This window comes from Anguilla rostrata, chromosome 17 (genome assembly GCF_018555375.3).
Source record: "Anguilla rostrata isolate EN2019 chromosome 17, ASM1855537v3, whole genome shotgun sequence".
Lineage (NCBI taxonomy): Eukaryota > Metazoa > Chordata > Actinopteri > Anguilliformes > Anguillidae > Anguilla > Anguilla rostrata.
In genome coordinates this window covers 11,696,635-11,757,582 of record NC_057949.1, presented here as the reverse complement: position 1 = coordinate 11,757,582, position 60,948 = coordinate 11,696,635, and the positions used below count along the sequence as shown (strand labels likewise).

The following is a 60,948-nucleotide window of genomic DNA, read 5'->3' as shown; positions in this document are numbered from 1 at the left end:
GACTGTTGATGTGGGTATCAAACGAGAAGCATTTCAACCAATCATTTTCACATCAGATTTAGCTGAAAGAGAAACTCTCCAAAGTGCCATTCAGAAAGCACCTCGAAAATGAAGATATGCCCAGGTTAATACAGGTAAATACTGCAAGAGGAGTGCTGCTTGGTTACATGGATGTGCTGTGAGCTGTAATGCTGAGATCAAAAGACAGACAGACAGATAGAAAGAGGCACAGTGCACATCTTCACCTGGCTGTCTTCACAGGGAATTATGACTTTCCTTCAACTGTTATGAATGGGACTTAGTGGCCATCAACATAGCCTGCATTTCACACATTGTTGGTACATTCAGGGTGTGTTACTGCCGGAAACTGTGCCCCACCTGGGATATGAGTCTTCTGCAGGGCTAGGAAGGGCAAGCTTAAATCAGGCCTGTGTAGGCTGAATTCCAGCAGTCCTTCCTGCAAACCCACGAGCAACCAAGGCCTGAGACCAGGAAAGGGAAAAAACCTTCCAAATGCCTTGTCTTTGTAATCATGCAGAATCATAACCACCCTGGGAGTGAACTACACAGAAGGCCATTACTAAATAATGTCCTCCCATTATTATATAACTGTGACAGCCCTACAGCCCTGTTGGGGGTGCCGGAAAATGAGGCTCCATGAATGTGAAATAAAACTCAGCAGAGCATTTTCAGTGCACACAGGAGACTGCACTGTACTTTATGCGCATCTGTACTGTAATACACTTGGTGCAGTAATTCAAAAAACTGATTTGTAATCAGTTTTACATGTTCAGTTCTGATTCTGCTTAACCTTAGCTCTGTGTTTGGCACTGATGACCACCGTAGTCTCCCATCTTCTCTACAGTGGGGATCTTTGGCGTGGCCTTGGCCTGGTTTACATCCTACCGCATGGGGCATTCCTTCCAGGTCACTTGGGGTGGCACAATATCAACGCGTCATAGCCTTTTTACAGACGTACCCCAGGGCTCTGTCCTTGCCTCCCCTTCTCTTTCTACACCAAATGCCTTGGCCCTGTTGTAACTGCTCACAGACTGCCATGTTTTTTCTCTGGCAATGACACGTCACTGTGTCTTTCCTCTGCACTATCTGCCCAACAGGGACCCATAGGCATATTAAAAATGTCTGAATGAAATCTTAAACTGGACTGAAAATCACCACCTAAAGCTCAGCTGGCAAAGACTGAGATGCTCTACATCTCTTCTCTCACCCTGGGCCACACCACTGTGTTGGCTTCTTCTAGCATCAAGAGTAGTGCTGGACCACAAACTTAACATGGCCACGAATATTGTGATGGTGAGCCGGCCATGCCAATTCTTTCTCTACAACATGGCTGCCCGTTTCTCACCATTATTATTATCATTATCATTATCATTACTATTAGCAGCAGCGTGATGTGGACTCATGATTTGTGACTGGTGGGTGGTGGTAATAGTCTTGGGAGCTCTGCTGGGAGGTGTCCGTTAATTCATTGCTGCTTCTTCCAAACCCCAGGGACACAAACCCTTCTCTGTGAATATCGGCCGGCCATATCATCTGTCACAAAAGAGAGAGAGAGAGGGAGAGCGAGCGAGAGAGAGATGCAGAATAAGTCTTATTTTACCTTATTCAGGCTCCATGACGGCCCAGCTATAAAGTAATGGAAGGGTGATCAAGCGCATCAGTGTTAGGCTTAACGTTCATTGGTGTGGGGCCTTGAGCTCACAGCTGTAATGTGTGAGAGACCCTAGCTGGGGCTGAGGCTTCTCTTATCTGTTCTCTTATGAGGTGATAGTGTTTACCTGCTGTGTGGAACCTGGATGTGCTGCACGAGCATATCCTCCATCACGCTCTCCCCTGCGCGTAACTTGCACATAACCCTGCTGTAATGATGCTTAATAACAGTGAACTTTGACATATACGCTACATTCATTAGCGTCTTGCATATTCACGCACCTTATCGGTGTTGTTATTATTATAACTGTTCAGCGTTTTCTGCCCTGACAGATGGCATTGTGTGCTGACATTCAGACGGAACGGTTCGAGGGTTCGGGGGTTCGGGTGCGGCAGCTGTGAACGCGAGCGAACGCCTCCCAGTGGCGCTCCCAAGGCTCCGTCGCTACTGTCCAAAAGCAATAAAATTTAATTAAAAAGTGAATACTCGGGCGGCCGGATGGCTTATTGGGTTAAGGCACCCCACCGGGGCGCATGGGCAGGCCTCACAGCCAGTGGGGTTCACTCATGTATGCAGCTGCGGTTGCAGAAGATTGGCCGTTCCGAAATATTTCATTTAATTTTATTTACTTAATTTGCTTATTAAATACATTCAGGTGTTTACCCACTAGCAATATTTTACTTGTAAGGCGCTCACTGCGAGGGGAAGGTATGTAGGCTAACTTACCACATATAAAACAACACATAAAAAATGACATTGTCTCAATTTTCAAATGTGCAAAACTGAAAATAAATAGCCAAGATATTGTTGAAAAACAAATAAGAAATGAATATGCTCTAGGATGGGTTATTAGAGATTTCTCATTAATTGTTGCAGTCTATGTTTGTTTGAGCCCCATGCTTTTTCAGTTGTGAAAATTAACTTTCATACGAGATTTAACTAGTTTGTGATTCAAATTCTCAGGTTGCCAAACAGTTCTAGGATTCCAACTGTTTCAGCACTTCAGCTAGCTGGCTGTTTTGAAAGTGCATTTTTTCCCTTGTAGCAAGTACCATTATTCAAGCGATACTCTGTGTGGATTTCATGTATTTCAGTGTACCTATGGGGGAGAAGTAACCTATTGCCATTATGCCTGGTGATTGTAGTTCTAAACCCAGTTCAGATCAAATATGCAAAACGTGGAGACAAGACAGTAATGTTTCATCAGAAAACTACTTTAGAGTTGTTTTATTTTTATTTCAGAAGGTCTTCTGTTGGCATCTTTGCATCATTGGAATTTTAAGTCCCAGGATTTTTCCTCGTTCGCTGTTTAAAGGTGAACAGCCATAGCCGTGATGCATTATTAATTTCACCTTAATCTGGGAGCAGCGGCTTTACCTCATGCACCTGCAGTAGCCCCTTTCTCCTGGAGGAGTCCAGGTAAAGCACCTCTTATGACTGCCGGGCTGCTCACGCTGTGCATTATTCAGCATGCTATGTATGATTAATGTGCTACCTCAGGTGCCTCATTATACAGCACTGTACCTCATTTAAGGGTACAGTCCGCCTCTACTCAAACTGGGAATCGTGTATACAGCATGCAAACCCACTGTACCCGCACAAACTACCACAGACTTGGTGTGCCAGTGTAAACTCACTTTACCAGCACAGTTGTCTTGCTCCTTATCCACCGGCTTTGTCTAATTGGGACAGGAAGTGAACAGCGTTTAGTCAACCATCACTGAGATTTGGGAAAAGAGAGAAATTGGGACCTTCAGTCCAGCCATCTTAAAGATTTTTAAAATTTTACTTTGATGACCACTTTTGTCCCTTTGGTTTCATTGGCATACCCGCGCTGAATGAAAACATGGAATTAAACCGCTGATGATTCTCTGGGAAACCCCCAGTCTTCCCTTTAGATGCTGTGTGTCTGAGTTGAGCAACAGTAGAAGTAGCAGAATTAGTCAACACATAGATAACCAGCCATATGACAGCAACGGGAAACAAGCATGGGGTCAAGTATCAAAGGTCACCAAAGGGCCATTTCACACTGTGACTATAATTCTATTCTAAATGGAAAATCTCCCTTCCAAAGGCTCCTTAAAGCCTTAAATTTGAGGTTCCAGGCAGACTTTGGCTTAAACCCCTTATCTCTTTCTCTTGCTTTATTTGAGAAATTTTCTACAAAAAACGGCTCATGTCCTTTCTCATCAGGTGAGAAAACCCAGATCTTTTCCATCACACATGCCGCTTCCGTATCTACTTGTGTATTTCACAAGGCAGCAGGCGGCTTGTGTGGGTTGGGATTTTTGGCATTGGAATAGAGAGACTGAAGTGAACGGTCAGATGGGAAAATCATGGGAAGTTGAGGGATTAGTGCCTAAAGTAGCTGCGTGGAGGTGACCCCTGCAGAACTACAAAGGTCAGACCTCAGTGGGGGAAAGGGAGAACCAGGGAATGGGGGAGTGGGGGGTAGAGGGACAGAGAGAGAGAGAGAGGTCATCTCCAAGTCATTTATTTTTCCCCAGGCCTGCATCTCATTAAGGATAGCTGGTGCGCAGAATTATGGGATTGCCCCTGAACACAAGTCACCGTGGGTTACTGTGCTGGGATTACCTTCTAATACCAGCCCCAGTTCTGTCAGTGCCATTACTCCTGTCTTAACCAATCAGGCTGGGGGGAATTCCCTACTTGGGGGTAGACCACATTAACCCCGAAGAGGCATTTCAGGAGAGGAAGGCAGTTTTGTTTTTAGCATTAAGGAAACTGAATTTGACCCCCGTGTGTGTTGGGCTGCGCGTGTCCACTGGCTATCATTCATGCTTAGTGTATGCTAGGTTACATGTTACAGAATCTTGGAGTATGCTGAGTTCCACGTGTTCACTGGCTGTCAAACCTTAGCATGTACTGGGTGGCTGGTATTATTGAACTTTAGCATGTGTCAGGTTGTATGTATCCACTGGTTATCAAACCTTAACGTGTGTTGGGAAGAATGTTATTGAGTCATAATGTGAGCTGGGTTGCATATATCCGCCAGCTGTCAAGCCTTATTGTGTTCTTGGTAGCATGCACTTGGAAGTATATGCTATTGAACCTTAGCGTCCACTGAGTTGCATGTGTCAACTAGCTCTTATACCTTAGGATATGCTGGGTAGGATGTGCTGGCTAGCATGTTCTGGGTGACATATGCCCTGTTAAACACTTTCCATTAGGTTCTTTTTCAAACGTGTTGTTTACTGGCTATTGTGGTCTGAGCATTACAGGGCATTTTAAACGAACACTTCTTTAAAAATGGGATAATCAGTAAACATGCAGACACATGACATTTGGCTTTGTACAAGAGTGCAGGTTTTCTTTCAATGACCCAAGGAATCCATACTGCATTTTGGTTAACTTCACCAACTTCATCTTGCATCCTTTATTTGTGCACACGCGTGAGTCCTGCAGCAGTTATTGAACTCCAGAGATGACGTTCTTGCAGGGATGACTTTAGTTGTGATCATATATGGTCATTAGACCCATTAAGCTGCATGGAGATGAGCTGTCAATTGCAGCAATAGAGGATATCTGCGCACAATGCTTTCTGAAATTATTTACATTTATTTACATTTACTTACTTTTTGTAATCCTTTTGCCATTTTTTAACCTCAAGCATAGGCTATAGTTATCGCATTTAAATGTATTTTATTTTCCAGATGATTTAGTCTTCAAATAAGATGTGAAAAGAGTATATGCGGTCTTTTTACACCTGCAGAATATGCACTCTGCTCTGCTTCACAATATAAGAGCTTAAGATGATGATCAACCAAACAATAAGAATGGGTGTGATCTCAGCGACTTTGACCGTGGTATGATCGTTGGTGCCAGATGTGGTGGTTCCAGCATCTCAGAAACAACTGCCCTCCTGGGATTTTCATGCACTACAATATATAGAGTTTTCAGAGAATGGTGTGATAAACAAAAAGCATCCAGTGAGAGGCATTTCTGCGGGTGAAGGGGGGAGGGGGTTCATCGCATGAATGAGTGGCGAAAAATCTGAAGGAACTGTGTTATGCTATGAAGTCAGCATGGAAAAAAATCCCTGAAGATTGTTTTCAGCACCTTGTTAAATTCATGGCGTGAAGAATCCAGGCTGTTCTGGAGGGGGTTCCCACCAGGTAATAGATAGATAAATAAATTGGCCTGTGTGTGTGTGTAGATGTATATACATAAATATAGACACTATATAAATATATGTGTGTAGATGTAAATATCTTTGGAATGTCTTGGGCAGTTGAAGTGTTTAGGATAGAAATAGAGAGGCATTCTTCCCTCAGAGCACTCCGCCTTGGCGAGCCCCCAATTTGGACCTGGAGGATGTTCGAAAATACGCCTGTCTGTTTGCTCACAGCAGTATCGGCTTGCCGCACAAACTGCTGCAAAGTCGAACGTGATGCGCCGCGAAATGTTCCCGGTGCAAGGCTTTGTGTGGGTTCCTAAGAATCCTACGCGGAGTGGAGGCTGCACGAAGGCTTGTCAAACGAACTACATGTTTTCTGTGCCGCAGATGCAAAAGGATCTAAGTCAGGAGAGTCAACACTTCTGAGAGACATCCTCTGTGGAGGAGCGAGTGGTGCATGCCAGAAAAATGACTTTTGATGAATTAAGTCCTTGTCTTTAATGCCCCCACGTGGGTCCATAAGTTAGTTAGTTACTTAACAAAATCAACGTGCCTTTTTCTTATTTAACACATATTACAGTCAGTGTTTTGAGACCTACATATTATTTTTCTGCCGCATAAGGACTTTGTAATATGTTTTACAATGTAGCCCACTCGTTAGTCTAATTTAGACTTATAAGACTAATGGGTCTGGGACGAAGTGTCCCTACTGTCCCCCCATCTGCGGCCCTAATACGCATATATCCAGTGCAGACAGTAAACAATGACAGTAAACCAGGCAGCGTTAATATTTTATGAGGAAGGCGTTCTCAGTTTCAGCGCCTGTGTTTTATAGCATGAACAATTTAAACGGATAAAAATGTTCCCCCAGTTCCCCTGGTTTCAATGGAATTCAATATTTGGCAAGACCAAGATATGATTACAGCGACCATCTGTAGCCTAAATGTATAGGCTACGCTTAGAAGTGCCTATACACTTTTAAAGTACGAACACACTAGAGAAAAGAGAAAACAATGATTTGTTCTTCGTGTCTTTTTTAAGGAAAATAAAGTATGAACAGATTTTAGTTTTGGACTTGAAAATGTTTATGCCTGCTGGGACTTATGTCATTATTGTACATTATGTTTTTATTGCCATACTGGTGTCAGACTGACTCGCACTGAAGCAGTCGGACTAGTGGAGAGTAGCAGCAGCGGAAACCGGGTGCACGCTTAAACATTGCAATGGAAAGGAAACGTAACGAGGAAAGAAAACACGGTCATTTATGACCCAAGCCTCACTTTCAAGGTCGGCATGCGGCCGAGGAGGGGCTCGGTGTGGGTTTACAGACACAGCGCAGACTAGGGACTCGTGAGACAGAAACCTCTTCTTGAAAAGGATGCAGTTAAGGATATGGAGCACATTGTAACATTGTTAGCGAGAGAACCTTATTTGTCAGAGCATTTTATTTTGGGTGGTGGCTGTTTTATGCCACTAAATCCTGATGACTCCACTTGTTATATGCCACCAATATGGCTGAAAGAAGGCACGGCATCTGGCTCTCGTGATTTTTATATCCCAACACTGATTGGAACAATACTTTCTCAGTGCGCCTGAAAACGCGAAATTGGATGCATCACCTCTGGTCTATTGCGTCTATCCTAGAACTTTGATATCGCAGTTCAAGGCTGTCATTCGCAGTCTATCACCAGAAGGGGGCGCTGTTCCCTACTCTAGCCTCTCGATGCGCTCTCGCTTGTGCCTGCTCTCTGCAGCCACCCCTTCCCAACGACACGCTCTTAATGCAAGCAGAGCCGCTGAAACCGCTCGGCAGTGACACAGTAGCTGTAGCGTGAAAGATGGTCGGCGGTCCTTGCGGCCGCAAGCTGGCCCGCCGCTCACGGTCCACCTTGATAGCAGCACTCACGGTCTTACTTGTGCAGACGCTCATCGTGTGGAACTTCAGCAGCTTGGACACGGGGGAGGAGAGAGGGAGCGTCGGCTCAAACGCCAGAGAAAAGAGAGACAGGGTCGGGTTCCACAAAGCAGACACCGGGTACCCGAAAAGTGGGCAGCGGAGGCAGCATCACCAGCCTCCGCTTGGAAAGGGGGCGTTTAAACAGAAACAGCAGTCGGTAAGATTTGTAGGCTATAGCTGTCATCTATGCTCTTCGGTTTACGGGCTTCTTTATCACACCAATACAGGGGCTACAGGTAAAGACGTACATTAGTTGTTGTTTCCACTGAGTTATTTTCATGCTCGTGTTTAGATAATTTATACCATATTGGATCCAAGCTATAGGCTTCGGTGATTCGACTGATCGATGGGAGCGCGCCCCCCTGTCTTATCTCACCAACAAAACTCCGTGTGCGTTCGGTTCGGCATACATGTAACAGTTTCTCACTTAACTGCGCGTCTGAGGATTAACGATGCCGTAGTTGTATATGATACCGTCCTGCAGTAAGTTCAAGCATCACGGACTCGTTTTCCCGATGACATCGCGGGAAGCACGTTTCTGTATTACTATACATCATTCTGTGCGTTTGATTTGTCTTGGATGGTATGCGCTAGTGAACTTTGTATACTATAAGCATATGATACGAACACGAATGGCTGCGCTTTTATTTCAGCCTGGGGCTTTGAAAACATCTGCCAGGACTGAAGAAATGGTCCACGAAAGTCAAGAATGCAGAAATGACATGTCATGTATGTTTGGCTTAAGTAGCCAAGCCTGCATGGTTTTATGACAGTAGGCTTGCGTGCGGTCTTAGCTACTTTTAAATTGAAGGCACAGTACAAATTAAACGTGTAGGTGACGATTTTTGGTGAAAACGGCTCAATTTCCATTTAGAGAAGAATATTCTTCTTACAGGTGTATGTTTATGAAATGTTTACACTTTAGAAACTGCTCTGCGCTCTGAAATATCACCGGTTATCAGTCCTGCAATTTAAACCGTTGCGGCTTTAATAAGAGACTAAGGGAGAACACGCTAAATAATTTTTGGTACAACAAAAAATGTTAGACTACAATAACAAATATTTAATTCTAAAAGTTTTCTATGCGTCCACGTGGTATCAAATGTAGGCTACTCTATCAAAGTTGATTTAACGCCGTCATGTCACTTCACGTTAGGCTACTTTGAGGTAAACTCAAAACAATAGCAACGTAAAAACATGAAAAAAATTACTTTCCTCAGTATTAATAAATATTAATGTTTTGACGTGGTGAACGGTGCTGTGGTTGGCTGAAGTCAGACCAGCCAACATTAACACCCAATATTTTGGCACTTACTGAAACAAACAAAATGTGGATGGTTCCAACAACCAATGAGGGGGCACATGCGATTGCGCACCGGGGGTGGGGGCTACCCGGCCCTACTAAGTTTCAGCGAGCAGGACGCCACTGGCTATGAGCAGTGCGTGGTAGATCTACCGATTTGGAAATCCTCACGCGCCTCGGCTTTGGGCATTGGCTCTGCTTTAAGTTCAGGTAGAATTAGGCTTGATATAGCCGACATGACGTTACATATGACACATTCACGTTGTCGAATTATTACATCTGTTAATGGTGTACTGTACAGTGAACTGCGTTAGCTGAAGGTGATTGTCTGTGTTGTACGCGCTATGGTTAGAGCATTCTCATGCTCGTGCTGGATGTCCTCGCGCAAGCTGCTCTGCTTCCTCATCTGCCTCCACAAATTTGCTGTCTTTGTGGGTCGTTGCCATGGTGAACAGGGGTGACAACGTATCAAAACGACCCTGCAGCTATGTGGTTATCCCCCCTCTCTCCCCATCTTTTGCTCTCTTGCTCCCCTCTCTGCCTCTTTCTCTCTCCTTTCTTTCCTTTCCCCCTCTTTCCCTCTATCTGCTGCTATGACTGATGTGTGTGGGTGTGAACAGGGGCCCTTGAGTGCACACACTCACACAGCACTACACACTGCTATTATATCTCTCCTTCTCTTCCCTCTGTCACTCTCTCTCTCCCTCTATAGCTCTCCACATTTATCTCTACTCCCATCTCACTTCTTCCATTTCTCACCTTCCTATCACTCCATTTCTTTCTCTCTACAGTACTGAGAATCCCAGGAGTCCAAGACCTAATGTAGAAAGTAGCAGTGGTGCATTATGGTGTTGTATGGTGTGGCATGGTGTGGGACACTGGTTAAAGATTTGTTTGTAATTGAAGGTTGCAGGTTTGATAATCTGGGTGGGGCTTGAGTTCTGGCAAAAACCGAACTGCGTAATGGGGAATCTTGACCATGTCAGCCTGTGTAATGATGGCATCTGCAAAACAGCACAAATACATGAACACATTACTAAGTTCCTCTGGGTGTGGCTACCTGCTTCCTGAAGTTTCTCTGATTGGTTATGCTCAGAACAGCTTCATGCTCATCTGCATTCCATATGGTCCAATGGTTGATGCAATTAGGTAATTAAAGGAAATGCCAGAAATGAACTCTGGAGCCCCCCCTGCTGCCTGGGCTGAGACTGACCGCTCTGAAGTGGCTGGTTTCTTTAGAAGAGAGAATGAGTCAGGTTATGAGTGTGGAAAAGAACATATGGAGGGTGCTGAAAGGTGGAGGTGTTTACTGATAAGACAAATGCGCACAGTGAGGGAACTGAAGCCGGGCTGTATAAACTGTAGCTTAACTGCCACATGACCCAAAAGTTTAAAGGAGAAATGTCTTTGAAGTTTAACCTCAGCATGTCAGCACAAGTTGCTTTTTCTGATGTTGGAAAATTGGGCCCAGATTCAAACCTGTGTGACATAACTTGGCTCTGAACTTCAAACAGTATGTGCTTATGTACACTTTTAGCCTTCCATGGGACCTGGTAGAGGTGTTCATGTGAAAACCGTGATCATGAAAGATGTATACCGGTATTTAATTCAAAATAAATCAGGTTTGATGAATCCATCTTTAAAAGTGCTGTACTTCTCAGTGGTTGTGTTAGTGCAGAATTCTGTGTTTTTATACAGCAAAAAGGGCCAACATGCAGGCGAAAAATACACCGTGTTCTATAAATGCCAATATTCTGAAGTCTTTTTTAAAGATTGTAATAGGCGATGACCCAGATCTGAACCACAACAAAATTATTACTCCTGATTATTTGAGCTAATCGTCTTTCAGTCTCTGACATTTGTGTTGTCACGCTCTAGCTGGCTTGTTCAACATGAGTAAATTAGAACAGAAATCGCTCTTAGGGTTTTGAAATATTATTAGCCTGTGTGGCAAAACTTTGCTTCGATCAGAACGCCAAAAAAGAATTTTCCGCTTATTTTATCCTGCTAATCCCACTTTTTCTTCCAGCTTAAGGTGTCATAATAAAATGATGAATGACCTACATTTATTGTGCTATTACTGTAAGTTGGCATGTTATGGCAAAATAGTTTCGATGAATAGTATCAGAGCACAAGTGAATTAGTGTAAAACACCGATTTTGAAATGTCCTGCGTTCCAAAGACGCAGCATTCCGTGGGCTAGCGCGACCACTGGTCCTGGTGTCGATAGTTTGTGGTTTCAGGTTCTTCAGTTCGTAGCATGCTGTCAGGCTAGCGTCTAATGGAGCACTACACGCCATCTGAACGTCTGACGCATGTGCCTGTGTGAAGTGCAGGGTGGGGTCTCGTGGGCTCTAGAACCTGCTGATGGGAGAGCAAGGCCTCATGACACCTGAACGGGCTGAGTTAATGTATGATATTGGTGATTCACTGATCTGAGCCAGTTGTTGCAAGTCTGTGGTGAGCGAATCCCTTCCGTTGGTTCAAAAGAGTATGTGATTGACTGGTCATTGCATCCCCGCCCACTGTGTGGTTCTCACAACATAGGTCGCCCATCTGTACTGGAACCTCGTAGGACCGTCCCCCCCGTCCCCCCCGTCCCCCTTCCCCCCTGTCGTGCATCCTGTCATCGCTGCAGGCAGAGGGCTGGGAATGCAGTACGTATCTGGAGCGTAACCTCCCCCCCCCCCCCATTTCAGCCCCTCGTCCCCCCCTCTGAGCCAGTAGCGTGTGTCTGTGTGAGGAAGACCCATCCGCATGTCAGGATGAGGTCCATACACATGGCTGCCACCTTCATGTTTGCAGTTTTACACATACATTTGTAGAGTATGTTTTGTACCCGAGGTCATTTCACACGTGCTGGGCGGTGCCCCCTGCTGATGTGTAGATGTATAGTCTCTCCCTCTCTATGCTCTCGCTCTGCTGCCGTGACTGATACATGTATGTGAACATACTGCCAGCATTCCTCTTTTCATGCCCTCTGCCCCTTCCATCCATCTCTCTCTCCCTCTCTCTCCATCTCTTTCTCTCTCCCCCTCTCTCCCTCTCTCTCTTTCTCTCGCTCTCTCACTCTCTTTCTCTCTCCCTCCCTCTCTCTTTCTCTCTCTCTCTCTCTTTCTCTCCCTCCCTCTCTCTTTCTCTCTCTCTCTCCCCCTCACTCTCCCTTTCTCCTCCTCTCTCCTCCTCTCTGTATCTCTCTTTGTCTCTCTGACTGATGCGCTACCCTGCTGAGTCACTGCAGGCTGTGTGCAGTCTGTTGATTTTGTGTCAGATGTGAGGTGTGTTTGCTTATTTTGTGAGGGGCATGGTCTTGGTGAGGGATATTGGGAGGAGCATGGTTGTGTGTGTGTGTGTGTGTTTGTGTGTGTGGAAGTGTATGAGAGTGTGTGTGTGTGCATGTGAGTGAATGTATGGGTGAGTATGAGCAAGCGTGTGTGTATGAGTGATTGTATGAGTGTGTTTTGTGTGTGTGTATGAGTGTGTGCATGAGCGTGTTTGTGAGCATGTGTTTGTATGAGTGAGCATGTTTTTGTGTGTATGAGTGAGTGCATGGGTGTGTGTGTAAGCATGTGTATATGCATGAGCGTGTGTATGTATGAGTGAGTACATAGGTGTGTATGAGTGATCGCTTGTGTGTTTCAGTGTTTATATGGGTGTGTGAGCATGTGTGTTTGAGTGAGTGGATGGGTGCGTACAGTGCTGTGAAAAAGTATTTGTCCCCTTCCCGATTTCCTCTATTATTGCATGTTTGTCTCACTGAATGGTTTCAGATATTTAGAGAAAATGTAATATTAGACAAAGGCAACCTGAGTAAACACAAAACAGAACTGTGACATCCATATAAGTTGCACTTTTGACTCATCTGTTCATAGTATATTATCCCAAAAGGCTTGGAGATCATCCAGGTGCTTTTTTTGCAAATGTGAGATGTTTCTCACATTTGTGTTTCTCTTGGTTAGCAGTGGTTGACACCTTGCTACTCTCCCAATGAATCCCATTTTTGCCCAGTCTCTTTCTTATTGTGGAGTTATGAACAGCTGACCTTAGCTGAGGCTAGAGAGGTTTGTAGTTCGATGGTTGTTATTCTTGGATCTTTTTGTATCTTCGTTGTGTCCTTGGAGAAATTTTGGCAGGCCGACCACTCCTGGGAAGATTTACCGCTGTTCCAAGTGTTCTCCATTTGGAGATAATGGCTCTCAATATGGTTTGTTGGAGTCCCAGGGCCTTAGAAATGGCTTTGTAACCCATTTGAGACTAATATATTTCAACAATATTTTTTCTAATCTCTTCTGAAATTTCCTTTGCTCGTGGCATAGGGCACTTGTAGAAACTTTGTGGCACTGGTGACTACTTCACTCTGATGGTATGGTTCAATATGAGTGAGGTTTAAATTCAACAGGACTGGCTCCAGTCAAGCCTGACTGTGTTCAATCAGCTGAATATAATTATCAATTAAATTTGTTTAATTGGTTGAGTTACTAGGTTACTTTTTCATGTTGGTGATATGGGTGTTTGATTTCTTTTTTCATGAAATAAATGAAGTAATAATTAAAAAATGTGTTTGTGTTCACTCAGTTTCCCGTTGTCTAATATTACATTTTGTCTAAAGATCTGAAACCGTTCAGTGTGACAAATATGCAATAATAGAGGAAATCAGGAAGGGGGCAAATTATTTTTTCACGGCGCTGTAAGAGAGAGCGTATGGGTGTGTGGATGTTTGTGCTGGTCTGGGTCTGAGCCTGAGCCCGGGGGTTGTTGTATAACGGAAAGGCTCCTATTGATCTTTTTCTCTGTGGTGTGGGAGGAAGGATCACTCCCAGCATGCAGTGCACAGTCTGCTTTGGGATCCTTTCCATGATGCCAGACCAAAGCTCAGGGTGTTTATATAACTCTGAGGGGAGCAGGGCTAGTATTTGACCTTTGACCCTGTGTCGAGCTTGTGCATGTGTGCTGGAGTGTGTGAGATGGGCAGAGAGAGTGTGTGGGTAGTGTTTGAGCGTCGAGTGTGTAGGTGTGAAAGAGATTGGGTACGAGAGATGGTGTGTGTGCATTTCCTGTTTACACATGCTTTACACACACTGTGTGCATCAGTTTATTGCCTTCGCCCTGCTGGGGAGTCACACACGCGTGCCTATGCCCTACCTTACTGTGTGTGCTGGCGTAAAGCTCATGTGTAAACACTGGAGTGTATTCGTATTTCTGAATGTAACTGAATGTAAGTGTAAACACACTGGGACGTGTGCGGTGGGCTTGGTCTTTCAATCACACTGTGCAAGCATCTGTGGGGCTCCTCTTAAAGCTCGTAGAGTTCTGTGTGTGTGTGTGTGTGTATGTGTATGTGTGTGTGTGTGTGTGTGTGTGTGTGTGTGTGTGTGTGTGTGTGTGTGTGTGTGTGTGTGTGTGTTGGGGCGGTGAGAGAGAGCATGCCTGTAGCAAATGTAGCACAGGGAGAGCGGACCCCATTTCCTGTCCTCGGGCCAGTCAGAAATGTCAAACACAAATAACCTCACTCCAGGCAGCCAATCACAGAGCTGAAACTGCAGCGGGCATGGGAGACTGGGGTCAGAGCTGGGTTTCCAGTCACAGACTGGGGTCAAAGCTGGGTCACCAATCACAGGCTGGGGTAATAGCTGTGTGTCCAATCACAGGCCTGCGATATTATCTGGACCCCGTTAAAGGTCTGAAATACAGGTTTTGAACCTCCTCCCTGCCTTCAACACATGTTACTGTAACCACACACAGTAAGGAATCATTACACTGTTGTTCTGCGCAAAGCACATTTTAAAATGCTAAACCTCTGTTGACTGTGGCTGGCAGTTCCATATGGTGTTGCACAGTTGGTGATTGCATCGCCCAGGCTATGGGAGGGTTCAGTCGTTTTGGGGTGTGTGTTTCGTTGCTCTCCACTGACCCCCACTGGTTGACCGGGCTCCCTTGCACTGCATGTCAAAGCCGTGTATGAAAGGTCTTCCTCTGGCTCTACTGTGTGAGCTTGGCTGTGGCCCACGGTGTGAAAAGGAGCAGCTGGCGAAACACGCGTGCTTCGGAGGAGAACCGCAGGTGTCTTCAGTCTTCCGAATCGGCACTGGGGTTCACACATGAACCGGGCTGAGGTTGCTGATAATTGGATTTTCCAAATTAGGTTGGGAATTGGACCTGCCCCACGTTGGACATCAAATTAAAAAAATTAAAAAATAAATACGAAAATAAATAAATAAAACCCAGACCCCTGGAACTGTAGTGGTGAGAGAACAGTCTGAGGAAAGGGTCTGTGCTGCAGCAGGAAGAATGGTCAGTGTTTCAGCAATGGACTGCTGTTTACTCTGTTCCTCTTTATCTCTCTCCAAAGCCCCCTCTTTCTTTCTCCTGGTGTATATTTGGGGTGTGAGAGAACGGGTGTGCGGGTGAAAGCCAGGGCAATGCTATCACGCAGGTTGGGAAGGGGAGTGTATCTGTGCTCTTGAGTTTAATTGGCCAGTCAGCGCAGTGGATTGGGGCATATAATCTTATACCCATATTCAGAGTCATATGAGACTGCATTCAGTTAAAGGTCACGCTCACTGTGTGCGTGTGTGCGTATGTGCGTGTGAGCGTGCGTGCGTGTGTGTGCATGTGTGTGTGTGTGTGTCTAGCATTACGTGCCCACTAGCAGTGCCCTCCCAAGGGCTGGCAGAGTCCAGGTTGCTGTAACCATGGCACCCAAGTTAAAGGGCTCTCGCTGCTATCACGCAGCGCATGTGGAAACCTGCATCTCACAGACCCATCACAACTCCCTGCAAACCAGCGCTCATCTACACATCCTCCACCAACACACCAAACAACGCAGAGTCACGGTGTCCCCAGGGGGCTGCTCCTTCTTGCCGACAAGCAATTTTATGGAAGAGAGACACATACACATGCACATGCGCTCCCCACCACACACACACACATATACTTTCATACACGCACTCACATACACACACACACACACACGCATACTTTCTCACACACACACACTCACCTACACACACACACACACACACACTCCCACACTCACATACACACACACACATACTTTCATACACACACACACACACACACTCACCTACACACACACACACACACACACACACACTCCCACCTTCACATACACACACATACTCACAGACACAGTCATTAGCCGTTATGTTGCTCTGTAAGGTGTTCAAGTCTGAATATCTGTAAAGCTGCTTTGAGCCGTTTGTAAAAAGCACTATGCAAATGAAATTGAACTGAACTGAAGTGTGAGGCCAAGCAGACTCTCTGACAGGGGCTTGTTTCCTCTCTCTCTGAAGGACAGCTTCCAGTCCCAGCGCTCGAGGGAGAAACCGCGCACCGACAGCAACAACAACGAGAACTCCGTGCCCAAAGACTTCGACGCCATCGACAACAGCAACTTTGGGGCGCGCTCTCAGCCCCCCAGGGCCACGCCCAGGGGCGGGGTCCCGGAGAACCCGCCAATCCTGAGCAAGAGCTCCAACGAGGTCATCCAGTACGGCCGCGCCAAGGCGCACACGACGAGGCTAAACCGCACCCACCGCGGGGCGGAGCTGACCCCGCTGCGCCCCCAGCAGCCCCGGAGGCCCCGCCCCCAGCCCACCGCCGCCCCCGCGCCGCCGTACGAGCAGCCGCCGCGGTGCGAGATCAGCGGTAAGGAGGCGATCTCCGCGCTCTCCCGCGCCAGGACCAGCGAGTGCCGGCAGCACATCGCCCACACGTACTGCCAGCACAAGGACCGCACGCTGATGCCCGAGAGAGTCGCCCGCTACTGCCCCCTGGAGGGTGAGACTGCCGCTGCGTTTGGGGGAAGCTTCCTCTTTCACGCGCACAGTTTATAACCTCTCTGTAACACTTCGCTCTTACACTTCAGCTCTGGTGAAACCACATTAAGATGCTGCTGAGCTGTGGAATGCATACAGTGGCAATGCTAAAATCAGGTATTGCATTCTGGGAAAATGAGGCAGTGAGGAAGATAAATAATGGATTACTCTTTGTCTGCTGTAAAATTGAATGGATCCATTGTTGCCGTTGCAATGCACGGGTGGATCATTCACTCATGGCGCAAGACCCCGTCTTGCAACCAACGACGCATATTTTTAAAATAGAATGCAAATTGCAGCTCTTCATGTATTTTAATATATCTTCCCCGACTCACTTTCCCAGATCATATCATTACTGAAAAACACACGGTTTCAAAATCAGAACAGGAGCTAGGCTGCCTGGAAACTGTGCCTGAGGGGAGATGGTCAGAACATAAAAGTGTAACTCTTGGGGCGAAGTTGGCCTTTTAAAATGAAATTACCCTCCTTGCCAGTGACACGGTTTGATTTGCACCTCATTGGAAACCTTTTCATGGCCGTGCAGGCGCTCGGGTGGCCATTTAGATAAGTGCGTAAATACGTGCTCGCGCGTGTATTTATACACACACATATTTAGCGAGCCACAAACGGTTCCACTGGAGCCCTCGCTTCCTCCAACTGTGGCCTGCTTGGTTTGTGATCGCTGTTGGCCTGGGGAACGTGGGCCCTGGGGTGTTTTCAGGGGTTGGAAGCTGAGGCCGTCCCCCACAGAGGACAGGGTGGAGCTATTACGGAAAAGTCCTGTCAGCATTTTTTGAGTTTTATTTTCACATTTCATCACACATATAAAACCTAATGTAGAAAAGTAATAAATAGCATGAGCATTTTATATTTAATCCCTGCCCCAGTGTGATGTTTCCCTGTCTGTTCCCAGGGAAGGCCAATGCGAATATCCAGTGGGGGGAGGATTCTGCAGAGAGCCCCCCGGCCACACCCGTCCGCATCGCCTTTGTGCTGGTGGTCCATGGGCGAGCCGCTCGGCAGGTCCAGCGCCTCTTCAAAGCCATTTACCACTCCTCCCACTTCTACTATATACACGTGGACAAGGTAATCTACCTCTGACTCCTCCCACTTCTACTATATACACGTGGACAAGGTAATCTACCTCTGACTCCTCCCACTTCTACTATATACACGTGGACAAGGTAATCTACCTCTGACTCCTCCCACTTCTACTATATACATGTGGACAAGGTAATCTACCTCTGACTCCTCCCACTTCTACTATATACATGTGGACAAGGTAATCTACCTCTGTCTCCTCCCACTTCTACTATATACATGTGGACAAGGTAATCTACCTCTGACTCCTCCCACTTCTACTATATACATGTGGACAAGGTAATCTACCTCTGACTCCTCCCACTTCTACTATATACATGTGGACAAGGTAATCTACCTTTGACGCCGCCCACTTCTACTATATACATGTAGACAGATCTACCCCTGGCTCTACCCACTTCTACATACACATAGACAAGGTGCACTCTTCCTCCTTAACGCATCGGTCCAAACTCAGAGTGAGGTCAGCCAACCAATCTGCTAGGAAAGTGAGGTCAGACAGCCAGTCACATAAGAGAGTCTTCTCTTGCTGCCTGGAGAATCTTTAAATGGTAGTATGAATGGATTTTGTCTTGAATAGATGTGTGCACTCACACCCCCCCCCCCCCACACACACACCCACACACACTCCTTTAATTACACTCCCACAGGCATGTGGCGTCTGTGGAAGATGACAGAGCTGTTTGTTCAGTAAATGGCACCTTTTACACCCGACTACAGGGAGCATGCAGCTTTTACCACCTTTGAACTTGAACTTTCATTCTCTGGGGATCTGGATCATGACGCCGCCCTCTCATCCCTCCCTCCCCCTGTCCCTCGCTCCCCTGTAGCGCTCTGACTACCTGCACAGACAGATGGTGGCGCTGGCGAGTCTGTACCCTAACGTGCGTGTGACACCCTGGCGCATGGCCACCATCTGGGGCGGGGCCAGCCTGCTCACCATGTACCTGCGCAGCATGGGCGACCTGTTGGCCATGACCGACTGGAGCTGGGACTTCTTCATAAACCTCAGCGCTGCCGACTACCCAATCAGGTGAGACCTGATACAGACTAACCAATCAGGTGAGACCTGATACAGACTAACCAATAAGGTGAGACCCTGATACAGACTAACCAATCAGGTGAGACCTTGATGCAGACTAACCAATCAGATGACACCCTGATACAGACTAACCAGTCTGCTCAATCAGATGAGACCTCAGAGCATTAAACTACCCAGTCAGGTGAGGCCCTGACACGGACTAACCAAACAGATAAGAACCTGGACAAGCAGAGGAGGTGATTGAAGGAACAGTTTTAGTGCTGATACTGTGGGAATACCTTTTTTTTACACTATCACAGCAAAATTTCACATCTCATCCTCCGGTGGGGGAGGGGACAAAACTTCCCTTCTGGGGAAGAGATAAAAGACGTGAGATCAGGAGTCACACAGCAGGTGAAGCAGGGATGACCTGAGCGCATGTGAGACGCTGCAAAGGGAAATCAGTTGCCTCTGCCATTTCCTTTCAGCTAGATTTAAGTGGCTTTTCTCCAACAAACCGTTTTTTGGAGCTTGTGTGGCTGAGTGGGCGTCCCTGCAGGAACTGATCCCTGTGGTACCAGGGGCAGGTTGGCTCACCTTCTCCACAGTGTCACCCTCCAAATTTAGGTTCATAGTTCACATACTTATTTCCACATGCACTACTTTAGGTGAGCAAAGCCAGGCAAATATGCATTGGTAGGGTCCTTTGACATAGTACATAGATATCCTAGGCTAGGTTTGTTGTGCTCCATAGCCGCCGGTGTGTAATTGGTGGCAGTCTGTCTCAGGTGTGTGTTGCGTTTGTAACAATAATTTAGTGTAATTTAATCTCTGATGAAAGTAGCCTAGTGTCTTTTAGAAAAGCAGCAACGCAGGCCCAGGGACAAAATATGGAATAAAATACGGTCCATTTTTATTTTACCCATCACCAAAAATTTCAGCGTTTTGGTGAGTTTGGCTTTCTGTGGTGATGCAGGTTTGTGTCTGTGTATGTAAATGTGTGAGCGTGCGTGTGCGAGTGTGTGCATGTGGTGCAGACACACATTTGTGTGTGGAGGGTGTGGAGTACGTGTATGTGTGTGTGCTTCTCTGTACAGCAGGAAGTTCACTACTGGTTTGTGGCTCTTATCAATGTCATTTGTGTCTGAGACGTGTTGGGGGGAGGAATGAGAGAAGGGTGAATAGAGGAGGAGAGAAAGGGAGAAGTCCTAAAGAGATGGGGTGGCTCTAGTGAACAGAGAGCGATGGGGGGATAGTGGAGGAGAGGAAGGGAGACAGAGTGAGAGAGGCAGAGGGAAGAGTGCAGTGTGGATGCTCTCTCCAGCGTGCGCAGGACTGCGGGCCTGAGCATTGTGAAAACAGTTTTACACTCAGACAGGAAGCGTGACAGGAAGTGGGCTTCCACGACAACCGATGTTCACGCACTCTTTGGATAGTCAGCATTTCACCGCCGTCGCCAAGGTGCCTGCAGTTTAACATGTGGGTTTGTCGCCACGGTGACTGCGGGTGACAGCGTGCAGCTTCCTGTGTGGCAGCGGTACCAGACAACGTGATGATATTTTGCACCATCACCAGTGTTATTATCACCAGCATGCGGCCTGTAGGTTCCTGCGTGACTGCAGTGCCGGTGCCGAGCCGTGTGGTGCAGTGGAAAGGGCCCAGTAAATATGCAGCTATGAGGTGAGGAACGGAAGCTGTATGGGAACATCTTGGATTAAGGGAGAATGTGAGGATTGTGTGGGCTTGGGGGGGGGGGCGGGAGTAGGGGGGGGCAAGCTGAACTCATATAGCATATAGCTAACCACCGTAAAGGCACACAAAGGGGATTATTAAAAACGGGCTGAGGGCGATGGATGTTCCTCTCTTTCAGCCTCGCTCTTATCTCCTAATGAGTTTATGTAATGGAGATGAAGACCTATTTTATTCCTGCACGGCGTGTGTGTGTGTGTGTGTGTGTCTGCTATGCTTATGTGCACTTGTGTGTGTATATGCGTGTGTGTGTGTCTGTGTGTATTCTGTGCTTCCTCAGACTGACGCTCTGGTCTCTGTCTCTCTCTCTCTCAGGACCAATGAGCAGCTGGTGTCCTTCCTGTCTCGGCACCAGGGCATGAACTTCATTAAGTCTCACGGCCGGGACAATGCCCGGTGAGCACCCGCCCCTGCACCCCGTTCCAGCCCTCCCCACCCCACCTCACCACACCACACCTACACACCCCCCCTGCCCACACAACCCCATCCCACCCCCCACTGCCCACACAACCTCATCCTACCCCACCATGCCCCACCTCACTCCAACCCATCCTACCCTGCCTACACACCCTACCCAACCCCACCTCATTCTACCACACCCTACCCCACCCAACCCCACCCCATGCTACCCCATCCCACCACACCCCATCACACCCCAACCCACCGCCATCCCACCGCACCCCACCACACCCCAATCCACACCCCAATCCACCCCAATCCACCCCACCCCATCACACCCCACCCAATCCCTTTCCATCGTAGCCCATCCCACTCCCTGTATGAGGCCTATTGGATACAGCGTAACATTCAGCTCACCTCATATGCTGAGACTGAAAGTCCTCCATTTGTGTGTTGCTGTGTTGTGTGTTGTGTTGTGTGTGTGCGTGTGTGTGTGTGACGTGCAGTGTTTAGTCTCGTAGCAGTGTGCGTGGTCGTGCTTGTCCTGGAGTGTGACACCCACATGTGGCGTCTGGGTGACCGGCGGTTCGGTGTGTGCGTGTGGCGTGAGCGGGGCGTGTGTGTGCGTTTGCTGTTGGCCGCATGTCGTGTTGTGTGTGCGATGTGGTGTGGTGTGATCCGCACGTGACGATGGTTACCAACAGTGGAACGTTTCTACGCTGACACCTGCTGTCGGCCGGGTGACCCGACCGGAGGCGTCAGCCAAGACGGGCTCTATGGTCCCAGACCAGACTGACTATGGGGTCCCACCAGGACGAACTGCTCACCCATGAACGTACACCGAAACTCTGCTGATGCCCGAGGTCAGACCAAACTGGACCGGTTCAGAACCAGAACTGAAACTGCCTCGTGTCCCAGAACCAGAACCGAAACTGCCTCATGTCCCAGAACCAGAACCGAAACTGCCTGATGTCCCAGAATCAGGTCACGGCGCAGAACCAGGTCACTGGTTCAAAAGTAGAAGCAGTAGGGAGAGGAACAGCAGACAGGGGGCGCTGTGCTCTCTGCTAAAGCTGTTTAAAATTTCGGTGCAGAATACAGCGTGGAGTATAATCGGGCAGCAGTGTAGCATAATGGGTAAGGAACTGGTCTTGTAACCTGAAGGTCACAGGTTCTCTCCCTCTCCTCCTCTGTCCATCCCTCCCTCCCTGCCTCTCCCTCTCCTCCTCCCTCCCTCCCTCTCCCTCTCCTCCCCCGCCTCCCTCTCTCAGTCGTTCTTCCACACGGTGCTGGGGAACAGTCCTCTCTGTGAGAAGGCTGTGGACAACAACCTGCGCATCACCAACTGGAACCGCAAGCTGGGCTGCAAGTGCCAGTACAAGCACATCGTGGACTGGTGCGGCTGCTCGCCCAACGACTTCAAACCGCCCGACTTCCCCCGATTCCAGGTGAGCTGCCGGGGCCCCCGCGCGTCGCCTGCCCCCCCCCCCGCCAGGGCGCGGTTCGGTCTGGAGCTTTGGTCAGCTTCGCAGAAAGGCCATGTTTGCTAATGCAGATTGAAATGAATAGGGCACAATAAAAGACCGATGTCTGGTAGTCGATTGCGGTTCCACCGCCTGGGCTGACAGAGGTTGAAAGAACTAACCCCTAACTGCTCTGGCGAATGAGAGGCATCGATTGTAAAGCGCTTTGGATAAAAGCGCTATATAAATGCAGTCCATTTACCATTTACCAAATGTAGAGCCAATAAAATGTTAATCCAACAGATCGGGATCTACTATTCGTGATTCCAGTCGCGGGCAGACAGAGGTGAAATGAGGTTGAACCGTGTTCGCGTTTGCATTAGCTTTGCGTCTGTTTTGTGATGCGTTTGCGTTGCGTTGCGTTTGCGTTGCTTTTGTGTTCGCAGCGCGTCATTACGGATGGTCTCTTGCCTGCCTCCAGTCATAAGTGGTCAAACACGCCCACGTGACTCATCGCTATAACGAACGCACCCGATCCCAAAACCGGATGCCCTAAAACGGGATCCCGACGATTTGGGGATGGGGGAGGGGGGGGTGGTGGTTGGCGTCATTCCCAATTATTTCGCTGGCCTGGCTCGTCGCATACCCAGTGGTTCATTCCAGCTGTCAATGCAGCAGTCATCCCCAGAATAGGCTTCTGCGCACGGCATTGAAGCGCTCGGCCAGCATTAGAAGCATAGAAAAATGACATCAAGAAATATAAAAAGCAGGCTTAGCGTTCCCTCGTAGACCTCGCGGGTGAATATGCCATATGCACAGGGCTGTCATTATATGTCCGGTGCAAATAAATATATGTCTACACAGGGTTCATGTTTCATCCCTTACTGTAAGTCCTGCTTTCCTCAAAAACTGCTTTCATGTTCGGAAATCACCCACGAGATCTGTGAGGTTCTGTCCTGACGTTAGCGTCGCATCAGACCTTTTTGGATTTCGTTAGTAACCTGAACTCATAAACGCAGCCTACGTTCTAAAAATGTCTTTTTGGGGAATTTGACGGATCGGGCGTCGCCGACGGCGACCGGCGGCTCTTTGGCGCCGCGGGGGTCCGCTCGGCCTGTAGCGCCCAGCCGGGGGCTTTCCCTGGCGCTCGGTCGTTACAGAGGGAACCTCAGCGCGCGCGAGGGCGTGCGTTTGGCACAAGGGATCACTGTGGGCCGTTTCCCCCGCCCTGAAAGAGCGCGTCTGTGAGCGAAAGCGCACGAGGACGCTGTGCTTCTGCTGGGCGGCGGCTGCACAGGTCTGTGTTGTCCTTCACGTCAGGGACCCGTGGAACGCTGTTCCCGTAAAATAACCCCGCTAAATTATGCTAAATGCCCGTCCCGCCCCGGCCGCATAAGAGGGGTGCTGTTTGTGTACCGGCTGACGGAGGCTAACAGACGCTCTGTTCAGCTGCTGCTTGCTGACTTGCGGCTGTACTGAAAAACACGCAGGACAGAAACTGCCTTATCCTTACCTACCCCCCACTTTCCGCACACACTCACACACACATAAAAACACACACACTCACACACACACACACACACACACACACACACACACAAACAAATAGGGGATGAGGTGAGAAAGCTCAGCTTTTGATTCTCTCTCTGCGTCTGCCCTGTACTTTTCCGCAGGCTTTTTGAAGAGCCTAATCACAGGAACTGACATTAATCCTCTGTTGTTTTGAGCATTTTTGATCTCCGGCTGGTTCACCGCCAGCTATTTATGTTTATGGAGCTCATTTTGAGAAGGAAGCTTGTCTAGCCCTGGATGAATCGGCTCGGCGACCACAGATAACACCCTCTCTTATTTCAGCCTGCTTACTGATGCCAGGTACCCAGAGAGAGAGAGGCGTAGAGGAGGGGGAAACAGAGCGTAGGCGGGTGAGAGAGACAATGTAATGAGAAGGACAAGTAGAGACAGAGGAGGAGGAGAGAGAGAGGGACAAGGTTGTGTGTGAGAGAGAGACAGTGAGAGAGAGCCATGACTGAGCCTAAATGCTTGCCCTGCTATGTATCCGGGTTGGCACAACTGTAGGGTGGGACTCAAAGCAGTGTTGCATATAAAGGGAGTAAAGATCTCTTTATCACATCTACAGACTGACCTCCCTCCTCTCCCTAAACACACCACCATTTCACCCCACCCCCGCATCGCTTTCTTTCAGTTGCCCTCTGTGTCTTTCAAAGGATCCGGGTTATTTCATATTTCTGGAGGATTTTTCGGCCATAAAACAGATGTTTATTACTGCCAAGTATCTCCCTCCTCTTCCTTTTAGAAAAATAGGAAAAATTAAAATTTTGAAAAAGAAAAATGAATAGAATTTTTAAATTCTCTCCCCAAACCCCCTCCCCCCCCCCCTTCAGCAAGCTGCCCGGCCCACGTTTTTTGGCAGGAAGTTCGAGGCGGCGATCAGTCAGGAGGTGATAAACCAGCTGGACGGTTTCCTGTTTGGGGGCCTGCCGGCGGACACGCCGGGCTTGTCGGCGTACTGGGAGAACGTGTACGACGAGCCGGACGGCGTGCTCAGCCTGACGGACACCCGGCTCACCCACTACCACGCCTTCGCCCGGCTGGGCCTGTCCCACGCAGCCAGCATGCCCGCCCCCGACCCCAACGCCAGCAGCTGCAGGTCAGTGACCCTGTGTGTCACCGTGTTCCTTCCACCGAAGGCATCCTGTGGCGCTGTTTACATTCGGCTTGAGTGCGTTCACTCAGGTCTTCAGCACCCAACCCGGCTTCACCTAATCTATGCCAGAGGCGCACAATCCGTTTCGGGATTTTGTGCCGACTTCTGCTCTTAATTATTTAACTAGCTCGATCATATCTTGACCTGAGATATATTGTATAAGCACTAGGTTCAGCTCCAGACTGCAAGTGTATCCTACAGATTTTACTGTGGAATGATCACAGGACCCCAGGAGTGAACTACCAAACCACAGAGTTTACAGAGCTGTCAGACAACCAAAACTTAGGTAACTGCTTGGAACAAAAACCAGCAAAATCCACGAAGCCGATAAGCCCTCCAGGAGCGGAGTTGTGTGCCCCTGGTCTGCCTACATACTGATGTAGCGCTCCCACTCAGGTTATATACCTGCAGTCAGGCACAGGTACCTGAGTGACCAGGGATTGCTGGGCAGAAGGCACAGGAAAGTCTAGATTGAGTCATATTGGCCAAACCAGCACACCCAAACCACAGCAACCCTGTTACTTCAGCTTCTACTATTGAGCACTGAAGAGAGAGGCTGTGTAATTATTTGTGGAGGGGCAGGTATAGGGGTGGGGATGTTTTCTGTGTGTTTTGAGAGCGTAGGGGGAACAGGCACGTATGTGTGTTTCGTAGACCGTTACTTTTAGGAGGGGGTTGGGGGTGAATGGTGACTCTGTATGCTTCCCCAGAGTAATGCTGGGCGTGGGAGGGTAAATATTTGCTGTTAGGTGATGGCCTGAATGGTCTAATGGTGCCTGACCTCAGCGTCTGTCTGTACATCTGTCTGTCCTCCATGCAAACTTGCTGGGGCCTGCAGCCAGCCAACACACTGTGGGCCGGTCCATACAGGGCGGGAAATGTGTGTCTGCTTGTGTGTGTGTGTGTGTGTGTGTGTGTATGAGAGTGTGTGTATGAGAGTGTGCGTGTGTGCATGTGTACGCGTGTCTGTGTGCGTGTGCGTGTGTCTGTGCATACGTGTTGGTTTGTCTGAGCTTGCGTGTGTATTGGCAGCTGGCTCTGTTAGCATGTGAGCCTCCTCTGAATAATGAAGCAGAAATGAATGTAATGGTGGGTGAAACGGGCTGACTCACGGAGATGCGGTAACATTCCTATGTACAGTCTGCTCACAGATGGCCAGCAAGCAGATTCATCTAAATGGCACCAAATTTGGATCAGTGAGAACATAAAATCTGGGGACATTGTTTGATTGGACAAAAGATTTATTGAAAATGAGTGCTATTGGAAGGATTTGTTATCAGGTAGAAATGACTGACGCTACTAGGCGATGGCATCCCACCATTGCTTCTGTAGGGCATACTGGTTTATACGTGTTTAACTGGTTTTTAGACTGGATGGGAGTGTTTCATCAAGTCTCATTTACGTCTCTGCTGGTCAGTTGGGTGATAAACAGTGTGCATTGGGATGGCAGTGCTCACGGTTCCTGTACTAGCAGAGTGATTAGGGCACTTTAAATTAGCATTGCAGTGGTCACTGTTCCTGTGATAGGTTACTGTTGAAGAGCCTCATGGATATGAGAGGCTTTACACAACTCTGGTGTTTGCCCTGCCTCACTGTTCCTGTATGCACATCATTTCCACTCTTTTCTAAATCGCCATCACTTCAAGCCAGTCTGAACTCTAATATCTCACAGTGCCCTGCATATAAACTAATGGTTTCTCTCCGTTTGCCTCCTGCAGGTACATTCCCATTGGCCAGCCCGTGGCGGTGCATCTGTACTTCCTGTCAGACGTATTCCAGGGTTACCTGGTGAAACACCATGCCACCAATCTGGCAACCGGCCAGCAGGAGACGCTGGAGACGTGGGCCGCACCCAAAACCGCCTTCAGGCTGGCTGACCCGCCCAACAGATTCAGCCGGCTGGAATTTTCTGAGGTGATTCAGCACCTGCCACTACTGCCCTGCATAAGTAACGTCTCAGATGTTTATGAATGTCCTCCCACAAAATATTTATCTGAATCCCCATTGGTGTGGGCTTCCCCTCTCCCCGCTCTGCCTCAGATTGGGACGGACTGGGACGGTAAGGAGCGGATCTTCCGGAACTTCGGGAGCCTGCTGGGCCCGATGGACGAGCCGGTGGCCATGCAGAGGTGGGGCAAAGGGTCCAACGTCACCATGACGGTGGTGTGGGTCGACCCCACCAACGTGATCGCGGCCACCTACGACATCCTGATCGAGGGCAACGCCGAGTTCACGCATTACCGGCCGCCGCTGAAGCTGCCGCTGCGGCCGGGCGTCTGGACCGTGCGCACGCTCTACCACTGGAGCCAGGTGGCCGAGACGCGCTTCCTCGTCACGCCGCTCGCCTACAGCCAGCGCGAGCCGCTGCGACAGGGTGAGCCGCGCGCGGCAGTCTGCACACAATGTACACTGTGCACCAATCTACACAAACTACACATTCTGTGCACCAAAGTATATGCAATATGCACTTTACACAGTAATCTACACAAACTACACACTACATACCAAAGCACTCACAATACACACTTTACACAGCAGTCCACACTAACTACATACTACAGTACACACAATACATAAACTACACATTCTGTGTACCAAAGTACACACAATAAAAACTTTACACGCCAATGTACGCAAACTACACACTACATACCAAAGCACTCACAATACACACTTTACACAGCAGTCCACACTAGCTACACATTCTGTGTACCAAAGTACACTCCACCTACAAAAGCATGCACACTACAGATTCTACATGTCAATATACGTATTCTCCATGTTAAAGCACATTACACACCACAACCCAAACTAAACACACTATATGCTACACGCCAAACTACACATGCTGCACAATAAACTATACATGGTGCCCGCCTACAGCCAGTGCCGGCCTCCCTGCAGGCGAAGCCATTCACACATTTGTGCGTACTCCTTTAGCAATGTAAGGCCTGTAGGGTCTAAAATAGCTCATGGGTCAGCAGAACGCTTGCATTTAGTTGCAGCGCCCCCTGCAGGTAACAGAGCGGTAACGCAACAGCAATGTTGGAGATTCCTCAGATAGTGGGGTGGGGTGGGGGGAGGCGGTAAGCTCTTGATCCGCCGGCAGCTGTGGGTTGTTTCACAAGCCAGCTCGACTGCAGTAAAAAACAAAAAAAGTATCAAATTAAACACGAAGCTAACGATCCTGAAGTTACTAAACCGCTTTGACAAGGCCATCGCTTTCGCGCCGCGGGCGGCTTCCTCTGCATTAGCAAACGCACGCGCAAGCTTCTGTTCCTGTAGGCTGGGTCCCCCCCTCCCCCCCAACGAGGCTCGGGTACAATTACAGGGATCAGTGTCAAATGTCTGTGGCCACCACAAAACGGCCCCCTCAATAAATCTCCCCGCCTGCAACCGCCACGTCACAGACAGCTACTGTTCCGACCGCAGACGGCGCTTCCGGAACATTCTGCGCCCTCGGCCTGCTGTTTAATTACATCGGCGGTGAAATGTTTTCACGCTCATGAATTTCATGAGGATGGTAATGCGACATTTCTCGGCGTGTGGTGCGTTATCCAGGCGCTCGTTGGTATTTTAAGTTCGCTTTGATAGCAGCCGTCGTTGGTGAAATTAACAGTAGGCAGGGGGTCTGGGTGACTCATCCAGCGAAAGGATGTTTGATTCGTTGTTTTCGTTACGGCTGAGCTCCTCAGCTGGTGTCGCGGCTCTCCGTCGCTCCTGCGCTCACAGGCTGAGCGGGCGGGGCAGAGAGCATGCTGGGAGCATGCTCAGGGCACGAGGGTAAAGGTGTGGATTCCTCTGCAGGCCCCACTCTCACTCTCACCTTCCCTCCATCTCCTCTCCCTCGTTTCTCTGTCCCCCTTCGGACACTAGATCCGTAAGCACTGTGCGTGAACTGTTTTAAACTGCGCTTAAAAACTTTTTATATAGACATCATTATGTCGTTTTTTAAAATTTGTTTGTGTGTCCTAATGTGTTTATGGTAATTGTTTTTAAGGATCCGTGAAGCACTTTGTAACATTTGGCCTGGAGCGGTGCTATGTAAATAAATAAAATTATTATTAATTATTAATTATTAAATCTCGCCACACACATGGCTCCGCCCCTGACACTCGGTTCTGGCCACTGCGTGTCAGGGACAGGTCAGATCAGCCGGTCCCTCTTCTCTGAAATCATGTGATCTTACGTGATGAATATTCGTACTTACTGCATAATGCTGTGTTATATTAATACATCACTAGTCAAGCAGAAAATCATTTTTGCATGTAGAAAATGGCCTACGTGCTGACTCCAGCACTGGCCGTGGGGCCTGTCCGCATGCTCGCATGACCTCTGCCTGTGGAACACTCTCCGCTCGCATGCGAGAGCTCTCCACACGCTCATTTCAGCCTCTGCCGGTGCTGGGGGGCACTGGTTGGTCTCTCTCTGAGTTTCTCTGCATACTCCCACATTTTAGCTGCAACATTATTGCCAAAACTGTAGCCAATTATAATGTAATGTGCTATCTTGTATGTATTATGTAATGTAAATTTTTTTTCGTGAAGTGTTGTGTTCATGTTGTTTAATTGTTCTTTGTGTTTGTTATGCTGTGCTAATATTGTGTAAGGATTGTTTATGAGATGTTAACACATGAACGTTGTGTGAATGTGTGATCTTTTGTTTATGTAGTATATGTGGCTGTCTAATGTTTGATGTTGTGTAGTGAGTGTTTGTGCCATGTGTTGGTGTTATGTAGTGATTGTTTGTGTAATGTTATGTTGTTTATGTTGCGTGTTTTGCATAGTGTATGATTTGTCGTGATGTTTTGTATTATTCTGTGAATAAATTGTGTATTTATGTTCTGTGAATGACGGTTTGTGTATTTATGTTCTGTGAATGACGGTTTGTGTATTTATGTTCTGTGAATGACGGTTTGTGTAAAGCTTGTTTTGGGTGTTGCAGAGGATTCGGTGAGACTGCACAGCGGCCCGGCTAAGAACAGCTACATGGAACAGAGCTTCCACGGCCTCAACCCCCTCCTGAAGATCCCGGTGCACCTGGCCCAGGTGGAGGAGGCCGAGCGCAACGCCCGGCTGACGGGGGCCGAGCTGGAGGCCTGGGTGGACGGCCTGGTGGGAGAGATGTGGGCGGGGTCAGGGGTGTGTGCCGCGGGGACCAGCGCCTGCCCCGCGCTGCCGCACTGCAAAGAAACCCCCTGGAGCTCCCTCAGCCCCGACCCCAAGTCCCAGCTGGGCCCGCCCACGGCACAGGGCCGAATCAGGTAGCATCTCCGCTGGCCTGGACCGCCCGCTGCGACCCCGTTGCTGTTATAGTACAGTAATTTATACAATAATTTATTCAACCTTCCGTCACCACCTCAAAGGAAAATGAAGAAAGGCTCCAAATATTTTCCCTTTCTTCTTTAACGTAAGCAAACCTGTTTCAAAGAACTACAGTAAGACCCAGGTAGCCCTGTGTCTGCTGGACTTCCTGTCTCTGCTGGACTTCCTGTCTGCGCTGGACTTCCTGTCTCTGCTGGACTTCCTGTCTGCGCTGGACTTCCTGTCTGTACTGGAATACCTGCTGGCTTGTCTGGTTTGCTCCAGGCATGCTCAGTCAATCCTTGATCAGCAGCCTGATAGAGAGCCAGCATTTCTGGGCATCATTCCACTAAACTGTGTGAGCAGCAGGACCGGAGCGTTTTGTGGCAGGTGTAGGACAGGGGGACTGGGGTACAGGGGTACGGGGTCCGTACCCTACGGCTTCTTTAATCTCACCCCAAATCTCTAACATGCTGTTACCAGCCCCACCTTTCAACAGGTGCTCTATGCATTGGGAACACAGTTTCACTGCAGAAATACCCATTCTTTTATAAAACGTGTTTCAGTGATAAAGAAGAATTATTTAAGGAAGACTTGCAAAATTGTTATTTGGTTAGAGAAGGAGAAGTGGCGCAAAGGATTCTGGGTTTTCTGTGAGATGAAATGATGAAAGTGTTTCTAATCCTCCCATTGTTTGTTCCTGAAACAAATGGAGACCTTCAGCGGTATAGATAAAGTAAAGGTTGGGGATGACAAGTTACAGTTTTGATTTTTAGCTACGCTGAGCGCAATCTGCTCCAAATATGAAGTGAGCTGAAACGAACAAATCCTTGAGTCTTTCTTATGAACAGTATACAGAGAGTCATAGGTTGGAAGTTAAAGCTATTTGGTGGAAGTTATTTATTTATTATAAGATTATAAATCTGTAGATATTTTAGTCAATGACTAAAGGATGCATGCTGCTTTTGCAGCTGGTGAATCTTTTATATGTGTGAACGAGCTGCCTTTATTTACAAAGGCCATCACCCCAGACCTGTACCTTTCATTACAGCACCAACCAACCAGCTCTGATGTCCTTCAGCAACAATAACACTCTAAATCCTTAAATACTTTAAATAATAAATATATTTTTATTATTGGCTTTGGCTAAAAAGGAAATGAGTAGGGAACCCACAGGTGGGTGGCAGTTGTCACTCCAGCTGGAAGGCGTGGCCAGTGTCCACAGCTGTGTCCAGCATGGTCCACAACTGGGGAGTAATGAGTCCATTTAACCTAGATCTGGACTTCACCTCCCATCACCCCCTGTGGCAGACATCCTGAACTGTTTCTCACCTGTGTTCTGTGGAGACTAATTTGTCTAGACCACGGATCTCATAGTCAGTTCCTCGAGAGCTGCTGTGTCTGCTGGTTTTCGATGTGTTTCCTGCACTTAAGTGCTTAATTTGAGTCTTTGATTGGCTAAAGAGTCTGCACACCTTGTTCTCAAAGCCTAAATTGACCGCTGATCGAAAGGAAATGACGAAAACCAGCAGAGTTTAAGAGCAGTGCTGTTAAACCCATGCCATTTATAAAGGCATCAGAGTGGGCTAGCTCCCTTTCAGGAGCACTCAGGCCTGCCACACAGAGCTGGAACCTCTGGCTGGGTGTAGAATCATGCAATCACTTTGCTATAGAATCACATAGAATCACTTTGCCGTAGACAAAGAAGCATTTTCAGTATGGAGTAATACCCTTGTGTCATTTTTGTGTCGGCAGAATACATGTGTATATGTTTCCATAGCAACCAATCTGTAGACTGTCACATTGGCCCTTTGGGAGAGGGGAAGAGTATGGGAACACTTGTCACATGCCGAGGAAGCTTTCATCTAAACTGACTTTACATGCAGCACAGAGGAGACCTGCATATTTATGAGCCTGCACACATTTTTTAGGCCTTTGGTAGATGCACTTATCCAGAGTGATTTATACCTTCCATAGTATCCAATCATGCGGCTGGGTACACTGAAGGAATACCTGAGAATTGAACTTGCGACCTCAAGAGTTACAGTATAGGCCCAATTCCTTAACCATCATACCACACTGCTACGCACCTGATTATATAGCAGAATTCATTATAGAGATCAGATGTGTGACAATCTGAGCACAGCTATTTGCTGTTTCCCCAGAGGTGCTGGTGATGGCAGGAAAGCAGATCTGATAATCCGATGTAGAGTTGTCCACCGCACGCAAGAAGAAGCAGAAATGAGTTATTCTTTTTTTGATCTTTATTATAATGTACAAAAAAAGAGCAAACAAAGCATCTTGCTGAAGCTCCATTAGTTTGGCTGATGCATATAAAGTGAACCTGATGCCATTTTGGCTAAACATGTTGTTCTCTCTTTCTTTTGTACATCATAATGAAGGTGAACCGACAGAAGAGTAATTCATTTATGCTTCTTGCGTGCGGTGGACAACTCTACATTTGAATATAATGAATAATATTTATATTTAGCCCAGTCCATTGATCTGTCTGTGTTCTCTCTGTAGGTGTAACACACCTTTTGTTCATGTATTATGTTTATTTAAACGAAACAGTGTAAAATGCTTCACTGTGTTTTTCAGAAGTCATATATAGAAGCAGATTCCAAAATGTAATATATATTGAATATATACACAGATATGATATATAATGCAAACCATATCAGCTGTTGCCATTTTCGTGTCAGCTAGTGCAAATTCTGTAAAATGTATGGTATGTGTAAATTAAAAAAAACATGAAATAGGGTCTAATTGATATGTTTTGTAATACTGGCTGCATATTTTGACATGTTTTGTAAGTGAAATAACTATTTTGTTACAAATAACATGTACATGAGTATTTTGTAATGAATGTTTTTTTTAAACATTGTAAATATTAAATTATAAGTAAAGTGGAATGGAGGTAGGACTGGAAACACTGGGTTGCTAATTGCTGGAACAATGAACGGCAGGTGTGTTGTTGACAGGTGCGTTAGGAACAGGTGCGTGAGGAAGCTGCACCTGCGTGAATAATCATGAGCTGCTCTTAGCCTCCACCCCCCCCCCCCCACCCCCCCACTGTCAGCTGCTATTTGATTTATAACGAGTCAGATAATTATTTCCTGAATCACCATTAATGTCAGATTACAGCAGTGAAAGCAAATTACGAAGGGCCAGTGAAACCTGAGTCTGTAACAATGGCGAAACAGCGACAGGCAGGGGCTGAGGTGCGGTCCCCGGTTTGAATGATCGTCTGCAGATCTTTTCAGGGGTTTGTGGTGATGGAGCGCTGCTCTCTGCTGGAATGCGTTGCCGGGCGACCGTCGCCAGGCTCTCCGAATCCCGCCTTTCAAAGGGCAGGTCTGTGCCTTAATGTGTTCCCTCACGAGCACAACTTAGTTCTGTCTGTCTGTGAACAAAGCAGTGTACGCTTTTTGAGATCTATTCTTTTTTGTGTGTGACTGTTGTATTTTTAAATTAAAAAATGTACATTTAGAACTGTGTCCTGCTTTTACTGAAAAACCTTAAAGTTGTATTACATGAAGCACAGCACTCAATATTGCTTTTATCACAGGAATACCTCGTGCCTGAATGACATTTAAAAAATATATCAACATGGGATTATTTGTACAGCAGAAAGCCAGTAAACTGTCATCATGTCTGTTATCTTACCAACACTGAGATCTGAGTAGCATTGTCTTTAGTATACACTTCAAAGGTTTTAAAGGCCTAAAATGCACAGGTTCTAAGTACAGATATTGTTTTTCATTTGTTTGAGCCTCTTGTCTGTGGTGTCCTTGAATCGTAGCCTAATCTGGTGGGTGCCTCTGCAATGACAGTCTGGTGTAAATGTTTCTGCACATTTTTTTCCTGAACCTTCCACTGATTACAGACATCCTGCTTCGTGGTCAAATGTTCATTCAAATAAAAGTGCATAAGTGCACCAGCCACTAAAGAGCTGCCCACTAATTCCCCCTTTTAGTTCCATGGTTTGGCCTGGAATAGAATGTGGCCCCTTTAATTGACTAACCAATGAGAAACTTGCGATTAAGCTCATCAGATAACGGTGAGCCAACCCTAACCAATGGGTGGCTAGCAGGTTCCACCCATTCTGTTTGGAACCTGAACATCCATGACGCTGGACAGGGTTCAATAGCAAACCAGCTTGTCTCATGTGAGTAAATCGAGTTATTCTAGATGACTAACTCAAAGATGAACTTGATGTAACTTTTATAATAAAAACACAAAATAGCACCAGTCCTCTCTCTGTGGCCCAAGGAGAGTAGACTACTAATGTTGACTACTAATCCCTGACAGGGGCCCTCAAAATCTTTGCTGTAATTGTGCACAATTGTGTACCAAGGATGGGTACACTTAGCACCTACTACTACTACTGTAATTACTGTGTAATATACGCTGGGTAGTATGAACTAAGTGGTATGGGCCATGTAGTACATACTAAGTAGCAGGTACTAAGTAGTATACCCTATGTAGTGTGTACACACACTTTGTTTAGACATATCACACAGACTTTCACACACACTCTCTTTCTCTCTCTCTCTCACACACACACACACACATGAACACACATACAGTTCACTTGGCTGATGTCCCCTCAGCCTGTTTCCCTTTGGAGTGTTTGTAACCCAAACTGTCGCTAGGGGAACGTTTCTTGGGGAAAGTATGAATCTTTACATGTCTGTGAGACAAAGGACCTGTAGCCGTGTTTTTCCCTCAGGATCGCACACAAACGAGGGGCCTGGAGGAAAAACACGATGCTGAAATTTCAGCCTGTAAAACACGGTAACAGAGCAGAACATTAGTCACCTCACAGAGCCTTTTCACAACTCCATATCAACAAATACGACTGACCCCTGATCTCTGATCTACGCAGCCATGCAACTACACGAATGGCTGGAAAAGTCTGAATATGTCAGGGTAGTTGGCTAATGACTGCTGAGTCGAGTTTAGCGTTTCTCACATGGCTAATGACTCTTAAATACGCCTGTTATCCTTCTTTATTCAGCAGCTGCACTTTGAGTCCTGTGTTAAAGTGCTTACGCGCTTCATCTTGTAAATCACACGGGATAAGTGCGTTCGCTTAATGGCTGTAAAGTAATGCGACGTGCGATTTTAGACTTTTAGCGCAGCTGCGCGGCTAATGCAAACGGCCTGCTGTAACTCATCGTCAGTGGGCGGGGCTTGCAGCGGGATGCCGTCGGTGGAATGCGCAGGTACGGAATACGCGCACTCTGTTCCACAAACTTCCAGAAAACTCACGAGAGTGAAACGGAAGGGAAATGACTCAGCGGCGAGCTAGCAGCACGTAGCAGGAGGCACATTCACTAACCTGAGGAGGGAGGTGGGGAGAGAATATCCTCATATCACACTGGTTTGACTAACTCTGAAGGCTGGGGCCTCACATAATTTTGAGACAAGAATGACAGACATGTGTCAAGGACTGTCTCTATGGGAATAGCTCAGTGGGGGCTGGGGGGGGGGGGGGGGGGGTGAGTAGGAAATAAAGAAGAGGTATTTGTTCTGTGTATTAACCCCTGGAAGGCAGACAAAATAGAGTGAGTGCCAAAACCCTGCATGAAGTCTCACACACACACACACACACACACACACGCACACACTTAGACCCTTGCACACATGGGCACACGCTTACACATGCTTATGTGCACTCTTTCACGTGTGCACACTTTCACACATAGTGTAAAGGCAGGTGCACACACTCAAACACATGCATGCACACTCATGCTGCAAGAACTGAAATTCACACCCTTGAAGTATAATAATATTAAGTGACATGAAAAAAGTACATTCTCTTTCAATTCTATGGTTTCATGTATTAGGGAATAACTAATCCATATCTATTCCTTACCAAGTCATAACAGTAGATAAATCTTACATAAGAAGACAAATAGCACTTGACCGAATTAAAAATAATAATGATAATTTCGTAAAATATATAATGCCCCTTTCTTCTGTTCATGAATTTTCTCAGTGTATGGTTATTATAGCGATTCCATAAGCTCAATATCTTATTATCAGAAGACTCACCTCATTAATGTTATAGCTTTTAGTTTTATGTTCATATGGTCATTTTCAATTCATTATCTTTATTTCCGAGTTTTAGAGAGAGATTTAATTTATGTAAAAATCCTCTCGCACCAAAGCTTCAGAGCCTCGGTCCACCGTTTCCACAATATTAATTCTGTTTCACTCGAGAGCAGCATCTTCACCGTTACCTAGGAAATGAACAAAGGGCTGAGTCATCTCCAGAATAAGATGAATCAGGAACATTTGTCTGGAGTCATTTTAATATAGCCAAAGCAACAACAAAGGCTTTCACGTCAATTCCCACTGTAATAAAATAGCTTTCCTTAATTGCCAGCATTTATGATACTTACATAATTTTAACCCAGTTAATTTACAGCTCTCTGGATCAAGCACATTTTAAGGTTTACAAAATAAATTTAAGAGTAAAATCAAACCCAGGGAATTTGTTTTTGTTGGACCACCCAGACCCTAACACGCTAGATGGCCTTCAGGAAGCTTCACATTTCCCTGATGGAAGGGACCGGTAATGGCTAATTCATTAGCCATTTAGGAACATCAGAACTCCAGTATGTGTATTTTTGAACTGAATAACAAAACATACAAAGGCACCAGAAATATTAGTATTAGCGACATTGTGTTAGTTTGAAAATCCTCTCCTTAGTGGAAGCACATCCACAAACTCCATCTTTTCAAAAATTCTTATTATCAGTTTCTCTCCTCTCACCCCATCCACAGACCTACGTCAGGGATTTGCTGAAAGGTCAGCTCACACAATTTGTTTTCATGCGGCTGCATCACATCCCAGGCACAGAACTAATACCTGCCTGGCTTCAGCCATAGCAGCCCCTGCTATTTACGTATTGCAGATAACGATGTTTGAAGCCCATTAGAGAAAAAAAGACTCTTGTGCAGTGACTGTGTGCTTGTGTGCTTGTGTCTTTGTGGTTGAGGTTTTTCAATGGGAAATCTGATGATCCCAGAGAACTGTTGTAATTATTATTATTTTTTTTTTAAACTCAACCAATCTTGTCTCAGTATTAATTACCAATTGCCTGAGATTCATTCTAATTCCCCGCTTAAGGTTTGTCTGGCAGAAGATAGAGAGAAGCTTTTGATGTCCCCAGGTTTTTCGGACAGCTGCAAAAGCCTCTGCTGCCCTCAAGTGCTCAAAATAGATATTGCAGTCCATTCACATTCTGGCAATGTGGGGTGTGTCATTGCATCTCCGACAAAACGGTTAAAAACCGGTGGAACGTATCTGCTGAGTTTGTGCTTTTCCCCGTTACAGCGTAGGCCCCTGCTCCCCGTTGGGCAGGACGGCCTGAAGGGCACGCCCGAGCGACTCCCCTTGTCCCGCGTGATGCCAGGCCGCCGGGCAGACCTCCGTGGTTACAGAGCCCTGATGAGCGCCACACGGCTGCTCCTCTCTCCTGCTCTGTAGCGGGATCACCGCCACCCTCCGGGGGGCGCTGCGATCTCAGCTAGCTTTATCTGAATGGTTCAGTGAAACACAGCTACAAACGCCATCGTGCGGGCGTCTGCATCTGGAGCCAGGCATCAGTTGTTATGGATACACACAAAAACACAAACACACAGTAATGTATCGGGAGTAATACCAAAACACCACAGTAATGCATCTGGTACTAACAGCAATGATCTGTGTAGTGTATAACACCAAAAACACACACACAGTAATGTATCTGTGGAATGTATATACCCTAAACACACACATACACAGTAATGCATCTGTGGAGTGTATATACACTAAAAACAAACAGCAATGCATCTGTGCAGTGTATATACCCTAAACACACACACACACAGTAATGCATCTGTGGAGTGTGTATACACTAAACACAAACAGAAATGCATCTGTGGAGTGTATATACACTTACACACACACACACACACACGCACAGTAATGCATCTGGTGAGTGTATTTACACTAAACACAACCACATAGTAATGCATCTGTGGAGTATATTTACAGTGCATTAAACACAAACACACTAATACATTTGATGAGTGTATACTAAACACAAACATGCACACACATACATTGATGGATAGTGCTAAAGCACACAGTAATGATTCATACTGATGCACAGGAGCCTTCAGAACCAGGTAGCACTAAAATGTACAGGACTCTGAACTTATTTCTTGATGATTTTCAGTTATATGTGCTACAGAAATGACATTTTTTTCTCTGTTGTCCTTATTGCAATTATTTATCGTCCATCTAAATAAGGGTAATAATCACTACTATAGAAAATATCTGTTTCATTCAAAATCACAAGCAAACCCATGTACTAACCGTTCTTCAAGCTGCTGAACACAGCAGTGAACTCACCTTAAGCACCAGACAAATCGTCTTCCAAACCCTAACCCTAACTTAACCCTTGTTTGAGCCCTTAACCCTAATTGAAGCCATAGATAACCCTTTGCAAACTTCAGAAAACCCATTTGAAAATGGATGAAAAACAAGGTAAATACAATGAATAAAAATAATACAAATGCAAAATAATATGTTTTGAGGTCATAAAATTGTTTTTTTTAAAGTTTTTCCTGAGAAAATATGTGCTTATTGCACATTTTTCAATGGCCATAAGTACACATGCTCCTATATAAAATATCTGGTTCATTCAAAATCATTAACAAACTCATGGACTAAGCTTTTACCAAGCTGCTGAACACAGCCGTGAACTCGCCATAATCCCCAGACTTACTGTTTTCTTAACCCCAACCCTAGTTTTAGCCCTTAACCCTAATTGAAGCAATAGATAACTTGGAAAACTACAGAAACATTAAAAGGGATGGAAAACAAGGTAAATGTTGTGAAAAAAAGAAAAACTGAAAATAATGTTTGAGGCCATTAAAAACATTTTTAAAAGAAAAAAAATCCCTGAAAAAATATGCATTTTAATTATATTTTACAAGGGCCATAGGTACAAATGCTACTATGGAAAATATTTTGCTCATAAAAAATCATTATGAGAACCATATAGTAACTTTTTGTAGAACTGCAGAAAATAGCCATAAACTCGCCTTCATCCTCAGACTTGTTGTTTTCAAGTATCAACTATCCCAATCCCTAGCCCTAACTGTGACCCTAACCTGAACTGTAATGCTAAGCCTAAACATAACCCTAAGCCTAACCCTAACCGTAAACCAAACCCTAACCCAAGCTCTAACCCTAACCCTTGCTGTAACCGTAACCCTTATGCTAGCTATAATCCTAACCCTTACACAAACCCTAGGTGTAACCCTAACCCTAACCCTAACCTGAGCTGTAACCCTAACCCTAACTTTAACCCTAGCTGTAACCCTAACCCTAACCCTAACCCAAACCCTAGCTGTAACCCTAACCCTAACCCAAACCCTAGCTGTAACCATTTCCCTAACCCTAGCTGTAACCGTCACCCTAACCCTAGCCATAATCCTAACCCTAACTCTAGCCGTAACCCTAACCCTAACCGTTACCCTAACCTTAACCTTAACCCTAGCGGTAACCCTAACCTTCACCCTGGCCCTGGAGGAGACCAAATCCCTAAAAGCACTCAAAAACAACAACAACAACAAAAAAGCAATCAAACCAGCAGACAAGGGGAGTGCTGTTGTCATTATGCACAGGGAATAATATTTTAGGAAATGGACCCTATACTGTGGGACACCCAATATTATCTAACTAGATGCAACAATGTGATGCACAATATTTTTGATCAATTGGTCAAAGTAAAATTGTTTTACAAAAAACCTAAAAACAAAGCACTGGAGTAGCACCTTTTCCTATAAAAATTGAAGGTCTGCACTGCTGTCTAGCACCCATACTCGCCAGCTTATCCTGGAAAGATGGGAGTGTCTGGTCTGGATAGCTTGGTAACACTGATAATACTTCCTTTCATGTTTGCTCTCCCAACACTGCTGTGGCTCTACAAATAAGAGAAAGAGGGGTGAAGGATTATAACTGCTGTGCCAAATACCTTTTACTCTTGTAAGAGGTAACAGACAATAAGGTTTTCATGCTTAATACAAAAAAAATAAAAAAATTAAAAAAATAAAATAAAGTTTGAATCCTGGGCTGTTCCTGTTCAGGCAATGAATACCTAGATCGACTAGCTGTGCAGACTGATGATTTATTAAGACTGCATAAGCAGAAGAATCACAATGGACCAGGATCAGGAACTTTTTTTCAGTCACCATTTACATACATTCTTGTTGTGTATGTTATACTTTTTACAGAAATATCATGTGGGGCAATTGGGGCTTCAGACTTGAAACTAAATGCAGGGACCAACTCCTCAACCTTCTTGTAGTCATGACCATAAAATTAAATTCCCTAATCTCCCTGAACGGGAGGTGGAAAGAAACAGCCAACACTTAAATATGCTTAATGGAGTTGGTGTCTCTCCCACATAAGTTCATAATGTTGTAAAAAAAAAAAATGTTAACATGCCATTTGAAGGACATGAGTACTTTCAAACCTCATCATTGACAGAGGAATGAAGGTCCCAAAGTAAATAATAAGCTCAGAGTAATGGCATAGATAATGGTGCTTCAAGAGATTTTGAGGAAAACTCTCAATTCTGAAATGGAAGAACTCTTGAGGACTTTGAGATATGCCGCCTGTTCCGCAGTAATTGTTAGTGCATAAATATATCCAACTTTTTGTCTGAGGAGCAGAAACAATGGCCATACAACATTAGCAAATTGTTCTGTCCCCCATTAAGAGGGGCAGCATTCTCTTTCTGACAGTGTCCACTTACCTGATCACTGTCTGGGCTGATCTTAGGGGATTTTCATCTGTGTCATTCCTAAGGAATTGAAATGGGATGATGCATCTATTTAGTTCTAAATGCGTTAAATGTTTCTGGCGATTCACCAAAAGATAAATAAACAGGGCAATATCAAGAGAGAAAATGCCCTAGAGCAGGTCATAAAGGATGCATGGAGACAATTGAGGCTGACAAGCATAAAAATATCAAATCTGGCTGAATATGCAAGTCAAATTTAACATTGCATGCATTGTCACTAGCTTTCATGTCCTGTACATGTTGTTCTTTTTGAATTAGTTGCCACTGGACTAGACTGAAAGATCTGCCTGTCAAAGTTACAATATTGACAGAACTATGTGCTCCTAATCAACTTTACCACAAAGCCTCTGAGATCAAAAGCACCTCTCAAAACTTGTCCATCCCCTATAACACCATTGTCTTCAAGCCATTTATTAACGGGTTCAGAACTAATTCCTGTCTAAAATATAAAAAATCTTGTTTTTTGCACAGAAGTGCCAGTTGTGTGATGAATATTTTATCGCTCATCTTTTTGTTTCTTTCTTTCTCCATTAACCCAGTGGCATGTGGCAAAATGTTAAATACAGTAAGATAACAAGAATTATCTTCTGGAGAAATCACAGTAAACATCGTTGTGCAGTTGTTTCCTGCAAAGAACTAAGTGACTGAATGCACATTTTTATGTCACGGAAAGTAAACAGAACACTCGGAGGTTAATAGGGAGTTTTAGCTTACGTAAGTGCTATAAAGTTGCTGCTAAACATTTTACGAGCCACAGCTCTGAGCTGTTTTATAAAATTACCTGAGAGAACTAGAAACTTCCAAGCCCTCTGCCCTACAGGACCACATGCTGAGGCCAAATATCACAGCCGGTACACAGCCCACCCCACCTTCTGTTCTTATTGTCTTCACATACTGGGCAACATTCTCTCATCTTCTGGTGTCAGTCTTCCTAGCTTTCCCACTTAGTTATTAATGGATTAATGTGTACAAAGCATGCGCAAAGATGCACACCATATTCCAGTGTATCGCTAAGGACTCATTGTTAGGGGGCTGAACTGGGCTTGTAGCCAGAAAGTTGTGAGTTTGAATCTAGGTCGGGATGCAGCCGTTACAGCCTTGAGGAAGAAAATACACCCGAGTGCATCAATATATACCCACGCGCATCATTTCTGAAAAGATATCTTAGCGAATAAGGAATAAGCAATACACAAAGCATGACAATCTGCTTACGCAATCTGAATGCCATGTGATTTGCACACTGTACCTTTAGGCCCGAACAAACAAAGGCCACGCATATCGAAGAGAACCAACAGACTGCAAGCAAAAATCGGCAAGTGCCAGCTAGCAAAACGCAGATCCGAAGTATATGGGGGAAACCATACTGTGCGCTCAGGGCGAAGGGTTCAAACGGGTCGTGGTTTCACTTCGGGAGACGAGCGCGCGTGACGAGTCGCCGTGAATCGCCGGGCGTGTTCCGCCGTTTCCTCGCGTCGTCACGTACGCAGCCAGGGCTCGCGAAGTGCATCCCCGCAGTCCCGCGCGCGCACGCCTCCGTCCTCGGAGGTGTCAGCCTTAATCACTGGACAGAATTAGCGCGCGAGCTGGTCGTCGCGGGTGGAGGAGGCTGGCTCCCGTCGACGAATCGTGCGCCAAAATCCCATCTCTGAAACGGCGAATGTGCGAAAGTGATTCAGAGCGTTCCTGGCATTTCCCGGCCCTTTAATTTCTCAGCCATGAGATTGGGGCGTCCGCGTGTCAGAATTTTCTGGCAAAGGGACCATCACATGGGGAAAGACAGGTAAACCTGTGAAACTTCTGAAAATGTGCGAAGCGTTTGTGTGTTTATAGCTGCATGGAATTCAAAGACAATAGAACTTGGAATACCCCATATTTTCTCTACGCAGTTATGGCGTTCGAATGCATCATTTGCCCCACTCTGTTAACTATTACTGATCATTTTATAATAGTGATCAGTATGGTCCCACTTAAAAAATCAGGTCACAACAAAAGATAGCTACATTTAAGGAGAGGACAGTGTATTTGCACTGCAAGGCATTTAGCATGTTTTACCTCCTTGAGCTCAAATACAAGCATACCAAGCGGAGTTGTCTTCCAACCTGAAGCCTTTTTGATGAAAATGTATTTCCTACAATAGACACTAAGGGGCAGTAGAACCTTGTTTTCCGAGCCTGTTTGGTACAGAAAGACGCAATCGTGAATTTATCTGGGTCAACATAAACCGATGTGATGTGTTATTCAATTAAATTCCTGAAAACATAATGCTATCTTTATGACCATTAATGATTCCGTACACTGTAGGTGTGTTCACACAGGTGGGCATTTTGTTCAGTATTTGGTGCACAGCAGCAAGAGTCGGTGAATACTTTGCTGTCAGTCGCTCTCAAGTAATGCAAATATAATCATTATGGCCAAGGTGCAGGTGACTTGTCAATATATATATATATATTTTTACAAATTTGTAGTTCCTCTGTGAGAACATTACTTTCCTCAAAAGTCCAATGAAGTATTAACGACAAAAACACTCGGGTTTTAGCCTTTCAGATATTTTGGTCACGTCTTCGCAAATGCTGTTCAAGTGGACATTAGGTGATCACTTAAAGGTTGCATTGAATAAAAGATGAGGGATTTCAGATGTGTTCAAATTATTTTCTTCATTCAAGGACATGTTTTTTGAGCTTCTGAATGGACCAGGCAATGGGCCAGTCTATCAAATTATATTTAATGACCATCCCATGGTGTTTATATTTGTCTTTTGCATCACTGTCACAGCACTAGCAATTATACAGAGTACAAAATATATTTTAAATATCTTTTTTTTTTTTAAAGTCGAATTAACCATAATTGGCTAGGTCAGGCAGGCACATGTAGTTTGAGTGTGTGGATATGACCTAGAGCCACAAGACACATTTCACACAGATCCGGAAATTATGAACAGATGAAGCACATGTGCAGCTTGGGTTCATAGCCATGCACAGGGATATGAACAGGGATTCACACTCGCAATCCCTCCAAAATATTACAGATATTTTCATGTGTATGTTCACTCTTCATCCTCAACTGGCTCAATTCAGAGTGAGGCTGAATGGTTCGTGGCTACAGTTGATGTCAGGCATTACGTGCGGGTACTGAGTGATCATCTTCATCGCACTCTTTCAAGATGGTGATGCCATCATCCACAGAGCACGAGCAGCCGCCCAGTGAAAAGGGAAGCATGAAGCTGGTATTATCGGTATGTCACGGCCCTCCCGGTCTCCACATCTCAACCAGATCAAGCATTTATGTCGTTATCTGGAACCACGCTTCAGTTTTCCACTTCTATCAGCAAAGCGAGAGTCAGCTGACTTCTTCACGGAAGAGCGGTGTTGTATTCCTCCTGCTGAGTTCTAGACGCTGGTAGACTGTCACAGCTGCAGCCGGTCGGGTGTTCCCAGGAGGGGGGAGCTAGGCCTCGAGTCAACAAAGGGAATGCTTTGTAGAGGTCCGGAGTGGTAAACAGGTACATAAATGTCTTCTATTTCATCCTATGTATTCCCTTGTGTATTCTGCCCATCTGGTAGCCTTAGATTAACCTCACCCCCTGGTCTGGAGGCTGGAGGAGACAGTCTTGCTATTACTCTTTTCTTTTATTATTCTCCATCCTATGACCAATTGCGCAGCCAGGCGCAGCCACTTCAAGGCCAGATGAGGTAATCAGCGGAGAGCTGTGTTTTGAAGATCACAGCGGTGAGAAGTAATTGGTGGATACATTCTATGGGCATGCCCAACGTGTGGGGATTCTGATTACTGCCAATATAAGATTGATGTGTCAGACAGTTCTCCATAGTTCCCTTGGGCTGCCCATGAGAAGCTCTCACATTGGTCAATAAATGTCACCGATTGAACCTGTCTTTGCTGTCACATCCTTGGGGTTTCCTGCGTCTCTTCCTGGGGAGCTGGTCATCACATCAGTTTTTCTTTTTTTTCATCCACTCTCTGCCGGCACATGCACAGACTGACACCAGCATATGGAGAAGCATATGCCCCCTGCCCTTTGGCTGCTGTGATTTTATCGAAACACAGGTGACCTTCGCGATCGCAATTTCTCCGTACCCTCTCAGTCCGCAATCGCAATCCCTCCTGTCCCGCCTATCCCCACCCCCCCTTCCCGCATTCATGTAATCTGTGCACGTCCCAAACTACCTGCGTAACGTTTAACATAAATGTCATCGTTTGATGTATTGTACTAGATCTAGCGGAGGCGAAACTTCACCTGCGGTTCCTTGGCAGGTTACCGTAATAAACGCGGTGTGATGATAATCATACCGGATAAATGAGGCTGCGCCGAGGCCGAGTAGCAGCTAGCCGCAGCCTTCACCCGACGCACGTCCATCTGGCCGAGCTCGGCCGCTTTTCGGGGGGGGGGGGAGGCCTTCCGCGTCACGTGACTGGGGGCCCTGGAACCTCACAGCGCGAGATGGAGTGAGTCATCCGTCCCTTTTTTTTCGACGAGTAATAACTGCAAAATAATAATCACGGCAAAACGAGGAAGAACTCGCTGACTTTAAACGCAATAATGATTTAATGGCTGTCACCGTGGTGCGCCCATTTACCGGGACGAATCACAAACTTGTTTGCACCCAATTTTCTTCGCTCGAATCAGCAGATTTCTGTGCGCGATGGCAGGCTGTAATGAGTGAGGTCAGTGTTAACAGCTGTTTCGCTGCCTCTCTTTTTGAAAAGCAGCCAATTAAATCTCGTGTGTTTTCTCTGCCTGTACACAGTGCTTAAACCATGGGTGTAATTATTCAATTTTGTAGCGAGATGTGGAAAAGTTCAGTATTGGCCTGCACCAAAATAAAAACAAAGACAGGACGCACTGGGCCCCTAATGAGCCGGCTGAGGCTGAGGCGCGGCTATATAAACGCACTAAAGAAGAAAACGCTTTTTGTAAATAAACGGTTGCGCACCCACCCCACTCCGTTCAGAGTTCTGGTCCCCGGGCTAACTGACTGAAAAAAGAGATGGAGGGACCACCATATGGAGAAAGACAGGCAAACCTGTGAATCTTCTGAAAATGCGCGAAGGTTAGCGCGTTTATAATTCCACGGAATTCCAGGACAGTAGAACTCGGAATACCCCACATTTTCTCTACGCGGTAACGGCGGTGTTGGAATGTGTCATTCACCTTTTGCGACCCCCCCCCCCCCCCCCAAAGCACAGACGCTGACCGCAGAGTTATTCGCCTTCTCTGTTAGACACATAGACGCATGCTCGTTCTGAAGAGCTGGAGGTATGATAATTAAGCTCTGAAGTTTCAGGTCCGAGGTTCTGATGAGGCTCTCTTTTGCTCTGATTCTTCGGCTGTCGAGATTCATTCATCACAAACGAGCAGCAATAAAAGCAGGACATAAGAGGGAGAGGGAGACACGTGCCCTTATATATTTCATTTATATTTATACACCATCGTTATTGGAAAGCCAATTATATGAGAATAAATCAAACAGACGGCTGAGGCTGGTGATTGAAGTGTAATCCTGACATAAGGCTATTTATATCCTAAAAAAACGGAAGTATTCACATTGGTAAAACCCTTACCTGAGGGAAACATATACCGTATGCCACACATGTTATGTAGAGCCTGTTTATTCATCCAGATTTACTAGAGACAAGGGCTGAGCACCATGCACGAGGGTGAAAAAGCTATGAAACCACAAAGGGTTTCTGTTTTCTGTTATCTGAACTAATTCCCCGTGTTGGCTCTTTCAGGCATCGAGCCGTGTCAGTGCGAAACACGATAACACAGAGAATGCAATCTGGACACACACGCTCTTCTGAGAAAGGCCTCTTCGGAAAGGTGGGAGACACGCTATGTGACAGGAATGAGATCTCTTCTCCGAAGAGCTCAGATCTCGTTTGATCCGAGATCCGAGCCTAAAGCGCAGCGGTGCGTGCTGCCGTCAAGTGAACACAAGCGCACAGACTGCAGACTGTGGGAGTGTGTGACACACACTCTGTCGTGCAGCGACCGGCATCGGCGTTCCAAGTTTTTTTTTACACGATTTATTTTTTTCATAAATAATGAAACTCGATCAAAGGCTAATGGCGTGTGATGTCATTACAGCAGGTCTATATATAGGTATAATGTGCTCATCACGTGACAAATGATGTGCTACAATTTACTCACGTTTCCTGTGATCCATTAAAGCTGTGGTACAGCGAATGAGAGGCATGGTGTGTTTAAAATAATGAGCAGTCCGGTTTCTTAAAGCCCTAAACCCAACATTACATAGGAAATGTACACACAGAATGGGGAGAGCTGATTGCGGGGCGGCGCAGCACATGCAATGCTGGAAAAATGCCTTGGGACCAAAGTGGTTGTTTGCCATCTGTGTGCAGCTGTGTGATGTCATATCTGAGCGAGAGGGAGCAGGGAGTGCAGAAATGGCATTTGCAACAGAGCCAGAGAAAACAAACTGCACTTCAATGATTGGCTGTCATCTCACTCCCAACGCGGCCGGGAATACATTCCAATCCTGTCCACGGCTACTTGTGAGAACCTTTACAAAACAGAGGCAAAAAGAGTGTGATGGTAGCAGGGTTGGGGGAGGAGCCACACTCACAGTTTCTCCCCCGACCCTGCCACATCACACTCTTTTAACCTCCTTTTGGTGAAGGTTCTCACTCTCTTCGTACTGATGTCACAGCTTTCTGCGCTCTCCCGAAGCCTGGGGACCACGGACAGCAGCCCCAGCTAGAGGCAGCACAGCTGAGGCTGATCCGACAGACTTCAGAGCCAAAAGTGATTGGCTGTCAGCCTTAGCATAGCTCATTGCTCATTTTTGCTGCACCGGTGCTTTTGGGGAGAGATCTTCATAGACACAGCTGTTACATGATTTGACTCTTTCAGAAGAAGAAGCAGAAGAAGGAAAAAAAAAAAACAATACAGCATTCAGCAAGCAAAAATCACTATGATAGTTTTTTCTGTTTGTTTTGCAAATTCCTAGTTTTTTTAACCATTTTGTTTTTCTTTTCCCCTGTCTGGTATATCGTATAGATTTAGTCCGTGTACCTGCTCCATCACCTCCCTGTGCAGGTTGCTCTTAGCCTTAGTTTTAAAAGGCTATGAAAAACACTGAGTCACAGGCAAAAAAAAAACAAGAGGAAAGCCTGCTTCATATTGTCCTAAATTGGGCACATGGGCTAATGGAGCTCTTGATTCTCTGCTTGTCCGGCGAATCTTGGCACGCTGATGTATTAGGGCGGAAGTGGACTGATAGTCACGCGCTCGTAGGCATTAGTCATCTTGTCGCCAGGAAACATTACCTGTTTGCTCAGCGCACGGCAGTTAACGGGGTGTTTGTCCTGTATATTTGGCAGCCAATTTATACGGCTCCTTCTTATCGTTTGTTTTACGGAAGCAATTGAGGTAAGACGTGTTGCTCAAGGGTAACCAAGTCAAACCGGCAGGCCCCCCAGGCCCTAGCGCATGACCCCCCCCCCACGCAACATTGCCGCTTCGCCCCTCCGCTCCCCCCCCCCCCCGGCTCATCCGGTCTCTCGGGGGGAGCGCTGACGCTCTCTGGCACCGCCGCCCCTCTCGGGACTGGCCTTCATTTCCACCGCCCCCGAAACGTAGTGGCGTGCGGACGAGCAGCGGACGAGCAGCGGACGAGCAGCCGCCGATGAGCGACGAGCGGCACGTAGGGCCTTTCCCAGCCGGCGAGAGCCGCCGATCGACAGACGAAAACGAGCACCTGCAGCCGCCGTCTTCGTTCGATTTTTTTCCCCGGCGCGTAATAAATTAAAAAAAAAAGAAAAAAGCCTGACGACCTGGAAAACGAGCAAGCGAGGGGCACGTGATCGCGGGCGGGGAAGCTTCCGGGAGCCTGACGCGGGGAACGGAATGCCATGAACCGAACCCGAACGCGAGCGTTCGACCATGAACCCCCGGCGAGAACTTCCAAAAGCCTTTTTTTTTACAAACGGGGAAGTTTTAATGAGACGAGTTCCCCTCCAGCTATGATGAATGGGCGCGAGTGCAGCACGACCTGGCTGTGCTGTTAATTTACCATCGGCCTTCCCCAGCTGGGCCAGAGCAGGAGCATCCCACAGCACCCCAGAGTTTCCACATCTACGCCCCACAAGAGCTGTTCTGCAGTTAATAACAGAGTCAATTTCATTATTTGTTTATACCTGAATGTGGATGGTGGGAAAAAATTGTTGTTGCTTGTTTTCGCATTCAATGAACGTAGGCCATCGAGGTAGCAGCTGCTGTTTTGGGGGGTAAGGGGGATGGGTATACCAAATGCACAGGTCTGTCACTAATGTTACTGAGTCTCAAAAGGCTGAAAATGAAGCAACATGCACAAATCAGGAGCATCTGTCTTTGCAGAACATGCCAGTCTCACCCCATCTCACCCTTTGCAGACGTCGCCCGAGTAGGGAAAGTCTTTATTGATCACAATCCTGGCTGTCCTGCACTCCCTCTGCACCTTTCTTTGAATAACTGGACTGATGGCTTTCCCCTGTTTTGTTCTGTTTCACATTCGCAGTATTTCAAATTACATTCTTCTGTGCACTTTTTCTTACAACAGAAGGTATCAGTATCAAAAGGCTGTTCAATTGTTTTTAATAATTATGGCACAAGGTGTGAGTCAGAACTGAAATTTACCTCATCCAGTCGGTGTGAGCAGGCACTGAAATCTGAGGTTTAAACAGACTATATTTGCTTTCCTTTCAAAGCAAAATATATATATAGAAAGAGACACGGTTGGTCTTTGTCATTTATCCCTGTTTGTCGGGTTTTTGTTTTCTTTGTTTCCATTTCTCACTTTGAAGAGAGAGGAGGAGAATTGGGAGGTCGGTGTAAACACCTGCTTCCGCACGGTCGCTCGTGCCCGTCACTGCCTCGAGAACCGAACGACAGGAAGAAACGGAGAGGGTAATGTTTCTCGTGAATTAAATGAACAGCCGCGGAACACTGCTCCGGATGGCCTTGCGCCTTTGCGGGGGAATTATGCTAACTGTCTGAACGTCTGAGAAAGAACAGTGTGCCCTTTAAAGGGCATATCGCATAAACGCCGTGAATTTAACATCGCCGCAGTGTGCCGTACATCAGCGCCCTGACAACGAAGGCCTGATAACAACGTGCACTCACGACAGCAGCCCCGGTATGTCACTATGCGAGCAGGCTAATTCGGCATCTCGTCGCCCTGCTCCCGACTCAGAACGCGAGCAGGCGTTCCAAACGCGGACATTTGTTCAATCGTTAAATGGCTGGTCGCCGGGCCTGAGTGCATCGCCTCAGCTGATCAGCTGCAGAAGTGCACATTAAAATCTCACTGCTCCTTATTCTTTAGTAAAGCATCCTTGATAAGTCAAAGGCATAAAAGGAGACCCAATGCACTCAGCTGATCTTTATGTGCCATTATGTGCTCAGCCACTTTTGTCTCCAGCGGTGGAATTTGGATTTATATCTGCTTCAGTGTGATTAGCAATGTGCTATCTGGCACGCCCAGCTCTGCTCCGTTCTGGGAACTGAAGTGCAACGGGACTGTAGTGTGATGGAGAAATTAGCTAAATAATAATGACTTTTTCATTGGTGTTGTGTAGAGTGGGCGCGTGGGAAGCTGGGGTTGGACAGGCCACAGCAGGGCAGGGCAGGGCAGGGCAGAGCAGACTAAAATAGCAGGGTTTTTTCATAGGAGGACCAGCATTAGCATGTGCTCAAGAAGACTTTATGAAATCACTGAAAAAGACTTGTGAGTAGTAGTGTGTCAAATGATATTGAGAGCTAGCCATTGTGCTGCAACGGTAAAATGGGTGATTTTTTTAGTGGGGAAAAGTGTGGGATTTATAGCCTAAAATATGAATCAAAGGAGGTTAAACAATACATTCATCAGACCATGGTTAAGGTAGGTTGTGCAGTTCTACGCACTAAAGTGTAAGAAAGCTATAGAGAGTCTGAAAAAGTATATAGAGGAACAACTAAAATGGTTCCTGATATAAAATGTAAACAATACGAGGAAAGATTTAAGACTGAATCCCTTGAGAAAGGGGACACAAAAGTATTAACAAAATTACCTGCAAAAGATTTGGTTGAATTCTGTCAGTAGAACAACGGTGACACAGGTGGTCCTTTGCAGAGGTGAGTTCTGCACTGACATAAATACCGATATCAAGTCTCTTTTATCCACAAAGAGACTTGTCAACGTGTGGAACAGCTTGTCAGGTCATGTAATAGAGGCACAGACCCTCAAGATCTTCATGTTGAGGTTTGACACAGTGCGGGGTACTCTCTAATTTAAAGATCAATGAAAAGTCTGGATGGGCTGAATGGCCTGCTCTCCTCACGGCGCCCTCGTATTCTTTTGCGGGGAATTGCATGGCTTCACTGAGCTGTGAAGAATGAACATTACAGCGCAGTGTTAAAGGTGAGCGGAGTTCAAGGCACAGCCAGCTGTGCCCTCTGAAAGACTGATGGGAATTTGGACTTATTTCAGCGGATTCATAAATCAGGCATTCATTCATAACTCACACCTGAGAGAGAGAGAGAGAGAGAGAGAGAGAGCGGGAGGGAGAGAGAGAGGGAGAGAGAGAGAGAATAAGAGAGAGACAGAGACAGAGAGAGAGACACAAAGAAACAGAGAGAGAGAGAGAGAGGTGGGGTGGCATCATACACCGCCATCAACGCCAGGAAACAAGAAAAAAAAAACTGGCAAAATGGAGGTGGAGATTTCTCATTTGTGAAGCGTTTTCAATATGCATGCCTGAGACAGTGTGATATAATCACATCACATGGTGTCTTTTTTAGAGATGAAAAAACCCTTTAAATGCTGGTCACGTGACACTTCCATTCTGAATCAGGGCACCGCCCCCACCACCCGCCTCTCGCCCCCCACACACACACAGAGACAGCACCCGGTTCTCAACAATATCATTTTCACCACTTTGCCTTTCAGAACATGAAGAGACTAAAAACAGAAGTCCAGTCTGTTGCCTGTGACAACAGGATCAGTACTGATGACGGGGAGGTGTAGCTGGGCATTTCAGGGGAGCGAGGGGGTGGGGGGAGAGGTAGAGAGGGGAGGGGGAGGGAGAGGGAGAGCGGGAGGAAGAGAAGCTGTGCTGAAATAGTTCACAGGTTAACAGGACGTGCGATGTTTCCGATACAGAGGAATAAGTCGTTCCTGTGAATCGGGGCTGCATTAGCCTTTTCGCCCCTTTCTTTCTCCGCGCTCAAACCAGAGAAAAAAGCTACGGTTCGGCAAACGGGTCATGTGACTCAGGTGAACCCTGGTGGCAGGTGGAATAGTGTGACCTGCTGGAAAATGATGGGCATGAACCTGTCTGTCAAACATGCAAATTTAAAACACCAACAGGTGGCTCTATGGCTCATTTTGGTAGTGTTATCTCTTCCCTCTGTCACACACAGACACAGACACACATACGCGCACACACACACAGTGAATCTACGGACACTGACAGCTCGTCATGTTCATCTTGAGGGAAACAGTCTCTGCTTTCTCTCTGTGAGCATAACTTACCCTTTTACACATTATTTAAATTTACATATTGCCCATTATCACTTATCACTGAAAACCAGCGTATCTCTGCATGCTCCTCCGTTACAGATGAGAATCTGTTTCACACCATCCAGACGAAACCATGCCTTTAAAAAAAAAAAACAGTTTTTTTTTTTTTAGATTTTAGTCTCGGCTATGAAATATTAATTTGTAGACTGCTACATTAACACATTCACATACACACACATGCGTGCGTGCACACACACACACACACACTTCTGGCAGGAGCTGTATGCCAGGCGGGTGGAATGGAGGAATTGGTAAGGCCCCAGATGGTTCTCCTTCATTCTACCTCTATCATCGATTTCCCTTCTGCCTCTCTGTTACTCTCTTTCTTTTTCTCTCCCCACACTTCATCTCTCCCTTCATGCGCTGAGCAGCTGCATGATTTCAACTCCTCTAAAAGAACAAGAACCTGAAAGATCATTTTGCCCTCTACTTCCTCCTGTCCAGTCCTCTACTTCCTCCTGTGTAACCCCCCACCTTCCCCTGTCCAGCCCTCTACTTCCTTCTGTCCAGTTCTCTGCTTCCTCTTGTCCAGCGCTCTACTTCCTAAATCTGTGCCAGCCAAGTGTTGGTGTTTGCATCACTCCCGCATGAAAGTCTGTATAAATAATTCATAAGCATTTAATATGAGTTTGTCAGAAGGCTGACCTTAAGTATATCATGTATCGTGCCACATTCAAGAATGTCATTTTTACAAAACATGTGTTACATAATAGCTAATGAAGTATTGCCTTTTATATATATTTATGCATTTGTAATTAATTCTATATAAATGCATAATAAAGCCTTTAGGACAGTAGCAAGCAACATGTTTTGAATTTGCAACAGACAGATTCATTGGTGTTTCTCAAACATCTTCCTCACTATTCTTGTGTCAAAGCTACACAATCTGGCAGCCAGTCTTGATCTGAAAATCCTTCGTACTCAACCTGGCTTTTCTCCCTGTGATAGCGAGCCTTGCACTCCAAAAGAGATTACCTGTACTCTGTACTTGAGAGAGTGTGTGTGTGTGTGCCTGCGCGTGGGTGTGCCTTTGTCTGTGAGTATGTGTGTTTTTGTGTCTCTGTCTGTCTGCTTGTGTCTGTGTGTGTGTATGTGTGTGTAGTCCTTCTGGTACAGCAGTGTCGCCTAATTTAGGATTAAACCCCATAACCCTTTGGTTACAGGCTCACCAGTCTCCTCACCTGTGGGGCAGCTCTGGTTACCGTGCATGCTCCTCCCTCCTCTCGGTGCTATAGGCGGTCTGTCCACAGATTTCAGTCCTCCAGACTGGAACCATCAGGGAGCTCTTATCCCTGTTTGCTTGTGGGAGAAAGCAGAAACACAGAGATATCCAGCGTCCTTGTAGAGATGATTCATGTACGGTATGACAAAAAAGAATCCCGACCCCCACCCCGACCCCCACCCCCACCCCCGCCCCCAGAGAATACCAGCTGGGCCAAGGCGCTAGCACAGCTCTCTCTCTTCCACACACCGTTCAAATTATTACCGCCGATATTCATCTCTGTCTCCTCTCTCCCTGTGAAATCGCTCATTTGAGGAGAAACGCACCCAGGGGAGCAGACGGAGGAGAAGGGGCGGGGGGAGGGGGGCACTGATTTTGCCTGAAAAATTTGGGTCAATTTTTAAAACTGTTTTGGCTTCACCAAAACTTCTTGAATACTCTGGTAAAATACATACGTACAGGTGAACCAGGGAGGGTGAACTTCGGTCCGTACAGTGTCCACCACCTCGTTGCTCAGTAGTGACTCCCTCTGGCTGGGCCACGGACCAGCAGCCTGCTTGTGCATGATGTTTTAATTAAGATAAAAAATGAATCCAATGAGGAAAAGAAAAAAAAACATCCTCTTACGTGGAACAAGATGGAACAAGAGGCAGGTGTTTTTAAAATGTCTCTCGCAGGCCGGGACGCGTGACACGCTTGCCTGCAGGTGCAGACGCAATTATAACCGTGACACGTGCGCGCTTCTAAGTACCCAGCAACCACAGCGTCAAGGCTCCAGCACACAAACAAACATGCACACATATAAACCGACCGGCTCCGTCGTACAGTAAATCGCCTGTGGCTCCACAGGAGAAATGTAAGTTGTTTTAGTGTCTTTCCCATTGTGAACAATAAGCAAGAGCTAGCGAGGGGTTCGTTTACAGACCGTGGAAGGCCTTAGTTTCAGGGGTGTTTGCTGAGGGTTAGAGGCAGTGAGAACACATCTGCTCAGAGGCCGCACGGAGAGCATGAGACTGTGACAGATCCTCACCGGCCCTCACTTTCCCTAAACATCGCCTTACCCTTTCTTTTAGTTTCACCAACACGGAATGCTGAGAGTAGTCACTGGCAAAAATAACGGCAAAACAGTGTCCTTCTCGCCACGCTGGTCTCTCTCTCTCCCTCACTCACACACACGCACATGCGCGTGGTCTGCGCTCTACGGTGAAACACACAACCCCGTGTCCGCTCAGCGCGAGCGGAAACACACCCAGCTCCATTCGAGCGCGTCTCTGTAAACAGCCCTAACCCAATGAAACAAACAGGAAGTAGGAAGCAGACCGTTGACGTGTCAGAGCAGTAGGTAGCTGAGGAAGGCGATCCCGTCCGCTGTGGCCTTCTGGGAGTGCCGATTGTGCCCAGCAGGCCTGGGCGGAGCTGCTGATAGGCTATCGGACGTCACAGCGCATTGGCTTTACCCGCCCAGATCGCCTCGGGCTTCCAGAACGTTCCTGAAGCAACCCCGCTGAGTACCGCACACACGGTTCTGAAACGTACGAATGACTCACGCGCTCTCGCGTCTCCTGCAGTTCGCACGCACCCCTAGCGCTCCTGTTTCAGTGCAGCAGATGTGTTTAGGGTGGTCAGGGTCACCTCCGCTGTAGACGCACAAAAGGAAATTTAAAAAAAGTTTATTTCTGCATATCTCAACAGCGGAAGCGCGCATGCAGAACACTAGCGCTTGACAACAATAACAAAAACAACAACAAAGTCGAGACAACTGACTCCCGGCTAACTGCTACAGTATGACACACTGGCAGCTGCTACCAGACACACCGAAGGTTTTATGCTGGGTTTTTTTTTTTGCATTGCAGACAGGAGTTTTCATTTACCTTGGCAGGGGCATGTAATGCAATGAACAATCGCAGAACCCCCACCCCCCCCCCAAGCCTTTCTCCTTACGTCACCTCATCTGCCAGTTAACCACAGCCAGTGGGCTTTCATCATCTTTCAAGGCTACCTGCAGAAAAATCTTTCCTCCAGGGAACATCACAGGGTCATTATAGGCACCTGTGTGTGTGTGTGTGTTTACTGTATGTGGTTGTGGATGTGTGCATGTGCACTTTCATATATGTGTGTGTATACGTGTGCATGTGCACATTTGCATGTGTGTGTCCATGTGTGTGCATGTGCATATGTGCATGTGTATGTGTGCATGTGTGTATATATACTTGTTTGGTTTCGTGCGTGTCTGTGAGAGACAGACAGAGTGCGTGCTGCATGTGCGTGAGAAAAAGAAATCAAGGCTTTCCATTTTGTTCTCGCACCATGTAGAAAGCGTTTAATTTTGAATGATGAGACTTGTAATCAAACCCCTGAACATTACGTGCGAAAATAAATTATCTAGAAATACCTTTTGATGGCTTGCAGGAAAAAAAAAACCTGTGAAAACACATTGTTAAATTGACATTTCCCTCCCTCCCAGTTTACAGATACATTTACGCTGAATCCATAAGCACTCACACTGAATCCTTTTTATTCAGGTGCAAATATCACGATTTTGTAAATGAATGCATGGCGGACGTGTGCATGGCGGAAGTAGACACAGCACACATGGGTAAAAATAAAAGTTTCTGTAGTGCAGGGAAATCACTCAGTGTGTATGAGTGTCCCTGACCTCAGAACCTCTGTCATTTGACCTGCCCCAGTCAGTCAGTGTGAGGCATTGGGTGAGTTAGATATTTAAGCACGGGGGTAGAGGGAGGGGGGCATTGCGGACCAGGGGGGACACGTTGTGGGCGTACCAGATTGCGATCGCAAGCCTAGGGGGAGGGGGTGGGGGTTGAGATCATGGAACGACGTGTACCCACCCCACCCCGGCCCCCCTTAATGGTGCCGATGACGTGAGGAGCTTCGCGGTCTCAGTACGACAGAGCCTGTGTGAGGCGCGTGTTGCGTGAGACACTGAGCTGGGGAACGGCTGCAGCGAGACTGAGAATCACGCCAAACCAGATACTTCTAATTAAGAAAGTAAATCAGGTGCTAAAATTGTGACAGACGTGTGTGGCATTAAGGCAGAGTGCTATTCAAGCAGAAATAACAAGCACTCAGAGATAAATGAGTCAAGTAGCCCTTCTCGCCTTTAAAGTCACATCATTTTTAATTAGCATCAGATCAACTTGGGAAAGTTTGTGTGATTTTTACATGATGCTTTCTTGTTAGATGACCTACGGGTTGATGGAACCCCAGGGGTAAATGATGTTATTGAGGGCTTTGAGTCAAGCCATTGTGCTGCTCATCAACCACATTCGAAATGACCAGGTGCAATCCTCATCCCACTCTAGCTTTAAACACGTCAGCATGCTGACCTTGACACCTCTTCTCAAATTAAATAACTCTGGGAAGTGCCTGTCATTATCTGACAATCGATTTAATGAAGTCAAAGGAGAGAAAGACAAGGGCCAAAATGGCATGAACTGCTAGGCAACTGTAGCAGTCTGATTTGTTGAGAAGAGCACTATTAAGCCCTTGAATTCGCTGTGTGGTGATTAGCAGACCCTTTGCTCTCTAATGGCTCCCTTTAACCGAACAGGGAAGGGATGCAAGATTCCTGCTCGGGGATTGATTTATCAGGCCTGGGCAGGGATGTAAGAGCTATGCTCTAGGATCAGTTTCTCAGGTCTGAGCAGGGATGTAAGGTTCCTGCTCTGGGATCCATTGCTCTGCCTGACCAGCGTGACACTAGTAATGAATCTGCTTTGTGCAGCAGGAAGTCCTTGAGGCTGAGGGTCCTCAGCCCATGTCCCCCGCGCAGGCTGAGGGCCCACACAGGCATCCGGAACGTTCCATTCAGGCTCCTCCCACTGCTCTCCCAGCGCTGCTGTGAAACATTGTTTTATAATTGGCTTTATAAGGGAGCTGAGATGCAGGTCTCCTGTCCTGCAGAGTGGTTTCTCCTGTCCTGTGATTGAGTACGCCATTTATACTGTCCTCCCACCATTTATACAAAGTGCCAACTGGTCCATGGGTTGAGAAAATCACTACAGTCGGGGCATATTGGTTGAATTTGCACCAGAATTTCTACGAAGGATTTTATTTAAACGCCTATATTTGAAAAAAATAAAGCCATTGTGACAGAGATGGATTGAGGCTTAAGACCTGAGTGTTGCAAGTTCAAATCCAGAAAAGATCAGCACTGCTGTGCCCCTAAGCGAGGGGCTATAGCTTAGCCTCCTCCGGTGCAGGTTGGCTGTATTCATGGTCACTTTATTAACACGCTTCACTGCTCTGGAAACAGGCATCTGGTCACATAATTCACCTGAAGCTTGACGGCTCGAGAGCTGCCAAGAAATCTGAGAGAATAAATCCACCAGGGCAGAGAGAGTGTTAATTATCAGAGTGATTTGCATGGCGGGTAGGCGAGAGGATGAAACACTGTGGGACTGTTTCACCCATCACGCAGTACATGCGAGAGTGTGACTGCAACTCTTCTCCTAAACTTTGAGTGACAAATTTTCAGTCTTTACAGTAATTTCGTTTTCCATTTATTACACAACATCACAGGCTCAACATTTGGCAAAGATAATGCAAATTCTTGCACAAGAAATAATCAGTTGTACTCAACAGTTGGTGCTCGAAGGGGAAATGCATGCATTTCGCTACGAGACTGAATTAGAGCCCCAGGAAGGAGACGCAAAAAGCCAGTCGGTGAATGGAAAACTGAGGGTACATTAGCGCTCGGTAGCAAGGCTTCTGAGAAAGCGTGGTTGGTGTGACTGCAGAACTGGCTTTGGCAGACAGTAAGCTAACTTTTGGCAGTTGTGAGCTAAATGAAAGGGCTAGCAGCGAAACGGAGGCGTGGCGACGGGGGAACGGGAGGATGACGCGCGTGGGACAGCGGGAGGCGCTACAGTCGCCCGTGCCGCGAAAAAAACGTGTAACGCGGAGAACGGCAAGAAAAAAAACTTTGAGTAGATATTTGAGCTGAAGCAGAATCTGCTTCTCACTCCCCCTCAAGCTGCTACCCTGTGTCCCCAGGGATCCATGGACCCCCAGGGAACAGACTGATAAAAAACAGAGAGAGAGGGAGACAGGGAGAGAGAGAAAGAGAGAGAGAAACATAACACACACATTGTTGCTGTTATATTTGAGGACAGTTTGTTTGTTTTGTGCTGATATTAACAATCAGCTTATTTTGTGACTATATTTGTTTTCTACTCCCGTCCACTATATTTTCTACTATTTACTGTAGTATGTTTTCTAATTAATGTTTAGCTTTTCAATGTTTAAACGCTTGCTTTGGCAATATGTACAGTGTTACGTCATGCCAATAAAGCCATCTGAATTGAGAGAGAGGGAGGGAGAGAGATGTGGAGATGGTAGACCCGGTGACTCTATGAGTATGGGACTGTCACGTGCCACTACAGGTACTCCCAAAAGAAACTGGCGTGTTGTAGAACGGGTTTCACGGAAACGAAGGTTGGAGAGGATACACCTGGTCTAATGATATGCGACACATTTCCCCAATGATCAATCTGTCACCTTCTTAGAGATTTACCTTAATGTCATTTAATATGCAAATACGGCACTCTCTACGGATATTCATTAAAGGCTGCTTGAGCATAATGATGCTTTAATACACGCATTTCACTTTGGCTGTGATTTGTGATTTGTTATCGTTCAGGTATGAACATTGTGAGGGAAGATGGCAGCTCTGCTATACCTGCACAGAAAATCAGACAGACACCCTGTAGTCCATGAAGGGAAGGGGGTTGGTGGGGGGGGGGGGGCTGAAAGCCGTATGGAAACAGCTTTCGAACCCTGCTGGTGTTAATCCGGATCCAGATTCTGCCACCGCGTAATGGCCTTTAATTACAGCGTGTCTGCCGTACAGGAGGAAAAACATCTGAGAGCGTTTTCACTGAGCGCATTTTCAAAATGGATGCGCCGCCATACCGTCGGGCCAATTATGCTGTTTTTCCCTCCTAATGTTCCGGTGAAGGCTTCGATTACGGCGACGGCGAGCTGTTGTTCTCGCCATTAAGAGCTCCCGTGTCTTATTTTCCCATCGAGATCCGTGGCCGCGATGGTGAGAAATGTCTCGCAGCTGCGACGCTGCCTGAGGGCGGAGCACGACGCTGACGCCCGAGCAGCGGACTTAGCAAAGCTTTCGGTTCAACCCCAGCGCTAACCCTGCTTTTCCGGAGCATTCCCACCGAAACCGCCTCCCTCTCTACATTTCGGCGTGTGACCGTCCGACTGATGACGCAATTCCCGTAACGATAACGTGAGCTCGCGGACTAGCCGCCCGGGCGAAAGGAATGTCAAATAAAATCAGCGGGTCGCGGGTTTGAAATCCTGAGCAGGCTGCGGCTATGACACCGCTGAGCCAGGTGCTTAACCTGAAAGGTTTCCGCAAATGCAGAGCCGTACAATCAGAGACATTTAAAGACTATAATCTGTAAGTTGGCCTGCGTAAGATCATGGCCAGAAATTATCATAATAGGCATTGAAACAACTGCTCTTTCGGGAAAAAAAAAATGTTTCATTCCACTCGAAGAGCTGTACCCACGGTGCATGAGTAATGCTGTGGTGAAGGACTTACTTCAGATGAGTGTTTATTCTCTGT

At 46.6% G+C, this 60,948-nt stretch overlaps 1 protein-coding gene across 1 annotated transcript; it reads left to right on the top strand.

The window, feature by feature from the left end:
- Positions 1–7,221: 7,221 nt before the first annotated feature.
- On the top strand, positions 7,222–34,285 carry LOC135244067 (xylosyltransferase 1-like). The gene is made up of 11 exons (XM_064316264.1): positions 7,222–7,924; positions 16,384–16,870; positions 17,822–17,994; positions 18,840–19,042; positions 21,095–21,175; positions 22,273–22,285; positions 22,450–22,626; positions 25,044–25,309; positions 27,085–27,280; positions 27,407–27,740; positions 30,311–34,285. The coding sequence occupies exons 1-11, from the start codon at positions 7,649–7,651 to the stop codon at positions 30,631–30,633; spliced, it is 2,529 nt and encodes an 842-aa protein (XP_064172334.1). The 5' UTR covers positions 7,222–7,648; the 3' UTR covers positions 30,634–34,285.
- The last annotated feature ends 26,663 nt before the right edge of the window (positions 34,286–60,948 follow it).

Coding starts and splice junctions, on each gene's coding strand:
- LOC135244067 (XM_064316264.1), top strand. CDS start 7,649: ATGGTCGGCGGTCCTTGCGGCCGCAAGCTGGCCCGCCGCTCACGGTCC. Junction 16,871..17,821: donor CCGCTACTGCCCCCTGGAGG/GTGAGACTGCCG, acceptor GTCTGTTCCCAG/GGAAGGCCAATGCGAATATC. Junction 27,741..30,310: donor GCGCGAGCCGCTGCGACAGG/GTGAGCCGCGCG, acceptor TGGGTGTTGCAG/AGGATTCGGTGAGACTGCAC.